General features: G+C 37.3%; 1 protein-coding gene and 2 long non-coding RNA genes across 3 annotated transcripts; 1 reads left to right on the top strand and 2 right to left on the bottom strand.

Moving 5' to 3' along the window:
- Window positions 1–43529: 43529 nt before the first annotated feature.
- On the bottom strand, window positions 43530–45082 carry LOC115921121. Its single transcript, XR_004062753.1, has 2 exons — window positions 44621–45082; window positions 43530–44350 (listed from the first exon to the last, which is right to left on the bottom strand). It is a non-coding gene; the product is annotated as an uncharacterized LOC115921121 (long non-coding RNA).
- An 806-nt stretch (window positions 45083–45888) lies between these two features.
- LOC115921119 lies at window positions 45889–53391 on the bottom strand. Its single transcript, XM_030978226.1, has 4 exons — window positions 52802–53391; window positions 52395–52531; window positions 46619–47207; window positions 45889–46227 (listed from the first exon to the last, which is right to left on the bottom strand). The coding sequence occupies exons 3-4, from the start codon at window positions 47144–47146 to the stop codon at window positions 46114–46116; spliced, it is 642 nt and encodes a 213-aa protein (XP_030834086.1). The 5' UTR covers window positions 47147–47207; window positions 52395–52531; window positions 52802–53391; the 3' UTR covers window positions 45889–46113.
- LOC115921120 lies at window positions 47459–49229 on the top strand. Its single transcript, XR_004062752.1, has 2 exons — window positions 47459–47648; window positions 48765–49229. It is a non-coding gene; the product is annotated as an uncharacterized LOC115921120 (long non-coding RNA).
- Window positions 53392–72089: the final 18698 nt, after the last annotated feature.

Here is a 72089-nt window from a genome sequence, read left to right as displayed (position 1 = left end):
TCATTATTTCTTTCATGCGATGATCGTTATGGTAGAAAAAAGGACATTACGAAGGTTTAGAAACATTCTGTTTTTTGTTAGGATTTCACGTTAATATGGAATCGAAACAACTTTAAGGTGACTCTGCGGCATAAAGTCAAGGGGTTTTATTACGCTATTGAGCTGTTGTTAAACATAAAAACCTGAGCGATCAACCAATATCGCATGCACTTTTCAACGCCTTATCCACTTTCTCTCATTCTTTCTTTCTTTCTCTCTCTCTCTCTCTCTCTCTCTCTCTCTTTCTCTCTATCTATCTGTGTTTCTTCATTTCTCTATGTGTCTCTCTTCCTCCTCCACCTCCTTTGTATCTCTTCTTTTTGTTGTTGTTGTTCTTCTTGTTCTCCTCCTCCTCCTCCTCCTCCTCCTCCTCCTCCTCCTCCTCCTCCTCCTCCTCCTCCTCCTCTTCCTCCTCTTCCATCCTGCCCTCCACCTCTCTCCATATCTCTTTATTACCCTCTGCCATGCTCTCTCACCGACTCGTCGTCTCTGTTTAGCAAAACATTACGCAACTCATTTCGGATCTGATTCATTTGTCTGTGGCCAGGTATAGATCGCTAAAAAGGACATTATCATGACCTCAATTTGGAAACATAATTATATGGAAATAAAATGTCTGGGGATAAAAAAAAAAAATGCACTGTACATTCTGATTCAAGGATAAATAGGCTCTCCTGAGTAGATTATTGTGAATTGTGAATAATCATGAATGACATAACGCGGATGTGTATAATGAATACGGTGCCATGCCAGAATACCTCAGTCAAACCGGCTAGACTGACACCAGGGTCCCGGTCTTACAAAGAGTTGATGTTGATCCGAATCAATATCAAGTCCCTAAATCAATCACAAGTCTGCAGTCTCCCATCTCTTATGTACATGGTTGTGATTGATATCAATCGCAAATAAGTTGCGATTGATATCAACTCTTTGTAATACTAGACCTACAACAAACCGAACGAAAATAGTACATTAATCTATGACCGAGAACCGGTCAGTTTGGAGTCGGTCCCAAGTCGGTTTGGCGGTGTAACTGAGCTATAAAGATAGAAAAGAAAACAAATATTCTGTTCTCATAGGTGTGTTTGAAGGAGGTGCAAGAGGCCAATTCGGCCTTCCAGACAAATTATCGACCAAAGAATAAAATGCAGTCGAATCCTTTTATACTGGTAGTTAACAGGTTAGGAATTTTACTCGAGTATACATGAAAACGCATCAAATAGGCACATTCTGAAAAGACTTATTTGTTTATTCCTTATAAAGTCACTTTGGCAGATACCAACACTCCTCTCAACAAAAGAGAGCCCTCTAAAAGTTGTTTTCTTGTGAACTTCGGTTAAACATTTTTTTTTATTCTTTTTTTTTTCGTAACGATGTAAATATCGGCTTGACAACGTTTCTATGGTATTTGACGTGTACAGTTCTCTAGGTACCGAAATGTACACAATTAACAAGCTTTTATTTCACGTCAGTTAGACAGATTCTGTTGATATATATTTTATTCAAAAGCTCGTATTCAACATAAGTTGGGAATTTTCCGTTAGTGTGTTTCTTGCACCGATGCCTGCACTCGTGAAGGTTTGGCAAAGGACTGTCATATCGTGTACTTGGAAGACATCACTTGTGGTAATTTAACCAATTAGATTGCGAATCTCCATTTTTGATGTTAGGCCGGTTCCTGCCTCGCTACCGATAAGGCAGGAATTACGCGGGAAATAGTCTTGGACGTTTCGGTACCAGCTCCGCGATGGGTTCAAATCGTGTGTCACAGCGCAGAACTGACATTTTGGCGTTAACTTACAGAGTTTCAAACAGTTTAAAGTGTATGTCTCTGGAATCTACTAGAATTGTATTTTTAAAGATAATCTGGCTTCACATTTTGATCATGAATTGCTTACAATGCACTCAATGGGTTGTTTGAACCAGAAAACAAAAGATTACAAAATAATGATCACCAGTATCGCAGGTCCAAGTCGGGTGTCACAGCGAAAAAAATGTAATTGTTTGTGTTTTCTTTCAGATTTGAATGATCCCGAGTTTCTAGTAACATAATTGCATTTCGAGAAAAAGTGGTATAAATTCTCTCCCGAATTCCTTGTTAAACTTTCCACAATCATGACAATTCGGGATACGGTATGTAAAAGAACTTTTTACTACTAATATTCCGATTCACTGTTACAATCTATGCAGTCTACTTTGCCCATTAATTAGATTGTACCCTCGAATATCATGGTTACTTACAGTCCATTTGCAGTTATAAAACAACAATGGGAATATGATGAAAGAAAGCATAAAGTTGCAGGTTTCGCAATATCAAACACCCCCCCCCCCCCCTTTCAACAAAACTCTCAAAATATGTTCCTCTTTCTTTTCTGCAACACGATTTTGTTTTGATGGTGCGCCTTCCCATGACTGCAAGTTGGACAGTATCCCAGAGCACTTATTCCGATCTCCTCACCAAATGGTGGTGGGGAAACTCCATCAATCGGTAGAAAAGGGGCAAAGTGACTGATCAGGAAAACTCCCATCTTCCTTGTTTGATTAAGAGGATAATTGTCTTCCCTGCCCAGGTCAATGCCCAGGTCAATGTTATGACTGCCTTGGAAATGAGCCTCTTCCCTCCGTTCCTTCCTCTCAAACCCAGTTACTCTATGATAGTCATGACAATGGAATAAAGAGGATGTCCTGTGCAAATAAGTCAAGTTGCCATGGCTACCATGATATCAGCATCACCTGCCACAGCATAGGAGGGAGGGGGGGAGATAGGTGACTACTGTACACAACAAAACATAAAAACATGGACCGAAAGGCGAGAATAAGGAAGAGAAGAAGGAGATAGAAAGAAGAAATGAGAGAGAACAAAGAGAGAGAAAAAGAGAGAGAAGAAGAGAAAGATAGAGAGTAAAGAGAAGAGTAGAGAGTGGGAGAGAGGGGAGAGAGAGGGGACAGAGGGGGGAGGGGAAGAGGGAAAACGAGATAATGAAAAATGAGGGAGAGAGAGAGAAAGAAGAGAGACAGAGAGAGACAGAGAGAGACAGAGAGAGACAGAGAGATACAGACAGACAAAGCAAATCCATGTAGAGGAGAAGGAGAGAGTGACAGTGAGACAGAGTGAGAGATAAAGAGTCAGTCAATGGATGTGATCTAGAGTAGGAGGAAGGTAGAGTGGTAGTGGATGGTTCCGTTGTGGAAGACAGGGTGGATGTTGCAGTTTCCCCGGGAGGAAGACGTGGATTCCATTCAGCCAGACAGACATTCCTATTATGACGTCATCCATCAAGTGGACATGACATGCGTGATGAATAGGGGTGGAAATGCGGTGGAAATCACCATGTCCCTCACTTCTGGTATGAAAGGGGTTAATAGCCTGGACGTGAGCCTGGACTACTGGTCCTAATAACTCACTTACACATCCAAACCGACTCAAAACCGAGTCGGAACTGACCCGCCAAACCTCGTTCAAACCGACTCTTTGGCCATTCGGGGTAACACCCTCATCACACTACCTAGCCGACTCTTTAACCGAGCACAACCCGACTGTTTGTCTATTCAGGGCTCTGTATTATAAAGAGTTGCGATTGATCCAAACCAAAGTCCTCCAATCAATCGTGAGTTTGCAGTCTCCTATTTCTTATGTACATAGTTGCGATTGATATCAACTATTGATAAGATACAACGGTCTCACCTACGACAATTAAAGAACAGACCGGCTATAAACCAACATCATTACCCGGAATGGCCAGTAATCGATCGTATCAGAGTCGGTACACCTTTAGCAGAAGGTATCAACATTACCAACGCAGTTTCCTTTCTTCTAAATAAATTAGTATCTTTCGGTATTTCTTCTATTTCCTTCCTCGTTTGGCGGTGTAAGATACCATGAATCTAAACTTATTGACCTCAAATCTCTCAAATTATTCGATTTGTTTCTTTAGTCAGTTAGTGGATGCGCTATTCCTGGAACAAATATGAGTGTGGTTTCTTTGGTCAAGCAGTGCTCTTATCATGACTCGATTGTTATGAATAAAGTACCTGCATGTATTTCTGAATGGAAATGATCATGAACCACGGCCATACTCTTACAGCAACGTCTTGAATAGTTTAGTGTCATTGTCGATTTGAAGATATCCGGACCCTTCAGCTTTAAGTTGATTATACAAAAACAGTTGTCTGGAAGTCATTTCTCCTGAGATAAACGGTGTGCGATATGTTGAATGTGAATAGAGGGCATTATGGTAAAGACGTTTCCATGGCGAAGTAAATAGCAACACTCTTGTCATATGTTTTAGCAAACAAGTGCCAGAGACTCAGAGAGAGTATCTAATGACGTTTTCTGAAGCGCTTTATTGCTTTATTTTTCGTTCATTCACTTCCTGAACCTGTATACCATTTGCCTTATTTTCAAGTATGAATGTGTTTTCTTCTGGCAAACACATGATCAGAAGAGGAATAACATTTACCTTGAGCCTGTTATTAGTATTATTTTAAAATGGTGAATGTAAATAGGCCATCGCTTTGATTTGTGTATATATAGTTTAGTGACAAAGGAAGGTTGTGTAAATGGAATTTATATAAAGCGTTTGCTACCTAAATGCCATGGAGAAAGAAAACCTGATGCTCGCACTAAAGGAAGGGGATGGATAGGGACAGATGTATACATTTTTACAGAGAAAGGATTGAGGGGGAAAATTATAACATTTAAGTTGGAATAATGATTAAGGTTATAGAGATTGTGAGAGATTGTGCACACGTTGTGTGCGGGCAAGCACTGAATCCAATGACCGGGGTAATAAAGACATTTGTATTAAGCGCTATATAACAATTAAATATTATTATTATTGTTATCTACACGATTTGATATGAACATGAAAAGATTAGGGTTAAAAATGGGAGGCCAAAATAAAGTTTGGGTGGTTGGATAATTGTATAATTATTCGTATGTTCAAGAGAGGGGAGATAAGGGAAGAGAGGAAGGATCGGGACGGAGATATATCTGATGAATAAATAGAGCAGCAAAGATGAAAATGGATCAATTTGTTAAGAAATGCCGTTTATTTTAAAGCCCCTCTTGAAATAAGAAAAGGGCATCATGGGGGAATCAACGGGAACTGCTTAGGCATTGTTGGCTGTATAGAGGGCACACGTAGCTTTAAGTAGTGCAATGGAGCTTTAATCAAACACTTGTGTCGAAAAGAGCTCAGACACACAAAGAAATGGGAAGGGTGGATGGTGGGGGCAGCATGGGGGAGGGGGCAGTTCAGGGTAACATTATGAGACAATACCGTAAAATAAGACGATAACGACGAAGGATAATGGCTCTATTGAAATGAGGGCGAAGGAAACCACCTTATAATCGACATAGATCCAATCAATTCCCCCAATCTAAAGAGAAAGATCCAAAGCTAATATGATACATTTATCTGATTAACGTAAGGGGAGGGGAGGCCGCAAGTTAGACGTAAACATTGGCCGGCCGACTTTGCAAAACACGAAGGGAAATCGGTGCAGTTCCTGCAGTAATAACACAGTCTTCTCATGTTACATGTTTTCTAGAACAGCGTGTCATTTTCGATTAAGAGTTGATCATGATGATATGCGTCATTGACATACTAAATGCCCCTCTTAATGATTAATTGATGATAACCTATAATTTTATTAGGCCTATTGGCCATTCCAAGACTAAGTACCACCAAGCTGAAGTTCATTTGATGTAAAAGGATTGCGTTCTGATTGCGTTCTGATTATGATTCTGCTCACTTTGCGTTAGGTCTTTCCATTATTTTGCCCGCTCTGTGAGACTGGAAGGTGGCAACGTAGAATTCAAATCTTGTTGTAACATATGAGTGACAAAGAAACAGCAAGACAGAGGGACAACGACAGACAGATAGACAGACAATAGGCGGACATACAGAATAGAAGATACAGATACGTAGATAAATCTGGTTAAACAACATGCATTACAGGAACAGAAAAGATGAGGGTGCCAAAAATCGACCCCTCCCCTCAAAAAAGAAAGAAAATAAATGATGATTTAAAAAGAAAAACAGTGCGGTTACAAAGATTTCCTGAGAAATAGCTTTTTACTTTCATTATAAATGAGGAAGTGCTAAGCTTAGAGTAATGTTTTGAGTGTAATGGGGGCGCTGTTGGTGTCAGGACATTTTTTTTAGGGGCGCATATTCGTATCAACAAATGGCTCTGCCAAAAGTGAAAGTGAAATTTTCTCCAAAAAGACAACTGGCACATTGTTTCTCTACTAAAAAGAGAAAAACAGTATAGAGAGAGAGAGAGCAAGAGAGAGAGAGAGAGAGAGAGAGAGAGGGAGGGAGAGAGAGATAGATAGAGATGGGAGAAGTTAAAATGGAAAGAAGATTCCACTTTCGTTTTTGGAAAAACAGGTTAAGCGAGAGTAACTTTTATGTTTATTCCGGAAAACGCAGCTTCCCGACGCAGGAAACTCAGGCTTCAATTTGATTGATTTTCAGGCCACTTTTTCTCTCCAGCTAATCACAGAAAACAGCAGCGCTTGTAAAAATAATACTCCTACATGTACAGGTTAAAACAACGATCCATTCTATGGTGGAGGTCATAGTGCAAATCAAAATGGAGCGGGGGAAATGCGAGATTGTATTGCGAAATATGTTTTACTTTTTGCATGAGATTATAATAAATTTTGTTATGTTGAAGTGGATGCTATCTAGGAAGAGTTGCTAGAAAATTATGACGGTTGTCTCACTTGACAAGTCCCATTTCCTAATGGCTCAAGAAGTTTTTAAAATATTTTTTTACCCTTTTTTCATTGAATCTAGCTCACCGATAAAAAGAAAATTAATCCATACCAATTAATAATGGATTTTCTTATAAAAAGCCAATGCCTCCTTTATTACAAAACTAATTTCTTATGTTCTTCATACATCCTTGGAATCTCATGCCATTTGGAAAGACTGTAGTATGGCTTGGTTTGGTGTGTTTCCGTTTATATATAATTCATAAAAAACCACAGACATATGAATATAAACAAACAAAAACAGAATGCTGCTGGGTTTCTCTAATCAGAGCAAATATCCTAATGACTCTGTTTTCCCAGGGGAAAAAATGTAGACATACACTAATTAGAATTGATAAAGAATTTGCTTTAGATAGGCGAAGGCGAAGGCATTTGAGCGTTGGCCATTCTAATATTTACACCTTTCTTTTTTTCTCAAAAAAAAAAACTTTTTGAGAAATTTCGTATTCAATTAGATGACCAAGCTGATGATATTGAAAAAGATGATTATACGGTCAGCTCACAGCCAAGAAAGCATTCTGTATTTTTAGAGAGCAAAGTGATATGCGTTTATGTTTGGTTACATGTTCTATGTCATATTTTCTTAAGGTAGTTGTTTTCTAAATTGAGGCCACTTTATGGAACCCTTTTCATGTACCATGAAAAGCAGACTGCCTTGTCACAAAATGTCTGCATAATCATTATCTGGTCTATTTTTTTAATCATCATGAGAGAAAAAAAGATCTTGTTTTTTGGAAGGTAGTAGAAACTTTTCACATTACGTCTGATCCATGCCATGTATATACATTTGGAAAGATCACAACAATTTCCTAACGGAAAGCGACGATAAATCAAAATTCAAACAGTTCCCCCTCCCTTTTCCGATTTTGATAATCTCCCGACCAATCATGTTCTTCAAGGATTTAGATCTAATTTGAAAGTGGATCGCAGTTTTATCTCCTTATCTTTTTAAGTGATTGATTGAAGTGAGCGACAGATTATTCGGGTGATCATGCGTGCCGAGGGTTGCCGATTTAGTAGGGTGTGGGGGATCGCTTACGAGTGAATTGGGTCGTTGGGATTATCTCCGTCTGATCCGGGTGTTTCGTGGCCAATTTATGGGATTTGAATGAATGAAAATATTGTGATTGTCATCAAAACGTTGCGAGTTCGTGACCGATATTTACGTTATCATGTGCAGGCAATACTTTTCGATTTCTTATTTTATATTGGGGATAAATCGGTTAAAGAGCTACTGTTTTCCTGCAGTGGTTCTTCACGCAAAAAATAAAACGAGGATAAATAAATCATCATTCATTCGATTTTCCCCCTTCAATTGTGAGCAGTTTTGTAGCAAATTTTTAAATATAATTCATAAATGACAATTTCTGAATAAAGTTAATGAATTAGAAATGAATTTGTCTAGGATATGTTACTTTACTAAATAAATATTTTGAGTTTGAGGATAGAATCATATTATCATAGAACTTGACGACTTGAATCTTGCACTGCTATGCTATATTTTTATTATCCTCACTTTGAAAACAAATAAATGAAATTTAATTAAAACAATATAAATCAGATTAGAAAAAGATACGAAGCATAATAGTTGGATAGGCTTACTGATAATTTTGGAATAATTCATAAATATTTTGTGTTTATCTGTTCATAAAGTAGATGCCAAGATTAAGGGAGGGACTATATGTCTCGCAGGTTCTTCACCCGATTATCGACCTGTCTGTATACCAATCATGGCAGGTTACTTGACGAAAGGAACAATCAATTATGCAAATGAGACAATGACAATATACATCCGATTACTAATTGGCTGGGAGACGTGTTGGAATGCGGGCAGTTTGGCACAATAGGACAGCAATTAATCAGTGTGCGTTAGTTGTCACTTGTTGTTGTCGAATAGACAGGGTTACTAACAAATTCAAATTTATGGATGTTTTTTTTCCTGGGGACCTACTGACGAGTTATTTTTCATTAACCTATTATTAATGAATGAACAACAATTCTCGGAATCCAGTCTGCATATATTACTTTTTGTTATGTTGGACAAGCCTCGGACAAGCTTCCGGCTTGACGAGAACAACCTTTGTTTGAAAAGAATGCATCAAATTTGAATATGTTTAGAGTAAACCAGTCTATTGACTTGAGTCGGGATCTTGATTTTTTTAAAGGGGACTAATTTCTGTTTCACTGTTTGTTTGTGTTTGTTTGTTTTATCACATTTTAGTAATAATTGAAATTGTGCTTCAATTTTTTCCTGAACTATTTCTGGTTCATATCTTTCTAAAAATAATTTTAAAAAAATGAAATACTGAATTATAATAAATTTGTCAGTAAGATACCATTACTTCAACCAAAATAACGGGTTTATATCATATTTAAAACATCTCACAGTTCGAAAATCCTTCACTTATTTAATAAAAAAAAGCTCACTTAATATCTCTGCACCCGTGTTCATTTGTTGACCTCAGTCTTTACAAGACTCCTGCTTAGTAAAGTGATATTTCAACTACTCAAAGTGTTGCCCTTTTTTTAAATAGATTCGATCAAATCAATAAAATATCCTTTAATCATGATTTTGCAAAAAAGTTAAGCATGGGTCAACACATTGAATTAAACATGTTCAAATAATCCTAGAAATAAATTTTACTTGACAGATGTGTAAAATCGGTTATTTGGTAAATTTTCTCTTGAACGATGAGAGCATGACTTATGTAGTGTGTGAAATGATCGGTCTAGGAGTTCGCACGGAGCTACCTTTTTCCAGTCTGGTGTCATAACCCTCTCTCTTTCGCGTGCGAATGGTCAAAATATGGTCGTATTTTCCTTGCAAAGTGATCACCATTCTGAGTTTAAAGCGAATTAAAGCGAGATACATCAAACAGAAAATTGAGTACAGATGTATCAATAGTCAATTAATTAATATATATAAATCTGCAGCCATTTGGCTTCCATAATTGCGTCTTAACACTGAAACGTTATCGCTCAAAGAATAGGGGGAGATAGAGAGACAGAGAACGAATTTAAGTCATCACTTGCCATTGCTTGACTCCTTTTTCCCCCTCTTATGCGCCAAAATGCGAATGGATTAAGAGGAAGAAGAGAAAATTGTTAGGAAAACAGTGAGATAGATACAACCGAGCCCCTAAATGCATAAAGTATCCCCAAATTGCGATGCATCGAAGCTTTTTTAATGTGTTTCAAAGACAACTTCTCGACCGTTATCATTATTTACACACACCGGTGCCACTTCCTAAGGTTCCGGCAGGCCTCCAGATGCGAGGTTAACTGATGGGGTAGAAAAAATTGGCCGTGCCAAGAGAGAAAGAGAGAAAGAGAGAGAGATGGAAGGAAGGAGGGAGGGAAGGTGGGAGAGATAGAGTGAGTGAGAGAAGAGAGAGAGAGAGAGAGAGAGAGAAGGAGAGGGGTGATGGGAATAAGGAAGGAAATAAGGAGATGAAAGGAAGAGAGGAGATACATAAACAGTCAGGATTTAACAAATTCGATTTTCATTGAAAACTGAGTCAAATATACATTAAGGAAAGATAATCCCTTTACTAAAGGATGTGAAGAGAGAGAGAGAGAGAGAGTGAGTGAGGTTTGGAAGAAGGAAGGAAAGGAAGAGGAACCGAGGGAAGGAAGAGGTGATATGGAGACAGTCAGAGTTACTAAGTTCAATCGAATTAAAGCTTAAAATATAAAATACAGGTGAATTGATGACATGGTAGTATGGAGGAGGAGAATGGAATATAAATGGAAAGAGAGAGGGAGAGAACGAGAGAGAGAGAGAGAGAGAGAGAGAGAGAGAGAAGAGAGAAAGATCAAACGATATGAGATGAGAAGTGGAGAATTTGACTGAATAGCGAGCTCTACACTTTAAGTTTTTATACAAATTCCTGTTTCAAACACGATAGAATAGGCATATATTACTAGCAACCATGGCAACACAATAATGGGTAATAATAAAGTATTGGATACTTAGAAGAGAGTGGAAAACCAATACAAAAAGTAAATCAACAACAAAAAAGAGAAAAGGACCTAAAGGAAATATCTTGGATTCGAATCTCGCTGGACTGTATTATATTTACTTGTAAAAAGCTTAGCAATCTTCTACCTGGCCGGTATCTTTAGTAATGCACACAATACGTGACACTGTTTTTATATCAAAAAGTCGAAAATACAAAAGAAACATAGATTTGAATTCGACACATGGAAAAAAAGGGGTGAAAACATTTTGAATGATACAAATTGCCACTTTGCAGAGAATATTGTTTAGCCTGCCATACATCATTTTTGTTTTACATAACTTTAATAAGCGAATTTCGGCCTTTTTTCGGAATACTCTTTTCAAAGCATTTTCTCGGATGCAAAGTATCAAAATCTAAATTAACACAATGACTTTACTTTGCATATTTTACCAATTAATGTTCATGAAAAAAATAAAAGAGTACAACTACAGGATTTATTTATCAGCTGTAGTTATATCAAATGAAATCGAAATAAATGTTGTTTTGTCAATTTGTGGGTATAAACTTCTTCCAATAACAATCGCTTAATATTGTTACAGACAATGATATTTGGCCTTACGGATGTGGTATTGACAAACCATCAAATAAATCATCGTCGTCTTTGACAGAGGTCAAAACATTAGTTTTAAATTCATTTTATAGATGCACTGTGTCACTCATCATAATGATTAACAAATTAGCACATTGAATATGCCTCAATTGTTAAATACAATGACACTCTAGATCATGTAGTAGATTGGTACTCGGGATGGATCGAGTGGGCTTATTGTTATAAGTTTCATTTCGAAAGAACTACAATTTTCACCTCCAATACCACTTATGCTAATAACTACGATTCATTTCCCGTATGCACTGACTCTATTTATGCTAGCTGTTATTAATTTCACAAGAAGAGGGTGACGAGACATGATATTATTTTGTTTTTTCTAGGTATATTACAAACGTAAACTGTTGGCTGTGGCCTCGAATGGCTAGCCGCGGTCACTTGACTCCGAGTATAGAGAGTTTGTTTATTATTATTACATGTCAAATTCGTTATACTTAGTAATGGCTTTAATGTTAATTTCAATAGTATATTTCTAGAATGCTTCAGTTAAGATTTCCATTGCTTATTAATTGAAATTAATGATAGTTGCCATTATTATTGTCATTTCATCACTTTTATTTGAATTTCAATGTTGATTGCCTAGACTGGTTTAACAATATTGTAAAATTGCTTTTTATCATGTATATACATTGTAAACTTGTTAACCATTGCAATTCAGTCTTTGGACTGCGAGATTCGATAATATTCAATCAGATCCTTCAATCAAATCAATTATTAACAAGAGGGCACTCTCGTTAATATATGATTCTGATTTGTTAATAAAGTCACTTTCTTTGAATACGTACCTTATTGCTGCACTTATTTGCCAAGGAGCAAGTCGTTAGTTATACAAAACTGATGTCTATTCATGTGACTATGCGTAAATATATTTTGTAATGTTTGGAAAGAATTGACAGGAAAACTAAAGAATTTTTTTTATTTCATTTAGTGTTTTAAATGTAATATAGTGTGTTAAAATATATCTTTTTTCCCTATACTGTTTATTTATGATTTTAACTTCATAAAAATCAATACAAATGTTAAACAAATCGGCCTGTAGAGAATACAGAGTGAACATATTATTCTTTTCTTTTTTACACAGTGTAATGAATTCTTCTCAGAAAGATTGGAATAATATCAAATGAAATATAGAGAAAACATATATAAAGAATGCAAGGGGACAAACTTGTATATTACTTTATCAATACACTTGTAACTTTAATGGTAAATTTAAATAAATTTCGTTAAAAATCATTTCTATCTAATTACATATTTCCTTGATTATTAGTTTGCACTCTAAAATGTAGATTTTAAATAAAAAACATGATTCTGATTCCGATACGATAGAGACAAAAATAGAAATATACGCGATGCGATTACTCTAATGAAATTATAGTCATGATAGTTGATGTGACATTTATGCAAATGATATCTGAGAGTTACAGACTGTGAAAGAATTAGAAAAGGTAAAATACTTCCTCGTCAAAAACCTCTTTGTCTTAACGATAAGAGAATTCGTTAACCCCTTCAGTACCATAAAGGAACAATTCTATGTTTCTAGTCAATTAGATATTCGACTATTGGGAAGAAAGTTGGTAATTGACTAGCGATAAGGAAGTCAGTTGCTGGTTTCTGTATATACAGTCCGTTGGATTTGAAGGATGGGGTCAACATACACTGCATGGCTAGACGGACAGGGCCGGGGCAATCGCAGAGAGGTATCCCGGAACAAATATATATATATATAGCCACCGAGGATTGATATTAACATGATCTGATGACTCGAGAAACTAAACCAAACGGAAATCTTACCTTTTTTTAATAGCATTTGTTTAATTAGTGAAGTATTTTCTGTTGTATATGTATAGGTCTTGATGATGGGCGGACTCCAATAGATTCTATTCAAAGGATAATTGTTCCCCTTTTCACATTTGTGCACTATATATAGCCTATAACATTTAAATATTTCTTGGTTGAAATGATTGTGAAAACATAATTGATCAACCTAAAGACTAAAGAGTCATAGAGATTGATTAATAAACTCTATGAACTTTGTTTATCATAAATTAATCATGTTGTCACAATCGTTTGATAAGAAGAGGTAAAGAAAAATTATTATTTCAATTATAATTATGGGCGATAGAGTATTCAGTTTGTATAATGGTAGAGAAAGCATGATGATATAGTAATAACTGACTCGTATATAATCGATTTTTTTTTATTATAATGATGAGGGATATTATTCTTCTTTTCATTCTCAAATACTGTCGTATAGATGTGTATTTCAAATTCATTTCCGTCTTGCAAGTTTTAAGTGAAAACAAATGAGTGTTATTCTTTCATCTTGAGTACACATGATATGCAATAAGCCGTATCAAATTACGCTGTACTAACGGTAATTATGTAAAAAATGTACATCAGTAGTTATCTCAACGAAACAATGATACATGTCGCGTCTCATATAGGCTACGCGTTAATACAGTGCAAAAGGAGGACAATTACATTTTACGCACTGCAATGGCGGTTTTGTATATTCATACAATGAAATTAACGTTAATTTTGCATTAATGCTTAAAAGCACAGTAGATTAATATAACAAAGTTTTGAACAAAATGAATGGAAATACGATTTAACATGTTTTGTAAGTTGTTGTTGATTCTGAGAAGAAAATCATTACTTCAGAGAAAGGCATGAATTTCGAAACTGAATTTAGAAGTTCATTGGTTATAGCCCTATCATATTTACGAAATAAGAACAAAGGCGGAAAATGTCGATGATTATAGGAAAGAGAACTCTTAAAACGAAAAACCTTTAAAAAGGAGCTAGATAATTTATAGGCATATCCATGAAAGGCAAATAGAAAATCACTGATAGGCCTACAAATCGGTTGTTTCACTAGAGTGTAACTTTTTCTGTGCTGTCAATGAAATAGTCCAGAATGTAACATGTACATATAGTATACGGCATTATATTTCTCAACATTATTAATTATAATTTAATGTGAAAAAGACTAGTAATAACTGAAAATGTGTAAAATGGTTAATATTTTAAGACATGTAGTGCTACTTTTATTCCATTTTCTCCTCCCTGATTTCCGAACAATGTTTATAAATTGACAATAATCAATTAAACGTACTTAGATTGATGATAAGGGTCTACTATTTCAAAATCTTCTCAGAAACGTTGACTTTATTTTGGTAATTTGTATCTCTTTCGTTCAATGATAAACATCAGAATTTAAGAATATTTTGAAGGATGTTCCAATGGCATTATGAGCTATCTTTAAATTTAAAAGATTCAAAGAGTATTGATAGAATTAGGGCATCATAACAGAACCTGATCAAATATGATATTAGGAAATGTCCAATTTGGCGCAGGTTTGTAGGAATCACTGTAAATATTTACTGCAAGCATATAGGCACGTAAGAGCTTATTCTAACTACTTTAGAAATCGAAAACAGTATACATTTAAACGCTAAATATTGAATGTAGATTTTAGAAAGTTTGGTGAAGTGTATATAAAGGCCTTGATGAACTTATTATAAGGTTCTTTAATGTATTCATGATGTCGAAAAAAGTTAAAGAGAAAAGGACACGAATGAAACGTATAGAGAAAGCAAGAGACAGTTTACTATAGTTTATGTAAATGAATCAGTTTGTCATTGAAAAAGAGAGCCAGAAGTATGTCCCTGTCCTTTTGTTTAACATCGGATCTTACCCACATCCCAACCGGTACTAATAGGGGAGATTGGACCAAGTTATTTTCTTCTCACTCTTTCTCCCAGCTAATTATCCTCTCATACCGCGAGGGGAAACGAGCTATGTCCGCCCCGCCGGCATGCACGCCTCGGGGAAGCTGGCCGGGCCAGGTTTACATCGGAAGCCGTTGGTAGAGTTGAATTTCCGCTGCTGGGTTTGAAACAGGATTCTGCCTTTTCTTCCTGTATACTTTGAGCCTAGCGCTGGCATTGCGTGCCCGGCGCGTGCCCGGGTGAGCTAGCGCGAGTGACGGAGAGAGAACGAAGAGTAGATGAACTGAATGATGACTGCAAATAGGTGACGCACGAATCTGTTGTTTTTTTATGAATGAAACTAAGATACTACTTTTTATCTCTTCACAAAACATTCGCCTTCAAAAAAAGTTTATAAAATATCAAATTTGCTTCATGCAGGCGGGCAGAAGAAAAATAAAGACGTTTGAAGCAGCTCCCGCTAAGAACGAAACAAAATCACCCCACGTATAAAAGTCCCTAAAAGTCGACGTCAACTGCATCTTTATGATGACGGTCTTGCAATAAACGATTTCTCCTATGTATCTCAATTTAATTCCCTTTCAACTGGTGGTGTACGGCGCTATATCTTTTTAAGTAACACACGATTCGAAAAAGATTACTTGCATGTATAAGATGTAGATGGGTAGAGGGAAGTTTGAAGTTGTCAATTATCTGAGAAGCTAACTGGTGGTTATGCTTCGATTTTAGTGACAGCTTCGAGAACAAAGCAGCCCGACATTGACAGCTACAGACGTACTTGATCGATGTAAAGCCGACGAGTTTCGTTGCGAGTGCGCAAACTGGTATAAATCATCAAAATACCAATCTAGATTTCAACTTGGTGTAATTGTTTACATAAACGATAATTTCATTTTAATAGACTGGAATTCGTTGAGACGTAGCCTTCAAATATGCCAATAAGAAAATTCGTCGCTATAATGCTTTTCTATGAAATTAGAAAATTTCGACTGAAAATTAATGTAGACGAGCAAATATGTCATATTTCTAGCTGCGAATAAATTAAATCTACATGTTTTAATATTGAAAATAAAACTGTTTCCTACCTTTACTGCATCCATATTGCAAGTCTTTGTTGCAAACTTCAAGGAGACGAAATTACACCAACTCCGAGATTATAGTCAAAATTAGGAATTATATGATCAAATTCTTCCGAAGAGAATATGAAAAAGTGATTCCTTATTATTTGTTAGGCAGTTGCTCGTTCTTGCTGTAAGCCAGTGGACAGGACACCGTAAATCAAGATTGATCCTTCCCGTCTTCCGCGGCGGAGTGAGAGGTCCGCTGTCCGATGGAGTGTCAGGAGAAACTTGAACACGAATTTGTTCTGTTCCTAAACGCTTTGACGCTTCGGAATCAGCTGGCAGACCAATAACCCCCGAAAAAAATCAGGAAAGAAGCTGACAATAATTCTTCTTGTATTCAGTTACTGCAAAAAAATGTCGTCTGCTAAAACCTGTTGCGGCGAGTTTCTGAAACTGTCACTCGCTTTCTCGCACCGTTTGGTTGATGGTAGCGTAGAAACTTTTTTCTTTTCTTTTCGCTCACTCTCTCACTCTCTTCCTCTCTCTCTATCTCTTCCAGTTTCTCTCCAATGAGGAACTCGATAAGTTTGTTATGACGTGAAGGAACCGCTGTGAATGGACCAATTATCGAGTCACTCAGCCAATGGGGGTACAGTAGGGCTAATTATACCAATGATAGACGGGGAGAGACAGAGAGAGACGCGGGCCATTCATTGTGCTCCCCTTATCTTGTCAAAAAAGTTTCGAGAGTTTTTTTTACAAGTCCCGACTTTCTTATATGTGAATTACACTTATAAGGTGTCTTATATTTCCAGTGTGTTTTGGCATGTTCATAGTAGCATATTTTTGCTGAGAGTAACATTGATTGATATTTACATCAGCTATCAATAACTTTTAATTCAATTTTATGATCAGGTTCAATTACTGTTGTTCAAGAACAGTACAAGGCATTGAAGAGTAGCAATGATTATTAATTTAGTTGTAATGGCGTATTGTTATACTCAAATACTTAATAATTTCCTTTTTGTTTTTGTTGTTGCTTTTTTGTTTGTTTGTATGCTTGTATGTATGTACGTAAGTTTTGCTATACGTTTGTATATAAGTTTGTCAGTTTGTTTATAAGTATTATGTTTAGTTGTTTGGTTGTCTGTTCACTTATTTCTTTTCTTTTGTAGTGTTTAAAATATATATATATATATGCCAGGTTCCTTGTTTGTTTCTTTGTTTGTTTCTTTGTTAGCTTCTTTCTTTCCTGCCTTCTGTCATATTCATTTTTAATCACAGATCTGGTCATTTGCGCAATCTCTACGCTGACCCCCTCCCTACTTTCATTACTTCCCCCACTCAGAAACCAAAGAGTATATGCTAAATAAACAAAACTTCCTTGCTTTCGGTAATGTTAAAACAAATCTTGGTCCATCTCACAAAAAGGGTTTGAATTAACTTCTCTAATTGCCTATATAATTATGCTGATGACATATATTTCTTCATGAATTACATGTTTACAATTCTATTTCCTGTTCACAGTGAGCATGATGAAGATACACGCAGTGACCAAGTTGGTATTATTTTCCTGCTTCTAAATTAAATTACTGCACATGACGAAAAAAGAGCACCTTTATGGTTCAGATGTGAACCTTTATAATGGAGGTCGGACATGTATTATAACTTTGCTCTCAAACGTGCGTTGTTTTATCAGTATTAATTTTTATTTTGTAATTAAACACTTTATTAAGCACGCCGACATTTTATCCAAAATATCGGAAAACTTTAGACTATCAATTTTCAAGTAATTTACACATATGTATCAATCAATCTATGTAACAATGTATTTTGTATTAGGAGCATTGTCATTTATATAATTATCTCTCCCCTACATCAAACTTTTTTTTGTCCCTCATTTAAAAAATATATATATATATCTTAACAGATTGTATTGGTTGTCGTTTTAGTTCTCTTCTATTTTTTTTGTTTTTAATCTTAGTCAGCTTTCTTCGGCTTCTTCACATCTGCCCCTTCCTTATTTTCCCTCTCAGTCAGTTACATACACACATACATATATATATATATATATATATATATATATATATATATATATATAGTTTAGCCCCCCCCCCCCCCCCCCCCATGTCCCACTTCCAATTCCGTTAGATATCTCTCAAACCTTCATTTCATTCCCAGATTATTCTTGAACCATTTAATACAATTAGATAACGAATAGTAATAAGTCTCCTATTTGGGCATAACGATGTCTGATAATATATAATTCCCAGAATATTGTTTGATTAATATTAAATATGACAAGAATCCTTCTCCAGACAACCAAAATATATTTTCCGGGACTCTTCATTTCACTCAAGCCGCCGATTTAAATTAAAGATGACATTAATGGAACTAAAATGCAAAAGCCCAATTAGGCCGCTAATCGTACGTCCGGCTACAGAAATATTTCAACCCCAATAGCCAGCGGAATGGGGGTGAGAGACCCTCATTTGTGTGACGAGCTGCAGTTCTAGATGGGGGTGGTTAGGGGGTCAACGCCCCCTCCCCCTCCTTTCGGAAAAAATATTTTTCAAGCCCCCCTCCCCCCAAAAAATTATAATTACAAATACATTTAACCGAGGAACAGGTAGATAACAAATCCCACCCTCCACCCTCCCACTCCCCCACTATTCTTCAGAAACGACGCCTGAATGTACCCACGAAAGGTAATCTTATTTAAATCAGATGATATATCGAAACTAGCTCGCTATTAACTGTGCTCACGTGTGCTTGCGGCTGGCTCACAATTTCTTTGAGGGGAAATGTCCAATTTTTGATAATTACTCCTCAAAGATGTGATTTTATTAAGATGGTATTTCATCCAGTAGTCGTGTTCTAAGATGTAAATATTACCTGTTCCATACCCCCCCCCTCCTCCCTTCTCATTGTAGTCGGCAATTCAATGAAAGTCCGTTGTCATCGTTACGAGCAATTATATTTTTCCTCGTTTTTCTTGTAATTGAGTTCGAAGCTTTTATAGGATTGCTGAATGATATGCCTATCCTGTGTAATTTGAGGGAGACGAATATATGTTCTGCTTTGTATAAACAATTACATAAAGCAATTCAGACATGTTGGATGACAGAAGGATAACTACATTAATTTAATTATCTTTCATTTTTGTCTATTAATTCCACGATGTAAACATGATATATTCCATGTTCTAACTGGTTTTTATGGAAGGGAAAGTGGGCGAGGGGGTGTGGAGCTTTCGGGAAACATACAATAAACCTCCACCAAACTAATCAATCTGGGACATATACCAAACGATCGATGGTTGAACTTTTCTGTGATGGTTACTTGTCTAAAGGAAAGCGAAAGTAGCCTCTTCTAGTTCTTGAAAAATAATAAGATTGGCATAATTAAGAGACATTGAGTAGAACTAATGAAATTTGAGACATAATATAGGTCACTAAAAGATAAAAAGTTAATGGTCTCAGTTTTAGAAACTACATGCATTCGCTTATTTGATTTTGTTTTCTTTTTCCCCCTTTTTTAATATAAATCTTTTGACTATGTAAACCGGGAGCAAATCTCTCACATAAACAAAGTTTCTATATATGTTTTGTCCTTCCAAGTCTTACATTTAAAAAAGAGAAGAACGTCTGCCAGGATATTTGTAAGTAGGTCATGCATCGATGGCCTGGTCAAGCATGCTTTTATCTGATACCCGACAAATTGACACCACTCGATATCTTTGGTATGCGGGGCGTCAATTCGATTGCGTCAGTTTGCTTGCGTCGTTACTTGCGGTGATCATTACCATGAAGGCAAATGGCTCGTTCGTCAGCATAGGAATTCAATTGTAGTATTCATTTGCATACATTTGGAAACAATATCACTCTCATATAATGACGCACCAACAAAATATACACATCCGGCCCTGACGCAGTCCAGCGTGACGTATATGACGTCCTGTGTGCAACGAGACATTAATGTCGATTGCAGAGGATCGCAAGACGACGTTGCGATTTTGTTATTACTGACCTGCGCTAATTAAACACTGTCCATTTGCATAGACTCTCTGAATATTGTCACTCTCAAATTGGGCGCCAAAGACTGTCAGATAAATGACGCCTTGTGCACAACTTAGGCGTAATGCCCATTGCACACGACCGACCGCGATCATAGTGACTGTGTACTCTCAAAGACAATGCAAGTCGCTGACGCATGCCTAAGTCAGCTAATGACACCTCGTGCGCAAAGGGAGTACATGTACCACTGACCGGCCAACCTCATGTCCATAATTATCACACACACACACGCGCGCACCCACACATGCGCCCACACACTCACAATCATTATATTACATGACCCACAGGTGTGTATTCAAATAAGAAACGACAAAAAAATTGGACCTCGGTAGCTCAGATTACAGGCTTAATTACCTTTTGGTTTCGCTACGGAAACACACCAGATTTTAAGCCTGCTCTAGTGCTCGGTACAGCTTTCTACATAAGCATTGGATTGTTGACTTCAGACGACTGCAGTCAATGACAGGGGCTTCTCCGGGGAAGGCATGGGGCACGTCCCCTTTCACCCCTAACAAAATATAAGTTTTCCTTCGTACGTGACAATGACAAATAATGGTAAAATGTTCGTTTGAAACAATTCTATCCCTCACCCCTTACAGGATAAATTCTGAGATAAAAAAAACTAGAGATTGGCATGAATGTGACGGAGGAGACTTCCTTTTCTTGCTTGTCAGATATGTTTCTGATATTGCCCCCCCCCCCCTCCCCTCCCGCCTAAAAAAAGAAACCTGGATCCACCGCTGGACCATTCGAATCTAGTGCGGCGTCCACAATACGGACCAAATTAAACGCTCGAGATAAGTCAAAAACTTTCGAAAGCTAGCCGCGTTAATGCGAAACAAGTTGGATGAATTTGAGAAAGTATTTCTCTGAAGGGAAGATATTTTGTGAATTGAAAACAATAAAATCGTGATGGAGGGATTAAACAGACGCTGAAAGCTGCTACGTGCATGAAATCTTGTCGGCATTTTGGGGCGAGTTCGGTTTTGACGCGTTGTGGCGAATCATGTCGTAATTGGTATTCTTTGGAGTATACACGTTTAGGGTATGAAATACTTTGTTAAAGCCGAAACAGAGATGTGAAACGGTGAAATTGGAAACAGTCCCTTGCATTGAATAAAATTTGATCCAAGCATATGTAATTGATGGGGGGTAGATATGGACACATGTGTTTGATGCGAATGATAGCTAAAGATGTTGTCAATATTTATACCTTGTGCGTGATGTAAACGTAGAGGTCAATAAAATGGTAGTTTCAGAACTCTGCCGTATTTTGAGAAAAAAAGGCATTTCCATTTTTCTTCATACCCCGTATCGTAAATTCACGTTGGCCTTTGTTTTTCTACGCACTTTTCTCTTCTATCTCTCTCTTTCTCTATATTTATAAACATCAACGATAAGTTCCTAATATCGATTTTGCACTATCGCTAGAATTAAAGTTTTGTCTTTATTCTCAGAACCTTACCAATAGAGGGCGCAAACTTTTCTCCTAAAAGGAAAGACGCCATTCATGTGGGTTGGTAATGCAATCCCACCCCTTTTTATAACAATTTACGTTGGAAAAGTTAAATTTCGAACAATAACTTATTTGAAATTATAAATACATTTTGTTGATGTATTGCTGTGTTGTTTTTGCTTCTGCTTGATACAATCGAAGCGAATTTCTCCGCTAACTTATTGGTACGATTGCCCTCCCTATCAGGTTTCTTCAGACGTGTCAATAGCGACGCCCTCAACACGTCAGAAAAAAAGAAGAATAAGGGGATCCAACCCCTCGCCCATAAATACCGGTTCCCAGTTTTCTACTCGACTAGACGGAAAGAGAAACCCGAATCATTTCACATTGGTTGTTGACAATGCATGAGGCCATATTCATTGCGTGAAGCCTCGGGATTCGAGGAAAGACAGCGGGAAATAAAATCCCGAAACATACCCGTCGCTTGACCTTATGACCTGCATCTTCCGATTATGAAAACAGAAAAATTGTCCAAAATATAATCGAGTTTCCAACCGACAAGATTTCGCATAAAAAATTAGAGACGATTTTATGGTTTGGTGACTGTTTTGAAATAGGAGAACTTAGAGTCAAGTGTTTGTCAAATGAGCCCCTAATATCAATCCGTAAACAAGGTTACGGTGTTACTGATACAATTTTGGAAAAGAAATTAATTAAACATTAAACGGGCCTTCACTCATGTCATTTAAATCAATTGAAGTTGCAACACTATTAAACTACAACACTTGAAAACAAACAACAAAATCAACAAAGATACATAAAGTGTATTTTAGTCACCCGATGAGTAGTGGTGTATCTATAGGACTTAATCAATTTCGATAACAAAAAATACTTAGACAAGATACCCCCCCCCCCTTGCAGCAAAGAAAATACAAAAAAGCAATTATGGAATTAAGATATTGATGATTATAGCCTTTTATAGGAGAAAAGATATCGCCATTATTGACAGTTTAAATAACATATAAGCGAGGGTAAAGTATTGATAAAATAATTAATCGGTAATGCTGATTAACGTTGGTGAGTGATCAATTTACGTCCATTTTCATATTACATCTTTCCACTCCTGCAACATCTTTACAACTCTATCATCATTTTGATAATCTAATGCGTTTCCAATCCTATTTATTTCTTGAAGTATTATTCAAATTTGTATCAACTGTAACTTCCGCGTTGCTAGTTGCAAAGGCTTCGCTTAACAAGATAAACACATTTTCATGCCAATATTGTTTATTGAGTTATATGGGTCAACATATTTAATTATACGGTATCTGACATTGACCTAGAGCGTCCTATAAGAACATATGTCACCAATTTTTGTTATATATTTATATATATATATGGTTATAATAATAATTATTATAAAAGTAATAATATATGAGATGTTTAAGGCGCCAAATCCACTTGATATCAAAATGATCGGGACACTGTCTTGTGAAACAAAAACAAAAGAGAAATCACATAAAAGCGTCGGCATTATAAACAAAGGAACATATTATGTTCCTTTGAGTCAAATAAAACATTACACAATGACAGAACTTGAAATCAAAATACTCAGGGCGCAATTGTGAAACAAAAACAAAATAAAGATCACATAAAAACATCTTCATTATAAACAAAGGAACAGAAGTCAAATTAAACATACCAAAAATGACAAAACAATTAATCATATGCCGGATGAAACAATTACTTTTATTACCCCGAATGTTTATACTGATAGCTGTTTTTCGATACGTCTAATTTTGTACTCACCATCCTCGATTTGTTTTCTTATCTGCAAATGCTCATTCAATTCAAATCAATTTATTTTATTTCTGTTTCTAACAAAACATTACAAATTCATTATAAGCATTTAAGACAATTCAGGAACACATATTGGAAACAGAGGGATTAACTGAAAAGCAATGTTTCTACAATATTGTGGACCCTTCAAATGATACTTAGGAATAATTAGTAATCAAATCAACATATTCGTAACTACAAAAGGAACTACAAAATAGGGACAGCCTTAATCCTTAAAGTCTTTAAAAGCCTTCATACATGTGTATTCTTATCTTTTAGCTACATGGCGCTTTATCGATTTCGCCATAACTATAATCATTCTAAAAACCCACTAAAGGCATTATCAATAGGCCTGTTCATCTTCTTCTGAAATGAGCGATCGTAACAATAACGTAGTAGGCAATCCAAATATGATTTCGACGGGATGTACATTAGGATATTGAAATTGGCTCGGAGTTGAATTTTTGTTCTCAAAAGTATAGGTGCTAGTACTTTGTTTCAGTCCACTTACTTAGCATTAGCAGTATATTGGTATTGACGTGTGGTTATCTGAAGCATATGATTTTTATGAAAATGTGCAATTATAATAGAAATCAAATATTTACCGTTGTCATGGTGATTTAAATAAGAACATGGGTTTGAAGGCGTGAACAAGAGGGAGAATTACAGGCATGACAGACACAGAATCTGATCAGTAACGATATTACCTGTCAAAACTAATTGTTGTTATCAATACAAAATTTACTATTGATGGTGACTGACAAGGAATGGTGGTTATTATGTCATGTGTAGTGGCGTATCCATCTTATAGTTGAATTGGGGTACGCCCCTACCTCCGCCTGTTTGAAAGCCCTGAAGCAAAACAAATATAGCGTGTTCTATCTGTGTACTTACGTCCCCCTCTCCCCCGCCTCTATGTCCACCAGCGCTATATGAAGTTGAGATTTTAAAACAAATCTATATCCATACATCTGGGACGTCATCGAATAATCTGCATCTTTGAAGTCAACGACCGCCTGACAATGAGAGTATGTTGACCTGCCACTATGCATTATCTAAAGTTGTGGGAGGAGTCTTGATCTCGTACCATGTATTAATATATCTTAAATAACGATTTTGTTTAAGAGATTTGGAAAACATTCCACAAGGGTTATGTCAACTGGGACCTAATCTGAAGAATACATTTCCCCGCTGGTTTCTCATGGTTCGAACCCCATGCGAACGTCACATCCCATAATGCTATCTTCGCTCATTGTTACGTTATTCTCAAACAGGGAAATCACAAATGAAGGGGGTATTATATACAGTGACGTCTTGGGTTAGCCCGAACAATATGAACTCCGAGAATAGCTCAAAACCTTCTTTATTTTGTAACAAAACAACCTGACAACAGTCACTTTTGTCAGTCACTTCTATTTAAATCTCGGGCGATGATATCAAAGATGATTAAGATGGACGTGGCTTCTAAAATTGGTGATTTCGGGAGGATAATGGTGTTCAAAAGAAAAATTAGGCATGACAGATTGATATAAGAATTGGATATGAAATGTTTAGAAGTGTTTTCCAAGAAAAATCCCTCGAGGAAGATGAAATCTTACCTTTTTCTTTCAGTTTGACTGCTTCTGCTTCTCTTTAGCTCTCCGTTTTTTTTCCTCTTCGGACTTAGCCTCTCCAAAAATTTAAAATATATTTAATTCTATAGTTGTATAATTCGCTATCTTGCCCTCTCCCCCTCCCCCCCCCCCTCTCTCTCTCTCTCTCTCTCTCTCTCTCTCTCTCTCTCTCTCGTTCGCTGTTATTCTAATTCCATACTATATGTATTGCTGGTGTATGAATTTAATTTGTTTACATATAACATAAGCATTATGAGTAAAAGCAGTTTTGCTATTTCCTTGCAAGGCCCCGCATATGAAATAAATATGTTTCAATTTATCATAAATGTTTCATTGTACTTTTTTTCACCTTCTGAACAATTCATCATTTTAACCAAAGTAAAAGAATAATCATTATGTGCGTTACCTGTGTTGGTCTATGCTTACAGGCCATTCAAATATGCACTTGTTAAGATAGCTGTGAAAATATATTTAAAGACAAATTATTTCAAGAAGACGAAATAAGATTTAAAAGAGTGTCAATCAGATATTCTTTCAGTAATACATTCCCTTTTGGCTTTTGATAGTCTTGATAGTCTTAAAGAACAATGTTTTCGTTGTTTTGATATCCAGAGCCACTGAGGTCATACTATTAGTTTTCTCCCAGTGCTATTATAATCCTTATATCCGTTTCCAATTTTATAAACGAATGTTCCATGAGTAAAAATAAATATCCATGCCTTGCAGAGTCAGAATAACTTACTAACATTGCTGGAATCATGAGAACGCAAATACTTTCGATGGCACAAACATAGAAATAAATATCAGGCCATTTCACCGGGTGAACAGCGGAAGCCCACCGGCTGAGTTCGGGGAAACTTCGGGAGGGTTGGCCGGGAAATAAGGGCATGGTGCAGCGGGATATTAATATAACAACAAATCTCTCTTTGAAACAAGCGAGGGGGAGAAGCAGTGAATGAATGAATTGGTTCGATTTAGATGTGTGTGTTTTTCCTTCATTTTTATCAGGAAAAGTGACTGAAGCTTGCATCAACCTTGACATAATTATGTTACGGCAGAGTTCAAGTTTTGTTAAGGGCCAATGACATATAAAACCTAGTGTGATATTCCTGGTTCTGTACCGAGCACTAAATTTTTAACATGTATTAGGCTTCGCTATTTTATCCCCTTTTACAACTTTTGTCCCTAAAAAAAGAGACTTTTTCTTTCTTTCTTTTCCATGTTTTCTTTCTGCTTCATCTGAGAACAAATCAGGATTGCAGTATTATATTAATCTTCTTTATTGTATTTTTACCCTGTTTTTCGTTCTTTTCTCATAAGTATAGATGTTGATAAGAATCATTAATGATTGTATAACTTTATTAATTATAATTTCCAACTCATAGTCTTCCTTTTCTAGAAATAGTTTAAGTGAATATTTCAAGCGAGCTGTTGGTGACAGCAAATATGAGACAGGAAACTTAAACTTTTAAGATTAATTTACATAGTTTGTTTCTTAAAGTTAATACAAAGTTTTGGTATGGGGTCATGAATTTGGTTCAAATGAATATATTGGAAGCTTATGTGATCCTACAATATTCATTGATCGTTGTCGCGGTTGAAATAAAGTCTAAAGTTATGAAATTGTAAATAATAAATTCATTATGTTGTATAGCTCACTCTTAAGGTCAAGATATTAATTAAGCTATAAAACAATGTTTCTTGACTAAAATCAACCGATTAGCTATTCCCGTTTGGAAAAACTACATATTCTGAAATTCTCATGGTCGCAGCTACCATGAGAAATTCTCATGGTACGGCCGTAGGCGCTATTTGAAATTTATCAAAATTTACCGGGAGCACCGGTAAATTTTTATATTCAATATTTCTCGAAAGCAGGAGTGTTTAAGGGGCTATATTTTTAGTGCTTATAATACTTCCACAGGGGCATCCAAATATATCAAAATTGTAAAGAATCACTATCCACCCAATTTTCAAAATTTCCCAAAACTTTGTTTTACCTTTAAATAAAACATTATAACACGATAGTGAAGACTTTAAAGAAATCAATTTCAGGGCAAGTTTAATAACGTATTTTGTAATGGGGTTTTTAAATCCAGTTTGAATTACGTATATTATAATGTGTACACACTTTTGTTTTAATGCGATGGATACGGATAACGCTGTTGACATTGCATTTGGTTGAGTTTTTGAAATTCCTTGCAATGATATTGTTACATTCTCTTCAATTAGAATGTCTTTTATTACTGTTATATCGATACCCATACAGAAGTAGGGGTGATAAATCCAGTATTACCCTACTTTTCTATAGAAATGCAGTCAAATATTTCCACATTATACCCTTCACCTAAATCTTGACGGCATTATGTTGGTTATGCATGCCATACACTGACACTCCATTGCTACTCTGTTGCAGTCCTCTTCATTTCTCTTTCTCCAAGCTCTCTATCCTCTTCTCCTCCTTGCCTATCCTTTTCTTCTATGTATAATGTATATTGTGTATTTGTGTATTCGTGCGTACCCGATACAAGCTATGTTTGCTGGGATTTGGCCTTCTTCCTTGTAATACAAGTTCTTAAATTATCTTTTGTTCCTACGTATAAATTGTATTGTTTGAATATAATATGTTGCCGAATTGAATGGAAGAAAATAAATGTTAATTTGAATTGAATTGAATATACATATTTATATACATATATTTCTCAAAATAACAATCGAAAAAACATATTACTTCCAATAACTTATATTTCCTCTGCTTAGAACAGCATATACAATATCATGACTCAGTCCAGGAGACTTCAAATCGTTTCGGCAAATCTAAGCCTTCGATCAAAAAATCGTTTGACAAGCAAAAATTTGGAGAGATTATTTTTGAAGTTTTAAGGAGCGGATGCGTGGGCCTTTCAATAATTTATGCCTTCTTCCTTTCCTTCTAATTACTCCCACAAGAGAGGTTATTTTTGAAAAACAGAACGTCGCCGAAAAAAATTGAAAGGATCTGTTTATAATAAAGCCAGGAGCTTGCTTGCTATATCTATATTCATAAATATACCTCCACTCCCTCCCCTATAGTTGATAGAGCGTGAGAAGGTATAATCCACCTTAAGAGGGTATCAAAATAGTCTTTGCTCTGTTTTAATTTATGCTAGTGCTTACTAGTACAATTCGATTTGATTTTGTTTTTGACCTGAGAAAAATAGCTTTAAAACCCAGTTTCGAATTATTTTTGGTTGCTTTGTTTTTGTTTTGTTGTTATTGTTGTTGCTGTCGTCGTTGTGTGTTTGTGTGTATGTTTGTTATATATATCAGTAAATACCAAAAAAGGTGAGACCATTCATTTTTACTTAACAAGATCCACCTCACACTCTGGCCCCTTTGCATAAAACTTACCACTGATTGCCATTAACTTCGATGGAAACCTCGATTAGATTGGCTAACGAGTGATGTTGCCATGGTAGTTAATATTGATGTTAAAGTTACCATCAACGGTAAGTGTTATGTAATGGGACTCTGGTTTAAACTCGGTCCTAAACAAGTTAACAGAAGAAAAAAAATGAAAAATCGACATATTAATTCATTCATCTAAATTCGACTGAGATATAACTTCAATAATAAGCAGATTGGCTATTTATAGTCAATTGAAGGGAAAGAAGGTTCAGTAGTTTTAGTTTCAGTTTCAGTTTCAGTTTCGGTTTTATTTAGAATTATTTCTAAATATTTAGTTTTTCCTCTTTGTAATGAACCTTTTCCCGTCTGCTTGTTTGATATATATCATTACATTAGTATGAAACATGTATAAATTAATGTTACTCATGAACAAAGATTCTTAGAAAAGTTTCTTATAAAATGAAAACGGAGAGAGGGGAGGGGGAGACAGACAGACAGACAGAGGGAGAGATAGAGAGAGAGAGAGAGAGAGAGAGAGAGAGAGAGAGAGAGAGAGAGAGGCCGAATATGTGGAGAAGAAGGAGTAGAAATTTCCTTTTCTAGGAATTTATATTTTTTGCTGGCCATTTTGTCCATGGTTTCGATAGTTTCGATTGTCAGTGCCAATGAACTTTATCGTGAACAAATTTTCCAGGTCATCCTGATTGCACCAACGGCGGGACGCCCCCGACAGATCGGGGCATCTTTTAGGTCATGTACCGCAGAAATCGGTGGTTTTCTGTCTGATCTTGCCCTTCAAACCTCGGGTCACGAACCGGTAATTGGTCTCTATTGAGATAAGCTACATTTCTCTGACATGAAATGGCATGACATGACATGATGTAACGATGAGAGGGTATGTTGAGTATTGTGTATTCAAGGCCGTCGCTCTGAGGATATGGTGTTAAATTTGAGGGCAATTTGTATTGTATAATTTATATAAGTGTGAGGGAAACTCTCATAACATAAGAAGAAGAAGAAGAAAAAAAAAGAAGAAGAAGAAGTAGAAGAAGAAGAAGAAGAAGAAGAAGAAGAAGAAGAAGAAGAAGAAGAAGAAGAAGAAGAAGAAGAAAAAAGAAGAAGAAGAAGTAGAAGAAGAAGAAGAAATAGTTTCAACTCTATACTCATAATTGCCACAATAGTTTCAACTTTATGGCATAATTATGACAGAATTAATTCGGATTCTTAATATGACGCAGTTAATTCGGATCCCCACTATTCTACATGATAACAATCACAATGAACCTCATGGGGTATCAGGGGTATTAACCACTAATCGCCGTACCCCTCCTCCGGGCTCTCCAAGCTGTCGACTCCCATTTAAAGAAAAGAGATTCCCCACAAACTTGACAGACTATATTGCGTAGATGGAAAATAAAATCGTTTGATAGATTCCAATAATTTGATCCGCTTTAAGCGATTGATAAGAGGAGATTATGTGAATGCTATATCTGCAAGGGATTGGGGATACAATGGTCCATCTCGCGCTTCCATGGCGTAAGGAGAATCAATTCATCGAAGGGGGCACTGTTGTCGTGGGGCGCCAGTTTAACCCAGTGAATAAATGCGAGAGATCTGGTAAGGGAAGGGTTTGGGAGGGGTGGTGTAATATACTTTGTACGTGTCCCCCTCCCTATCTTTCTCCTCTTCAACCTAGTCTCTCCCTCTCTCTCTCTCTCTCTCTCTCTCTCTCTCTCTTTCTCTCTCTCTCTCTCTCTCTCTCTCTCTCTCTCTCTCTCTTCCCTCTCAAATGGTCTACACCTTTACTCTTTCTCTCTCCCCCTTTCTAGCCTGTTTTGTTCGTCATTCGATTAGGGGCATGCCCCCCCCCCCCACATCCCTTGTATACGTACATACGCCGCAATACTTTAATATCAAAAGATATCCTATTAAAAAACCCAGGTCCTATCTCTTCGTTTACATTTTTCTTCTCCAAATTCTAAACCTATTATCCTTACAAGAATCCGTCTATCTTCTTGTTCTAAAGTTTGTGCAGTTTAGTTCACTTGTTACACGGAGCATAGCAGATTTTATGAACTATTTTATTGGTCTCCAAGTATTTTAATACCGTCGGGACTTCGCCGTGTTTCCATCGTTCGCCATAACCTTTGCCTGAGATAAAAGATGACTTCCTAAATAAATTTGAAGGTATTGGAGATCTTTCCTCCCCCGTCTTCTTCTGGCTAGGTGCACTCCGCGAGACACACGCAACTCTTTAGAGCGATGATTGACAACAATTTGTTTTAATGCACGTGGGACTACAGTAAAATGAAGAAAGAAAAAAAAGAGACTCACAAATTATAAATCGTAAAAATATGTTGGCTATGCTTGTCCATTCATCATCAACATCATCAATTGGTGATCTACTTATGAAATTGATATTTGGGTCGTGGTACAATTACTTCTTGTATTTATTTGTTTCCTTTTTCATATTGCCCGTGTACTATAATGACAAGTGACGTTATTGTGTGCAGGGATGTATCCAGACGTTGAAAAGGGGGGGGGGGGGGGTCCCCCCCCTCCCGCCCTCCTCCACGCTAAGCGTAATGATGTACCTCAGCAGATGCACTGCACTTTGAAAAAACGTATCTTCTTTAAAGGGCCTTCAAGGGTGGGGGCGGGCATTCGCAGACAGATTTTCGGATTTTTTTTTTTTTTTTTTTTTTTTTTGGGGGGGGGGGGGGGTGCTGTTTTTTCTTTTATACTTTCAATTATACATAACCTGTATATATATTAGTGCCACTACATCTGTACATAAATAATATGTCACATGACCTGTGACAAACTATACTAAATTTACTGAAAGTAAATTGACGATGTTACAAAGTCGTGATAACCGTTACAATGAGAACAGACCTCATCAATAATTCCAATCAAATGGAACAGAAATATGATATTCGAATCTAGGCTGCGAGCACAGAATCTAATTTCACATTTTAACAAAATTCCTAGAGGAACGAGCAAAGCCTATATCTGTTGGTTTCTGTAAAGTAAAGAGTCTACACTGTTGTCTCAGAGTGCAGACACTGTTATGCACAACGACTGACAAAAGTTGGGGAATGTGCCTGCTAAATAACTGGTTAGTGCGTTTCCACTCCCCTCTCTTTTTAATGAGAACAGGTAGATAGTGTGCTCTTCAAAACCTTGACATGGTTTCTATAAAACGAGAAAGTGAGAGGATATTGATATAACCTGCGAAATAATTTCAATGTTTGTTTGGGTGATGATTTACAGTGTGTTTTCCTTCCTTTCCACTGCGGTTCATTAACCATGTCGTAAATCACACGACATTCTCAAAATATAAGATGACGAAATCACATTTTTGTTAATGAATTAAAACGAATTTGAACGTTACTGCTGCTTTTCCTATTACAATCATTGTTTTTTTTAGAATAATATCGAATATAATTATGCAAACATACTGAATTTATTTACCCTGTATCATAATCAGCAGAATAATATTAATCACAAAAATGAACAGAAAAATTAGTATGATCGTATTGGCTAAATTTCAAAGTTTGAGTTAGTTTAAAATTGCCTTCATAGCAATTTTAGGTCCTAAAAGGGCACTAGAAATGTCATAGACTGGAAAAAGAGCAATAAACATGCACTTTGAAGGCATTTGCAGTCTGAAAACAAAACTCAACTATCCCTTTAAGCGAGTACAAAGTAGGACATTTATTTTTCAATGTTAATGTCATTGTTCCCTTTGTCCCCGAAATGGTGAGGATTGATTCGAGTTAGATGAGAATTTACTTCATTCTGTAATAATCTTCTCTACGGGCCGTATGCGTAAAACAGTTGAATATAATCAAAAGGGTCTTGGTCGCAATTTTTGTTGCGTTGATATCAATCGCAACTATGTACATTATGTAGGAGTATGTAAACTTGCAATTGATTTGTGTGAACTGAGCCTCGATGTCAATGTTTTTAAACAATAGAAGGACTTGGTAATGAGGATCAATGCCTTACCAAAGGGCACTAGTGCATCGACTTGGTTTCGAACCAGGGACCTCCCGATTAGGAGACCACTGCTCTACCACTGAGCCATCGCGCTTCCCGGTATCCATTTGCAGTATGACCATTATACAAAGTGATGTAATTATTAAGTTCTATAATTTTCTATAACTGTGCCACCCGTACTTTTCGTCTTGAGCTCTGTATGTGATTACTGGAAACATTGGGAAACTTGCCCCTCCAGCTCTTAGGAAACATCAGAATTATCTTTCTCTTTCTCAAATAATTGACACTACCTTTAATTCTCAACGACAGTGCGTTTATTATGCTGATGTTGAACACAACACCCGCCGCCCCCTTACTCCCCAAAAAGTGTTGAATCAGCCCAGCTCCCGTGTTATAAATATCTTCAGTCCCACCTGAATAATAATGTGTTAGTGCACCGTGCAGGAGGACAAATGTAGACGAATGAGCGTGTGATTGGAAGCGTTGATAAGTATGATGTAATTGAGAAAAGATTTCGATAAAGCGAAGGGGTAGGTCTTCTACTTCCGCCCCTAATACTTAAGGGATGGAACATCCAAGTAGGCCCTTTAGTCATGTTCGTTGATGTCTTTTCTTATGTGGCAGAAATCTAATGCACATGTAAATAGGTTGAACATTAAAACAACGTGACGCAAAATCAGGCTGATTTTCTGCAGGTCGTTTGCACATTGTGGCATAAAATTGTCTTTGCGATTTGAAATTCAAACTTGAAATTCAAGAGGAAAATATGTTGCACTCTGTAACAGGTTTATATTCTTCTTCTTTTGTTTTATTTTTTATAAATATTTTGATAAGGTAATTTTTTTCTCGTCAGCTAGGCAACTTTAAGTATATGTAAGTTATTGCATTTAAACGTTTTTTTAATCCGTTATTCTTAATGCGTTATTCTGTGACGACTATTTTTTAAGAACAACCTTAAGTTGGGGATTGGCTTTTTCTTAGATTTGGGATCGCAAGTTGTGTCTATAAAATTGCGGTAACGCCACAGGGGGATGGGTGGGGCGGAGGGCAGAAAGTGGGAGCGTAGAAACCGGTTAGGTGGGCTAAAATGTTCTCCCTAAAGAAAATGGATTGAAAGCTAGAAAGATCTGCAAACACAACAGATTATCTATCTTTCAGACGCCGCCTTTTGTTTACTTGGATTTTGTTATGGCTTAATCTCTTGTAGAATCTTTCCCGTCGAAATTAATCAGTCCAAGTCAATATTTAAATGATACAACTTTAGTCCTTATATATGCATCATGACATAAATATTTGATATAAATATTAATAATATGTAATATTTATTTATCCTATCACATATTGCTACGTTTTGGTATGTGTTTGTGTAGTTCTTTTCTCGCCTATGTTAATAGTTCTGTGAGTGATATATTATACTCCCAATGTTTAGCTTCAACTCGTAAATCAAATCTTGTACTTTAGAACTTCACAAACTAGATAGGTTTTAATTGCATTACCAAAATCCCTGTATACGATAGGCACTGGCGGCAATAAGCCTGAATAAGGGGTGTGGAGGTGTTAAATCCTTTTGAATACTTTCTCTCGGCAATTTTCTTTGAGTGTTTTGGTAATTTTTATCTGACATATTTTACACGGGTGGGGGGGGGGGTGGAGATATATCAAGACCAAAATTTAAAAACTATACAGATATTTTATTTGTAATTTATATAAGTTGTTTGTTGCTGTTATTGTTGTTGTCTAATTCGATATTATTCTATTATTATCACCATTATTGATATTATCATTACTAATAATTATCATCATCATCATTTACTGTCATCATTATTATTGTTATCATCTTCATCACAGACAGCATATCAGCAGGATACCATGATGATGAAGAGAAAAAAGACGACGATGACGACGATGATGATGATAATGAGGAGGATGATTTCTTTTGGGGCAGGGGTTCGGTATAAATTTTCGACTAACTTGTCGGCAAATTTGTCTTAGACGCCCTACCCCCCCCCCTTACATTTAAATGGATCTATCTATAGTCTACGCTCGTGATGACTGCTATCAGTGATATGGTAAATGGACTCCTCGTAGCTTCCAGCGCTCATCTCATCTTTAACTCAACTGGCCAAAGCCTCCAATCCTTCAACAGATTAGCCCTACGAGAAACTACGGAAAGGGTCTGATTTGGCATAGGGTCTTGGTAAAAAGAAGAACCTAGTAAATTTCTTCGAATCCTTGGAAACTAATGATTCTGATCTTCGATGAGGGTCGGTCAATCCCATCGACCTTAAGACTGTTATGTGGTTTTAGCCAAGATCAACAAAGGATTCGACTTGAGAAGATAATGACGGATGGGTAACAATCTTTATGTTTTTCGTCTTGTTTAATGGCTTGTCATATATACTTTCAGAGTCCATGCTATCTGTTATCGTCCGTGTCAAGTCCATAGCATGTCTGTTAAGGGCGGTTCTTTTTCCAAGCCCTCAAACAATTACGTAGAGGTGTCGTCTTCGGGTTGTTTAAGCTCTTGACTTACAAATCAAAGGTCGTGGGTTCGTACCCCGACATGACACTAATGTCCTTTGGCTAGGCATTAATCTACATTTCCCACCCCATACCCATGAGAGAAATGGGGACCTGGTAGAATGACAAAAGTCTTTGTGGTAATAATTCCCATATGCCCTCACGGTGACCAAATGGTAGAAATACTCCCTAGGGAGTGGAGATGGTGCAGATTGTGCGTGAATGAATCCAATGACCGGGGTTATAATATCTGTAAACCGCTTAGAGACGGTATTTCGTAAAAAGCGCTATGTAAATCCAGGTTATTATTATTATTATAATGTCAAAAAGTAATAATTTATACAAACACTTATATTTCGGGAATTATTGAATTCTATACCTCATCTCAGCTCACAATTTCTATCAACTCCTCTGTTCATTGTACTTTAGATTTTGTTTCTCCTTAAAATAGTTGCATATTTCTCCATCCCCATTGTGGTATCATCATCATTTTAAAGAACATTTGTCTGGACATACGGTTACCACGTTAGGCGACTAGGCGTTGTGGCGTGCGCCTGTAATCCAGCTAACAGTGGAAGTTACAAATTGATTCAGCCGAGGACGCAGGTTCGAAACAGAGTCACGTCTTTCGGATGGTGACGTTAAAGGTCGGTCCCAGACGTAAATAATCATATCTGATTGATACACGTCTGTAAAAACCCAATTACACACACACACAGACACAGAGAAAGTATCAGGTTCATCCGAGTAGACTGACAGTCCTCCAGACCGATAATGCCGGTCTCATGAAAGCTCAGATTACATGTTTCAAAGCCCATGAGACCGACATGTCAGTCTCAAGAACCTTAAAGCCCCAATCGGTGCCTGTTGGTCCCCATGATCCTCTTTTTCTTATGTTAATTGAGAGCTGAGTTGATGTGATACCTGCCTGTCAGTGACCTCGCTGGATGGTCTAATACCTTCTGGCCGAACTAGCACAGACGGCCTTTAAGACCGACATTGTCGGTATCGTTGGCTGTAGCCCAAATTGTCACTGAAATCTTTTAAAGGAGACCTTTAAAAAAAAATTAAAATGCATTAAGACAGTATGCCTTCAAATATTCATAATAAATTAAAGTTCACATGAATAAAAATATTCTCCACTTTTAGATAATGTCGTCCCCTCTGACTCTTTCAAGAACTAAATTAATACAGAGATCTATCAATATAGGATGTTTTTCTAATAAAGCAACAAAAATGTAGAAAAATGGGTGTTTAAAGCCAGCGACTTTATGCCTGTCTCCCAAATGTCTTGGATCGTTGCGAAGTTGATTTATGCCAAGGAAAAGCTGATATCCTGCTCTGAAGGTATTTTTAACACGACGCTGGCAGCCAACGAGAGCTTTCTAGACCCCTATTTTATTTATATACTGCTAAAGCCGTAAAGGTTTAGTGAAATAAACGTCAAGTTTGCAAAGCCATGAAAACTATATTTTCAAGTTCTGAAATTCTATTTTCTATCATTTGGGTCATATTAACTACTCAATATGATTGTAGAGCCATAAAACCAAGGTGTTTTTTTTTAAATCCCCCCTTCTGTTTTTTTTCTTCTATTTTGCTATTTTATCTTTTTGAAAGAAAAGAATCCCCCAAAATCGGATTTTAGCAGGATCGCTTAGACTTTCAAAAAACTAACTAAAGGCAATAGCCGATCGTATTACCTATAGGAAATATGTTTTTAAAACATGAAAGGGTCATGTTCAACATTTGCACGTTTCAATGGGTAATGGACAAAGCTTTTTAAATTAGCCTTTGTATAAACTGATTTTGGACAGTGTTTGCGATCATTTTTGTTTCGTTTTCCTTTCTTTTGCTTATAAAGATTTTGAGTGGAAAACTCGTTCCAAGGTACCGCCCCCCCCCCCCCTCTCTCTCTCTCTATGTATTGGCATTGAATTTGCCTATTATACATTATTATATTTTGCTTCACTCTCAACGGTTTAATTTAAACGAAATAAACCCTTCATTATTATGACATGCAAAGAAAAAATAGTGCTGTCTCAACCATTTTGAAACACAAATTACTAATCTGTATTATGTGTAGGATGTATTTGAATTGAATATTTTATAGGCTTATCATTATTTAAGGGGACATTGGAGGACATTGATGACTCCCGGTCATTAGGATGGGAAAAGAACGAAGGAACGAGGCCTATTATTATGTTATTAATATATAAATTGTTTCCAACATAATTTCAGGTTTGTTTTCTGAAGGAGAGAGTAATCTATAACAAGCGCCCCAGCCTATACCCACTCCCCCTCCCATGCCTCCTAACCTGATACGATTCATCCTAGCTTTGACCTTAGGCAATCCAAGCTGCAACCCCTTAAAACTGATCAAACTAATCGCACACTGACAGCTTGCTCCAATACCCCCTTAACCCATCCCACCCCGCCCGTCCCGGCCTACCAGTACCAGTCCGGTCCGCGAATTTTTTTTCCGTACTCGAGAGGGCAAATACCCCATGTGCGCATGCGCGTGGACTTGTGATTTCTCTGCTACTTCCCATACGAAATGTACATGTATTCGCATGTACTGTGCACGATTCGCGTTCTACGAGTAAACGATGGCATAGTAGTCTTCAAACACAGACTCTGATTTGCCAGTTTGACAAAACAATTACGCATATATCGTGCGTAGCAATAGTACTAGTATTCAAGTCTGAGTAGTTGTATGATTCAGACATTTTAGTGCTTACAGAAATGCATCCCAAATTGAATAGCATGGTATAGTAGTCTGCAAGCACAGACGCTAATCGGACAGTTTGACAACATAGTGTCTTGAGTAGTGCTTTATATTCAAGCACCAGTAGGGTCTGAATCATACATCTACGCAGACTTGAATAAAGTACTTCTCAGCACACTACTAGTATGTTGTCAAACTGTCAGATTAGCGTCTGTGCTTGCAGACTACTATACCATTCTATACAAGTTGGCGACTTGAATAAAGTACTTCTCAGCACACTACTAGTATGTTGTCAAACTGTCAGATTAGCGTCTGTGCTTGCAGACTACTATACCATTCTATACAAGTTGCAATGTATTTCCATATGCACTACTGGGTCTGAATCATACAACTACACAGACTTGAATAAGCACATCGCGACACATACGCATATTGATTTGTCAAACTGGCAAATCAGAGTCTGTGTTTGAAGACTACTACGCCATCGTTTACTCGTAGAACGCGAATCGTGCACAGTACATGCGAATACATGTACATTTCGTATGGGAAGTAGCAGAGAAATCATAAGTCCACGCGCATGCGCACATGGGATTTTTGCTCTCTCGAGTACGGAAAAAAAATTCGCGTCCGGTCCTCTCAACACTCCCGAGGCGCGAGGTGTTAACGGCGATCCAACTCTGCCATCAACGCGGGATTATTGAAGATCCCTTTACGGGTTGAGAAGGGAGCTTGACTTTTCGCGAAGCATTTAATCGCGAGGCGCTAAAAGTGAGCCTTGTTATCGCTCTATCGCCCTCATTTGCTAAGGATAGGTAAATGTGATACTGCTTGGTTAAGCTGCCCTATATTAGCTCGTTATGTCAGCATTTTTAGAGGGTCTTTTTACTTTCTTTCTTTCTTCTCCTTCAAATTTGGTCTTTAACTCTTACCTGGTGTCCAGGTGAGTTACTGCATTTTTTAATAATTAAAAATAAGAATATTCAAAGTACATGACGTAAATAATCTTGAAGTACATTGAAGTATGCTGAGAAATTGCATTTTTAAAATTAGTATTCACGAAAATTACTCCGTTCCAAATATATATCCTCTAAAATGTATTGCTATTTCGTTTTAGAAGTAGGCCTATGTCGGTTAAAGAATGTTATAAAAAATGAAACCACACAAATGTACTATAATGAACCCAAGGGAATTTCAATAGCGTTGTGCGTGGCCTTTTGATATGTGCGAACATAACAGTGGCGTATTATGTAATACAAACATGATTTGTATGGGATATATAATAGTGGATTTATATTGTCCTGAGTTGTTTTTTTCAAAATAATTGCGATAGTTTGAAAAGTATTTTCAATGGAAATATAAAAAATAAAAGACAGCTTTATAAAAGGTTAATATATAGTAGTAGTAGTAGAATGGTTTTTTATTAGACAACTTCAAAATGGTAGCTCGAAAGCTAAATTACATTGCAAGTTTTACATGTATTAAAAATCATTTCAACAAACTTAGATAATATGGACAAGTACACATAATACACAGTCGATTAGATCATAACTAATTACATATTCCCTACTTACAAACAAATTGATGAAACAAATAAAATAGATTCGGCGTTACTTTTTTCTGTAATCATTGTTAAGTGAGGAATATTCAAAATCACAAACACACAGAATACGATTCACATTTTACCAAAGGAATCAAACCTATCTTACTTACATATAGGAAGTGATCATTTCTCCAATGCTCGCAGTTGGCGCTCTTCATGAGTAATTTCAATTTTTCCGGTATTAAAGCAATTTGATAAGTAGGGAGCAAGAACATTAATTTCTGATTTCTTCTATATCCCAATTTATTGCCTGGTTTAGCCCCCTGCACTATGTCTCAGTTCTTTTAGCTGTTGAAGTATTAAGCATTTTGAAATGGTCGTGAAATGGATCGAATTAGTAATCTTTTTCAATAATCATGTTTTCTATAACTTTTGGGAATGATTTTTCAATATCATTTTTTTCAAAAATTAAAAGATACTTTTATGACTGGCCAAATGAGCCTGTTGAAGCTTTGTTTGTTTGTATTTTCATTTTATTCTGCTGCTTTTGTTTGTTTGCTTATTTGTATTTTACTTGTAATTGTAAGTAAATGTTGAACGTTCTAAAACGACAAAGTATGGAATGAACAGTTAAATAAACATTGAATATATTATTAATACTACACATATAGTATTGGTAGAATTTTTCAATTGCAATCCTCAACATAAAGGGATAGTTGAGTTTTGTTTTCAGACCGCAAATGCCTTCAAAGTGCATGGTTATTGCTCTTATTCTTATCTATGACATTTCTAGTGCCCTTTTAGAACCTAAAATTGCTATGAAGGTAATTTTAGATCCCAAAATGTGTGAAATTTAGCCAATACGAGCATACCAATTCAGTTCCACTTTTAAAAAACACGGTAACCGTTAATGAATTATTTAATTAAAAATAACAATACATGGGCCGGCTGGTTGTACGTAATACAAGCAACACGAAAATGCCAACAAAAAAGCGAACATCGGCATTGGCTGAAATACGACGTAAAGGCGTTATTTCGTTTTTTCAACGGTTTCAAATTTTTCAAAATATCTAATATTTGTGGTGGTACACAAGTATTAGAAATCGTTATATTTCAGCCGTCTCTGAACCGATTTTGATCAAACAAAGATGATTTTGTAATTTAAATATTATGTTCTTTCAAATTTAACACTCAGTTTTTCATTATCTCACAAAAAATTATTGTGTGTAGCGCCCTCTGCAACAGAACTCAACTATCCCTTTAATTTAGACCACACATAATCAAAGATAAACCACGAGTGAGATTTGATGCATTCAAATCATTTGCCGATTATATCCCTGTCAGGATGACTCGAAGAAGTTGATGAAAATACCCTGACATTGCATTATTTCGAACAAAGAAAAGCCAATGTCTAATTTTACCACTGAAACTGCCTAAAACAAGCTTACCTGCCCTTGAACCCTAACCCCAATATAGAAAACATTGTCCCACATTATCAGATCAGAATCACTTCCAAACTTTCCCATCTCATCTTAAACGAATCGGACCAATCTGACACATACAACTGAAGATCCTGAAGATGGAGATTAACATTTTTTTTCTTTTCTTTAGATATTGAAAACGAAACTTTGAGATAGGAGGCTATCTTTCTGAGGCGGCAAATCTTTGAACGATACGCCTCCGAGTCAATACAGGCAGTTACGGGGGTACGTATATCGGATGGTGAAAGAGAAAACAAGAACATGAAAGAGGGAGAGATGGGGGTGGGGCATTGTGGATTGAAGTAAGTTACTACGACCCCCAAATAAAATATTGAATTCAAATCAACATTTTGATTATCCTCAATATGCAAGTTACATGACTAAGTGCAGAGGAAGAAGCAAGAAAAGGCAGAAGCCGTTGAAGAGGAGTTTTGGGGCGGGGCTCATTCCCTCCTCCACCCCCCCCCCCCCCTCAAAAAAAAATCGAGCTTCCCTTTGAAAAAAACACACGAGGCACATGTAAACATGAATGAAAGAACCCCCATGCCCATCCACAAATAAGAAACCCTCTATAACAGCTCCTAAAAACCTAGGTACAAAATGAGTATAAAATAGAGGCTACCCCCTCCCCTGGTTCGACACCCGCTACGCCATCACACTTCTTGGCAGGACGACTTATTGTCACGAGTATGTCCGTCGGGAGGCTTTAAAAAAAGAGAAGGAAGGAAGAAAAGATAATAATATTTTGGAGTCTGGAGATTCGAGATGCTGGCAACGATTCAAACTATGTCCCCCGGTGAGTAGGGATTGGGTCTTTGTCGATCGTTCATGGGGGCGGACGAAGAGGTGGGGACTGTTTGATAGGGTACCACGGACATACGTCATATTGCCCCTTTTGCTATCATTAGACACCGTAAAATATTGATTGATATTGCCCCCAAATGACGTTAAGCTTAGTTTATTTACAACCAAGGAACGATGGGGTCAATTACTAGTAACTATATGCCCAGGTGACGTCATAAGCATACTCGATGTTTATAAACAAAATTGAAAGACAGTGATCTAATGTCAATTGAAAATAAGAACCGATTTTCCATCAACATTCAATAAAAAAAAAAGCTCCCCTCCCCCTTTAAAGTACACATCCATTTGCGTTTCTCTATCATGTTCGCTCCCCTCCCCATTCTCTCCTGCTCTCTCTCTCTCTCTCTCTCTCTCTCTCTCTCTCTCTCTCTTTCTCTCCTTTTTTTCTCTCTATCTGACTGGAGCTAAACATTGCTTACTCATGCTCTACAAACAAGTACGCTGAAACTTGCAAAATGTGAATGTGAATTTAATTGCTAATATTGATATATTTCGTTGTTGTTATCCAATGATCACCACAAAATAAAAAGGGACTCTCCCTGCCATGACGAGGGTGCAGCCCCGGAAGAAGAAAAAAAAGAATCAACGGTGTTAGAAAAAATATACGGATTTTTATGTTTTAAAGGAAATCTGATAAAATCAACTTGATTCCCTCGGAGTTTTGAAGCATGTGAATTAAAGTGGGAAGTCGAAATTATAAAGTTATAATTCTTTGAATGAGTAATCCGACATTTTCTCTGCTGACGATTATCGTTCTAAGCTATGTTTTTCACAAGGTGCAGGTTAAAGTTAGGTGTTTTAAAGGTAGGTCCTTGGTTTAGCAATATTAAATCTGATATGCATGGCCCTATGTGTTATCAGTGTCTGTGGTGTAAAATTGAAGCCCTAAAAAATTGCGCTTCGAAAGGATAATGAAGTGCCTCAAAAAGTAAATTTATGTGGTTGACCGGTTTTACCATACTCATTTTTCCCAATAGACTGTATTGTGATAAAGCTGTAAGGAAAACGAAAAATGAAATTTCAATTTCCAATCATAAATATCTTGATAATCAGACTGGCGATCGGATTGTAAAAGTCATGGAATTCCTGACTGACCTAGAGGTTTATAATTTTAATTGCAGCATAAGCTAAATCCAATATTTTGTTTAGAATCTGAGGCAAAGATACCCAATCCCTTTTAGTAGCTGGTCCAGGGTTGCAGTAATGAATTCAGTCAGTGTAGAAATTGAGCGCTGTTGTATAGAATGTAATCATAATATGCCCTTGGTAGTTGCACCATAGCCTTCTTTTTTGTTTAGCCCCTCCTCCCTAAAATGTAAACTATCCGATACTTGATTATATTTGATTGTGATCGCCCCCCCCATATGATGAATACAATTATTAATTACAAAAAATATAAAAATAGCACATTCGTATTCATGGAATCAGATTGGTGGTATGTTAACGAAATTTTTAAAAAGAACACCGATCAATTTTTTAGGTCCCGAGATATAAGGACTTTTGTTCAAGCTCATTTTGGGCATTCTTATTTAACTGGCATTCAATGGATTATTATAGAAAACTAATATTACAGAAATTCTAGTTGGAGTGTCTATACGCAATCGACCTTTGACAGATTAGTAGTTTGAGCCGTTTAAATATAATCAGTTAGATATTTTTGTTTAAAGCCCGTCTGTACTAGTTTGGCCAGGAGGGATTAGACCACACAGGGTGGTCACTGACGGGTGGTTATTGTCACATGGTACACTCAAAATAAAGAAGCCTAAACACATGCCATTTACGATACTCGTAATTATAATGAAGCTTTATTATAAAGCAAAGAATAGTACCATTCTCCGACAAAAAGAGAATGGTACGAACGAAATATATATCCTCTTACAATCTCTTTCCAAAAACACTTGGTCCCATCAAAATAAAATCAACCTTGTCAATCAAATATATGATCAACACCTTTGTAACATGTATCAAATCTTTCTATAATTTGTAATACATGAATTCTACACCAATAATGTTTATATATAAACAGACCTGAATTGTCTAAATATATATAACACATCTGTAGCTTAAACAATTAACTCATACACATCTCGTTCTTGAGATATTTTACCTTAACATCAATAAACAGACCAGTATATTGTCGTTTATTTAGTTATCAACTTTAACAAATTATACCTTCACAAATATCATGATCTCTTCTCAAAATAATCAACAACTGACTTCTCGTCACGTGAACGGTTAACTCCAGACCTGTATTGTCCGCTAACTTCACCCTTGATTACATCTTTCAAAATAGTCTTTATACAATGCATGCATCAACAATACACACTCAAACACGAAATAGTCCAATTGGCTCTGCTAAGCCTATGACATCTTTTTAGATGTGACTTTCAAGTTCAACGAACTATTTATCTCAAGTTCCATAATAGTCTCGTCAACATAATCGGCACCATTATCGCTCACCATAATGTTCATATTGCGTTCTCTACTGAAGACGCCATGTTCTTGGTGATCTGTCGGTCACGTGTCCGAATGTCCCGTCTTGCAACAACTCTCGTAGTCGTAGAAATCTCAGCTTGTCTCCCAAGCCCCTGTGCCATCTAAAATATAAAGAGTTCAGGCACAAACATTTCTCTACTATAGATTCTTCTTATAGGTGAAACATGCATCAATACAAATTGTAAATATTTTCCTCTTCTTAATCATTAATTTCTTTGCCCAAAATATAATTGATAACAAAAGGTGAAACAACATGTTATACCTTTCTCGTACTTCAATTTGTCATTTGAATAAAATCATCCTTCATTAAAGTACAAGATTATACAATCATCAATGTAGTAAAAAAAATACCGTATCATGATTTCACTTACCGATGGAAAGTATCGGTTCTACTTAAAGCTGCAAATTCTCATGTAGCAAAACTTATAAAGCCAGAAGCCACATCTTTCTCAACTTGTCTTCTATAATGTGTGTACAAGCAGTTAACTATAATGCTTTGAAGCAAGCTGCTACGTACATCAAGACCTCCGTACACCAAGCCAACTTCTTTGGGTGTGGCCCTAGCCAGTATCACTCCAGTACATTATATACAGTCAACTACAAAAAAAAACACTTCCCGTCTATAACAGGTGTAATGCCATTCCACTTTCCTTTCAATGGTAGTCTCAACCTTTTCAGATAGTAACCCGTGACAACACATTCAATGCTTCACGGAACACTGTATAATTTCTACACTAATTACATCCACCGATGGCACATTCACACTCGCTCGCTCTTCCTCTCTCTCTCTCTCTCCCTCTCTCTCTCTCTCTCTCTCTCTCTCTCTCTCCCTCTCTCTCCCTCTCCCTCTCTCTCTCTCCACCCCTCTCTGTCACAAATACACGCTATAATTCGCTTTATTTAGTTCCTAGTTTAATGAAAGAAAAAAGGATATTTTGATAAAATCGTTGATTGCGTTTTCCAACGTGACAAATAACTCCCCTTTCAAGAAAACGCATCCGTTTTTACCAAACTAATTCTTTTTCTTTTAACTTGCTATAATTAATCTACCACATCTACTATACGAAAAGTTAGAATCTCTCTTCTTCTTTTTTTTTCTTTTTCTTAACACATCACATACTCAACAACAAACAAAAAAACACACAATATAAATACACCTTCTCTACTCAACATATTTCGGAGTCTCTCATAATTAATACTCTGCTGGAGATCGGCTTAGAAAGTCAGCACCTACATTTTCAGCGCCCTTTATTGTTTCAATGCGGAAACGATACGGTTGCAATGCTAACGCCCAACGCATAATTCTACCATTAGCCACTTTTGCGCTTTGCATATAAGCTAGTGGATGATGATCCGTTTCAAGGATGAATTCTCTGCCATACAGGTAGGGCTCGATTTTCTTGATGGCTCATACTATTGCTATACATTCGCTCAAAAGGTATAGGCACTTTCGTTACTCTACCCTTTGAAATAGTTCTTTGACACACCTCACATGATCTACAATATCGAGTCACATCTGAAGTGACACCAGGCCAAAAGAAGTTAGTAAGTACCTTTTGTAAGGTCTTCTTAGCACCTTGATGTCCACCTAGTATGGACTCATGTGCAATTTGCATGACTCGTCTATGATACGGTTTAGGTACCACAATTTGAGTAAATAGGTGATTAGCCTCAACCTTTGGTGATTGAAATCTGCGGTACAATATGTCATCTTGATAATAGAAAGAAGATTTGCCATCGTTGCGACTTATCTTCTCCTCTCGACTTTCTGCTAGTTCTCTTGCACGGCCAAGAGTTTCGTCTTCCTGTTGTGCTCTCCTTAATGTCTCTGGGTTGACGAGGTTCTCCAAGGGCTTGGGGGTCCTTAATGGGCGATATGGCTTCTCTCGATCTCTTCGTTGAGCTCTTGTCTCCGCGGCACATACTGGGTGGATGTGAGATGACCATGATCGGTCTGGATTGTCTGCAGCTCGGACACCTGTAATGTTTCCCAAAATAAGATCATATAAAGGGTTAGGCATACATATTGCTTCAACCTTGCCTGTGAAGTAAGGAGTGTCAACCTCTACAATAGCGATGGGTGTTCTTCTCAAGCTACGATCAATGAGTATACATGTGACTTCTCTACCCGTCAATTCACTTGGTTTGACAAGCCCTTGCTTGACGACTACTCCACTGCAACCACTATCTCTGAGGACAGAAACTTCCTGTTTTCCTACAAAGCCTTTCAAAACTGGCATCTGTTTCAGGCCTACAAAGTTAATATTGCTACAAGCTGCACTGAGAATTGGAAATGAATATTTATTTATGTAAGGGGCTTCTGCATTAATCTGGGTATGGGAGTATTGACGTGATCTGTTCAAACCTACCTCAGAATCATGAGGGAACCAATCTTGTCCGTGTGGTACTGTAACATCTGTATCATCTGTTGTCATCAGTCCTGCTGTTTTGGGAGCATTGTATGGGCAATTGTTTGCATAGTGACCAGATTTATGGCAGAGGTAACACGACCTTGACTTAGGAACCGAAGGCGATGGACAATTTCTAGCGAGATGACCTGTTTGGTGACAGTTGAAACAAGTCTTGGGATAAGGATTACCAGGAGGTGTATTATGTTGGGAGGGAGGCTTACCCTCACTTCTCTTCGTGTCTTCAGTTTGTGTCGGGTTGTGTCTCTGAGGGACAGGTGTCTTGAAGTATCCTCCTCTTGCGTCTAAGTATTGGTCCACCAGTCTCGCTGTCTGTTTCATAGCGGTCGGTTGACGTTCCTTAAGGAATATAACAAGTTCCCGATGACAGCCTTCGATGTACTGCCCTCGAAGAATGAGATCCTTTAGCTCCTCGAACGTCTTCTCGATGCCTGCAAGTTCAATCCATCTGTCTAGGTAATTCTCCATGCGGGTGGCGTATTGGTGCCCAGTTTCTCCGGCCTTGGGTTTTCCTGTAACAAACTTGGATCTAAAACCATCCTCTGTTAAATGAAACCTTTTTAGAAGGGCATTTTTCAATATCTGGAAGTTATTCCCATCATCAATAGACAACTGGGCATAAACCTCCAATGCACTACCTGTAAGCAAAGCACTCAAGTTTATGGCCCATTCAGTATCTGGCCACTTCTGAATCTTGGCATATCGTTCATATCTTTGTAAGTATGCATCAATATCATCCTTCTCTTGATTGAAGAGAGGCAATTTTGGCGCTCTTGCTTTAGCGCTTCCAGTCAGACCGCAGCGTGCGCGATAATGAGGCTGTGCGGCAATTTTTATTCAGATTCCCGTTCGGTGAAAAGCTCGCTTACAACGCTCTCGTAAAACACGAGACCAGCCACGGGATTTTGGTAGCATCATTTTCTCGCCCTCGTATGGCTTACAGTGCAATTCATCATGGCGGAATCGTGGGGTAAGTCAATCTCTGAAATTTTCGCTGTTCTTTGACACCAAATTTGCCCAAATTAGTTACATTTTGGGCTTACTTTTATCGCAAACAAAAAGAGCGTTTTTTATTCCTCGGAAATTAACTACTCATTACATTGTGTCGTATTTTGCTTGTTCCTGACTGGTATTGATAATATTATTTCGAATTTTTGCTTCCTACGTCGTCTTTGATAACCAGTCCATCATTTGATGTTGAAAACACGTAGATGCAAGTAATGTTTGAATAAGAAATATGCCCAAATTATTGGACTATATTTTGGAAATCTGCCGGAAGTAGACGGAAAATGATTAGAAACCGCGGGGAATTGCTATGGCTACGGCCTTTTAGTCAGGAATGGCGGGGTTTCTTGTGTGTCGCTGCAAGCTGTGCCATTGTGTGGCGCATACAGCAGGAATTTATGTAGTCCCATGTGTATATATTTTTGTCAGCTTTTTAGTTTTTGTTGTCGCAAATCGACAGCAATGTAAATAAATCGACTGCTGACACTGCTCATTAGTCATTGCTATTCATTATAAATCTAGATCAAATGATATGTTTTAAATGTATATTTACAAGGGTTTAAACATGTTTAGACAAGTAATGAAGGGGTTTGATAACTGATCGAATTGTACTGGAATCCTGAGCTGAGCGAGTGAGCTGAGTTGAGCTGAGCTGGATATTACTATTAGAATGACAAATTACTTACAGGATAATTAATTATATTAATTTGGAATTCTCAAACTTTGGTTCTGCCTTCTGCTTAACTCAAACCTTACAGCCAGCCACAGAAATGAGCAGCATTTCCTTGTGCGAGTTGTAGACCTATATATTAATATTATGATTATGAACAGAGCAGAATTAAAACAAAAAGCCAAAGGTAAATACTTACATTTTAGAACTTGTGCACATCTTGAAAAATGAAGGGAAAACTTCATGAATCTGACACCTGTAATTTGTTTTCATTTAAAAAAATAAATTTGAAAGCAAGCCAGTTTTGTCTACCATAAATGGCTAGCTACTTTGATAAGATCTTTTCAAATCCCCATACATTGAACTAAGACATTTTATTCTTCTTATCATTTGTTGTTGTTTTTCTGACAGACGCACTCAACCATCGAAGCTTGCGGGACATTGACAGACATCACACATCAGTCTCCATTGCATTCCTGGATCAACATTTACTGGACTCCATGCCTTTGTTCGTTTTAAATTTTAATGGTTATTTATTTGAAGACTCAACCGCAGTTTTGCTTCACGTTGGAACAAACAATCTTGAACGGGGAGTTTGGGAGAAGGACGAGAAGGATTTTGTTCAGCTTATTCCTTTCAATAAAACAAAAATCTCTGATACTTCCAAAGTTCCAATGTGGGATTCCGGAGCTTCACACGAACAATGCATTTATTATATTAATAGAAAACTGACTGAACTGTCACCTTTATACAATTTAACAATATTTAACTCTAATAATACTTTTATTCTCAGCGACACATTTTATGCGTGTGATGGTCTCAACATAAATGTCAAAGTCAGTTTATAAATAAAATATAAATATTAGAAAATGCAAATTTTATTCCTAGTCCTATCGCATTTATTATTTGTAGTAGTGTTAAATAATACATTTTTTTGTCCATTTACTAGGCTATTCAGAACAAACCAGACCTGGTTTTCTCTTGGGTTAGTTGGCATCAATTTTGATTTAGAAATGTGAATTACACAGACCTGTTAAATAATAGCCCCCCCCCCCCCCCACAAAACAAAAACAATCTGTTTAAAAGATATATTTTGCAGATTTGTATTTCATCCAGAAATAGTACCTACACAGGGTAAACATAATATAAATAGTCAAGCATTGACATATTTTGATATGTTGGTGATGATGATTGTGATGGTGGTGATGGCGACGGTGGAGATGATGGCTATGGTAATGATGATAATGATGACGGTGATTATGATGGCTATGGTGATGATGATAATGATGACAGTGATCATGATGACGATGATTATCTTGATGGCAATGCTGATGGTGGTGATGATGAGGGTGATTATGATGGCAATGCTGGTCGTTAACGTGATGGTGATGATGGCAATTAATGGCGATGTCGGTGGTGCATGGTGATGATCATGATGACGGTGATTATGATGATGATTGTGATGCAATGCTAATGGTGGTGATGATGATGTAGGTGGTGATGGCGATGATGGCTATGGTGATGATGATAATGATAATGATTGTGATGGCGATGACGATTGTGATTGTGATAATGATGTTGAAGATGAAAATTAGAATTCTACAAGATTTATTTGAGCCCTTCAGCCCACCGCACACTTATATTTCTATCCAAGGGTCATATTACACACAAACAAACCCCGAAAATAAATTTCCAGATATATATATATTCCGCGGGTCACTTTAAAACAAAATCAAACAGAAAAGAGAATAAGGGAAAGAATTTTGTAATATTTTATTTCCAGGAATACACATGAACTGGAGTAACGCAATTGACAAAAGAATTATGAAATAAAATATTACCATCATCGAATGTCTGGGAATTACCAAAAGAAATTCCTGTTTAAGGCTCTTCTAATTAGCCCATGGTTTACAAATATAAAAACACATTTCAGAACTTTTACAACCATGAAATTAATAGCAGGGATGGGAACAATCATATTTTCAATTTTCAATAACATTGCCCCCCCCCCCCCCCCCCCCACCCTGAAAGTTTGTATTTACACAAACATACATTTCATAACGAATAATGTGTCTTCTTTGTTAAAATGATATCAAAGCCTGGCCAAAAATAGCCTTTATAGACACTTAAATCCCCTCTTCTGTCCCTAGAGCTGGAATTCTATATTGTACTTGTGTGCTTATCCGTATCCAACTTTGTACTTTCCGTTCACTTCTATAATTATGTAGCGCATGAGTATCGTACACAATATTAAGTATGTGGGGCAATACAAAAGCCTCTACGACCGGGGGTTACGCACACGAGAGTAATTCATGAATATCCCTAATCTCCGTCTATTTTCCGTGCGTGTTCACGTATAGCGCGCAGACTGGTTGGACCGCGAATCGACGCAGAGCTATATATAACGTGGTATCCCCCGGTTGATCTCGATGCGAAACGCTCGTCGATCGGCCATGTCTTATTTTCCGCCGGAGTCTATTATGCATCAGCTACTACTTTGCTTGTTCCTGACTGGTATTGAGACAGACATTCACAGGAAGTATAATATTATGTTAGGAAAATATCTACATTATGTGGTAAGCCAAAATTCAGCGAGATGCACCCCCGATAAAAATGGTTATTTAACGTGTATATCCGACTCTTCAAATATTTTTTTTTTGCAAGTTTTTTTTGGTGTTTTTTCCACATTTTGAAACTTCACTCACTATTTATTGAATAGTACATTATAATGTTTATAGTTCTGGCTCAATATTCATGACGAATTCAATGTCATTAAATGAATCCTGAGCATAGCAGAAAGATGAGAACTGTGCCATGTTTTTGCTTATTACGTATTCATGATGAGCAAATTCGTGCATACGATATGAATAAATGGAAGCGAATTCGCGCACGCTGCGGTCTGACTGCTTCCATTCTCTACAAAACTAGCTTCGCCGCCATTGTGCTCGCGAGATGCGCGCTTTTCCCGCTCGATCTCAAGCTGTATTTCGGCTAACTCTTTTTCACTTTTCTTCAATTCTAGCTGCTCAACTCTCTCATCTCTTGCTCTATTCTGCTCAGATTTCACAAACAATTTTAACTCATCACCGCCCAATCCAAACTTTTCACCTGCTTCAATAAGTTTCCCCAAATCCATGTTCACTGTGTGAAATCTACAATTTGCAGGGACACAACTCGTAACAAAATTAATTACTACCAAAGCTAACACAATTTTTTTTCAATAATTTCAATTCCTTTCCTTGAACTATGTTTTTTTAATTGTTTTTCCATGTGACTGTAAATGGCATGCTCTATCCCACTTCTGACACCAAAATGTCACATGGTACACTCAAAATAAAGAAGCCTAAACACATGCCATTTACGATACTCGTAATTATAATGAAGCTTTATTATAAAGCAAAGAATAGTACCATTCTCCGACAAAAAGAGAATGGTACGAACGAAATATATATCCTCTTACAATCTCTTTCCAAAAACACTTGGTCCCATCAAAATAAAATCAACCTTGTCAATCAAATATATGATCAACACCTTTGTAACATGTATCAAATCTTTCTATAATTTGTAATACATGAATTCTACACCAATAATGTTTATATATAAACAGACCTGAATTGTCTAAATATATATAACACATCTGTAGCTTAAACAATTAACTCATACACATCTCGTTCTTGAGATATTTTACCTTAACATCAATAAACAGACCAGTATATTGTCGTTTATTTAGTTATCAACTTTAACAAATTATACCTTCACAAATATCATGATCTCTTCTCAAAATAATCAACAACTGACTTCTCGTCACGTGAACGGTTAACTCCAGACCTGTATTGTCCGCTAACTTCACCCTTGATTACATCTTTCAAAATAGTCTTTATACAATGCATGCATCAACAATACACACTCAAACACGAAATAGTCCAATTGGCTCTGCTAAGCCTATGACATCTTTTTAGATGTGACTTTCAAGTTCAACGAACTATTTATCTCAAGTTCCATAATAGTCTCGTCAACATAATCGGCACCATTATCGCTCACCATAATGTTCATATTGCGTTCTCTACTGAAGACGCCATGTTCTTGGTGATCTGTCGGTCACGTGTCCGAATGTCCCGTCTTGCAACAACTCTCGTAGTCGTAGAAATCTCAGCTTGTCTCCCAAGCCCCTGTGCCATCTAAAATATAAAGAGTTCAGGCACAAACATTTCTCTACTATAGATTCTTCTTATAGGTGAAACATGCATCAATACAAATTGTAAATATTTTCCTCTTCTTAATCATTAATTTCTTTGCCCAAAATATAATTGATAACAAAAGGTGAAACAACATGTTATACCTTTCTCGTACTTCAATTTGTCATTTGAATAAAATCATCCTTCATTAAAGTACAAGATTATACAATCATCAATGTAGTAAAAAAAATACCGTATCATGATTTCACTTACCGATGGAAAGTATCGGTTCTACTTAAAGCTGCAAATTCTCATGTAGCAAAACTTATAAAGCCAGAAGCCACATCTTTCTCAACTTGTCTTCTATAATGTGTGTACAAGCAGTTAACTATAATGCTTTGAAGCAAGCTGCTACGTACATCAAGACCTCCGTACACCAAGCCAACTTCTTTGGGTGTGGCCCTAGCCAGTATCACTCCAGTACATTATATACAGTCAACTACAAAAAAAAACACTTCCCGTCTATAACAGGTGTAATGCCATTCCACTTTCCTTTCAATGGTAGTCTCAACCTTTTCAGATAGTAACCCGTGACAACACATTCAATGCTTCACGGAACACTGTATAATTTCTACACTAATTACATCCACCGATGGCACATTCACACTCGCTCGCTCTTCCTCTCTCTCTCTCTCTCCCTCTCTCTCTCTCTCTCTCTCTCTCTCCCTCTCTCTCCCTCTCCCTCTCTCTCTCTCCACCCCTCTCTGTCACAAATACACGCTATAATTCGCTTTATTTAGTTCCTAGTTTAATGAAAGAAAAAAGGATATTTTGATAAAATCGTTGATTGCGTTTTCCAACGTGACAGTTATCTCATCAACTCAACTCTCAATTAACATAAGAAAAAGAGGATCATGGGGACCAATGGTCACCGATTAGGCATTGTTTTCTATAAAGAGGGAGCAAGTAGCTACAAGTAGTACAGTGGGGCTTTAAATAAAGGAGACGATTTGTGTGGAGTGGTTGAACAGTTGAATGGAGATGCACAGGTCGTGGGTTCGAATCCCAGCACGGCATTCATGTCCTTAAAGCAAGCCATTTTGACTTCATTGCTTCTCCCAACTCAGGATGCGAAGGCCGTTGTGGTTTGCTCAGCATTGTGAGCGTCTGTGAAATGAGGCCTAACCGGAATGCTCCCCAGGGAGTGGAGAATGCAGGGCCCTCAGGCATACTGAATACTGATATGAATACTGATGAGGCTACCCTGGGTAAACAAGACATATTATTAATATTATTATTAATGTGCATACGGTGTGTGCGGGCAAACGTGAATCCGATTCCCGGGGTAATATATCATCATGCTTAAAAGCATTAAAGAGACGTTAGGCTCTAAATTTTGTTAGAAAAAACCAATCTCTTCGAACTTAACATTTTACGCACAAAAATACAGGTATTTTGTAATAGGGCAAGGTACGTTATGACTATGCGCTATACCTCGGCCGTGAAGAAATAAAGATTGATTTCATGATACGTGTGTGGTCCTACCCAATCATGTGTTTAACAAAACCCATAAACATCCGGTGTAGTTTATGTTAAGCATTGTCGCCCTACGAAAAATATAACACCTATTACCTTGTTAACGGAAATATTACGGGGATCGCTTGATTTCCTGTTGTGGCTGGATTGAGCTATGGCGAGATGAAATTCGAGCTTTCTGTACCATCGCAGAACCATAAATCTATTCCCCATTGTTTTGGGTATAAAATTTGAATATTAAAGTAAAAAGACATCTGTAGATGAGCTATTTCTGGCGCTAACGCTTCCGGTGTAGGTTTGAGCTTTAGAATGTGGCCGCGTGACACTCGTAATGAAACAAAACAACAACAACAACGTGCTGGTGGTGTAGTGGTTCATTCACTTGACTCTGAATCCAAGGGTTTCAGGATTCGAATCTCAGCCCCACTCTTAAATCATAACATCAGCAATACTACAAAAGACCATTTTCGTAATGTAATCAAAGTAAATGCATGAATCTTTGTTAAGACATGCTAAGTGGAACATTATTCCATTCGTTTTATAGTAAGAATGCGAATTGCATATCAATATTATTGATAGTGTTGCTAGGTTGGACAAACATAATGACTTGTTCTACCTAACAACACGCCGTGCATTTAAAGGGATAGTTGAGTTCTGTTGCAGAGGGCGCTACACAAAATAATTTTTTTTGTTGAGATAATGAAAAACTGAGTGTCAAATTTGAAAGAACATAATATTTAAATGACAAAATCATCTTTGTTTGATCAAATTCGGTTCAGAGACGGCTGAAATATAACGATTTCTAATACTTGTGTACCACCACATATATTAGATAGTTTGACAAATTTGAAAAAACCGTTGAAAAAAACGAAACAACGCCTTTTACGTCGTATATTAGCCAATGCCGATGTTGGCTTTTTTGTTGGCATTTTCGTGTTGCTTATTACGCACAACCAGCCGGCCCATGTATTGTTATTTTCAATTAAATAATTAATTAACGGTCACCGTGTTTTTTTTTAAAGTGGAGCTGAAGTGGTATGATCGTATTGGCTAAATTTCACACATTTTGGGGTCTAAATTACCTTCATAGCAATTTTAGGTTTTAAAAGGGACCATAAATGTCATAGATAAGAATAAGAGCAATAACCATGCACTTTGAAGGCATTTGCGGTCTGAAAACAGAACTCAACTATCCCTTTAACTCGCATTCTGACTATTGCAATGCAATTATTCGTCACAGAGAAATCAGATAATTTGTAACGAGGCACTAAAAGAGATTTGTGTATTAAATTTGATTACAGTATGAAAGTGGCCTATTAAATCAATACGTGTGTTTCAATTATTTCTTGAAAAGACAATCATGACTTACCAGATCCCATTCGCTTGAGTCTGTTTTTCAAATTCAAATCTTGTGAAGCGGCAATTAATAAAGCAAGTTGCCGCTTCACAAGATTTGATGGATGTTCAAATTGAAAAACAGACTCAAGCGAAGGAGCTACGGTTGCCAAATCGCCATCGATTGAACTCTATTATCTTTTATTTAAATGATTTTTAATTTATCTGTAGAAATTTATGGTTAATGTTTTTATTGTTACGTTAGAACTAAAAACTGATTGATAAAGCTTGAAACCGAGTTCGTGCTCCAACTTTGAATACAAAAATTAACAATTAATGAGAATGTTAAAATGAAAAAATGTAGAAACCGATCGATAAAATTGGAAAAGCTCATACAGTACATGCGTGATAACATGGACCTGCTTTACATAAGTTGATGCATATTCATGAGTCATCTCTGAGAGCCAGCGCTCCGAACGTAGTCTATATTTTGCAGGCACTTAAATAGGAGAGTCGTATTGGTGTAATGGAAATAGAAGAGGAGGTTCATCAAATATATATTATCCCTCCCCATATACCTCCCCCTCTTCCTACCCCTGTTCCTCCACCTCTCTCCTTTCGACTTATTCTTCCCCAGCCCCGGCCCTCTACCCCTTCTCTCTCTCTCTCTCTCTCTTTCTCTTTCATCTACATCTCTTGTTTTGTTCAACTATATATAAATATAATATATCTCCCTCTCTCTCTTTCCACTCCCCATCGATATCTTTCCTTTTTTAAAAGTAGAATTACGTTTTTGTTGAATTGCAAAACATGTTAAATTGCAAATCCTAAGGCGAATGTGTTTGTGTGGCCCCAGTAGATTTGACTTATGCAGATTTAACTGTACTTCTTTTCTTTCTCTTCTTCCGCTTCATCGATGATGGTGATGATGATGATGATTGTAATTTGTAACGAGGCACTTAAAACGAATTGTGCATTACATCTGATTACATTACGAAAATGTCCTATGAATTGGATATGAGCGTTTCATCATTTCTTCAAAAGACGATCATGACTTCCAGATCATGTCCGCATAACCATGTACCCTTCTTCTCAAAGTTGGTGAAGATTCATTAGAAACTTTGCTACAATAGAGTGAACTGTACATAATCATGCGAAAAAGATACGGTGGTCAAATCGCCGATATTTGGATATGAACATTTTTTATTTAAATGCTTTCATTTTTATCAGTAGAGTTTTTATGGTTAATGTTATCACTGTTATTTCTAAACTGATATTTGATTTTAAAAGCTTAAAAACATGTTGTTTTTCAATTTTCAATAAGACATTTATTAATATTAAGAAACTTTATAATGGAAATATGTAGAAACCGATCGATTAAATCGCAATAGCGCATATTTTTGCATAATAACTTCTGATGCTTTGCATAAACTAATGCATATGCATGAGTCATTTCCTAGAGCCTTAGCACTCCGTTTAAAGAACGTAGTCTATACTTGCAGGCACGTAAATAGGAGAGTCCTCCACATTTGTGAAATGGAAATAACAGAGGAGGTTAATCGAATGTGTGTTATCCCTCCTCCCCCTTTAATTCCCCCTCTTCCTGCCCATCTCTCCTTTTCACTTACCCTTCCTCCGTCACTCTCTCTTTCTCTCTTGCAACTATATCTCTTGTTTTCAACTATCTCTCTCTCTCTCTCCCCTTCTCTCTCTCCCTCTTTATCTCTTTCATCTCTATCTCTCTCTTTCCTCTTTCTCTCTCTCTCTCTCTCTTTCTTCCCCTCTCTCTCTCTCTCTGTCCTCTTTCTCGTTCTCTCTTTCCTCTTTCTCTCTCTCTCTCTTTTCTCTCTCTCTCTCTCTCTCTCTCTCTCTCTCTCAGTTTCTTCGTAACAGGTGAAGTAAATAATTTGTAACGAGGCAGTGAAAGAGATTTGTGTATTAAATTAGTTTTATCATAAAAATAGTCTAGTAACTCGATACAAGTAATTTATTTTATTTCTTGAAAAGACAATCATGGCTTACCAGATCATATTCGCATGGGTATGTTTCTTCTAACCACACATCTTATGAAGTGGCAGAGTTTCCGCTCCTTGAGAAGGGTGGCTAGAAGCATATACCCAAGCGGAATAGCTTCGGAGGCCAAATCGCCGTCATTTGGACATGCATCTTTTAAATTTAAATGCTTCCTAATTTATCTGCAGAAATTTATGGTTAATGATATTATTGTTACGTTAGAACTAGAAATCGATTGACGACGCTTGAAACAAGCCTCTTTATACAAATTTGAATAAAAAAATTAACCATTATTGGCAATGTTAAAATGAAAAAGATGTAGAAAACGATTGATAAAATTGAAATAGCACGTAGTTTGCATAATAACTACCGATGCTTTGCATAATGTAATGCATATTCATGAGTCATCTTATAGAGCCCCAGCACAGAATGTGAATACAACATTAACGTATGATGAGAAGCACAGTGAACTTTGGACTTTGTATTCGCTATCAACGGTGTTTGCTCACCAAATATGATATGAAACGTACAATTACATGTTACAACTGTATACTACAATGTTCACTATATTCAACATTCTCATTTCGGGACTGCTTTGGAAAAGATGCCTATAAAATGACAGGCTAAATTAGCGTTTGCTGTGTATGACGGATGCGGTATACCAAATCATTGTGTCAAAATGGAAGGCTTTAAGCACGGACGGTATTACTGATGGAAAGACCTGCAAAATCTAAATATGACAAATGACATACCTAAAGACTTCTTTCCAACTTTGGAATATACCTAGATGACGGACTAGCCCTATATGGAACCTCTTGACAGGAAGACAATTTTCAGTGTAGTCTCTTCTATTTGCAACCTCCAGCTTCATAATAAATTGATAGTGTTGCTAGATACGACAATCATTATGACTCGTCCTACCTAATAACACGCCATGCATGCAACTCGTTTTCTCACTATTGAAATGCAATTATTCTCAACAGAAGAATCTAATAATTAGTAACAAGGCACTTAATAAGATTTGTGAATTAAATTTATTACAATATGAAAATGGCATATTAACTCGATGCGAGTGTTTCATATATTTCTTGAAACGACGATCAGTTTAAATATGACCTATTAACTCCATACGAGTGCTTTATATTATTTTTGGAAAAGACGATCAAGACTTACCAGATCACATCGACCTACTATCACATAAATCTAAATACTTATCTTGTAACGTGGAAAACATGCTAGAGCCTATCAAGTTTTCCGTTTCACAAGATAAGTAGTTGGAATCATCTTCTCACCCGAGAAAAGCTACGGTATAGTCAAATCGCCGTCATTGAAAATTGAATGTGTTGTATTTAAATGCTTCTTAATCTATCTGCAGAAATTTATGGTTAATGTTATTATGGTTACGTTATAACTAGGAATCGATTAACAATCTTTCTACAACTTTGAATACACAAATTAAACATTATTGAACAGATGTATAAGTTTTGGTAAATATTTTTTAGTCAGACTATAGTGCGCTTAGAGACACCAGTATTAAGCGCCTAATAAATATTGTGTATTATTATTATTATTATTATTATTATTATTATTGGCAATGTTAAAATGAAAAATATGTACATATTGCTCCGATTGTCTCATTTTCGCTCGCTGGAACATTGCCAGTGCAAACCACTGACCTCTACCTCCTGGACGGATCATCGTCCATTCCCATTCACTATACGTTACGTACTCAAAGGCCCAGCTAACGAAGAGCCAAAAAACAGCAAAACAGTTTTGAAATACTCTGTTTCAGAACTCTACAAACTACGCCAAGGATGTTCTAATAAACTAGTTCCACCAACTTCATGGAAAGTTATAAAGGACCTCAGGATTTCTTTAGGTGTTTTACGTCATAGGGGAAAACGTGCTGGATCCAGGAAACGCAGTAAAGCCCAAGCTATACCAGTGCTCATCCGACCACGCCCACAATCACCGTTTCTTCCCAGGAATATGCCGAGATGTTTGACTACCACTAAATCGAATCGATGTCTGAACCAGCCCAGTCACGGTTATGATACCCCAACCCTACTTTTACATAACGCCAGATCGTTGAGGAACAAGTTCGACGAATTATCCCTAATCATCGAAGAACATAAAGTGGACATAGCAGCCATCACCGAAACGTGGTTCAGCTCCGATATACCACTAGATATGTATGCATTATCAGAGTTTACCTTACATTCAAGATCCAGAGAAGATCGACCAGGAGGAGGAGTTGCACTCTACACGAGACATCACCTTCAAGCGAGAACAATTGATATACCTGTACCGAAAGAGGTTGAAGCCTTATGGGTATACATGAGACCCCAAAGATTACCAAGGGAAGTTTCAGGTTTGATTCTGTGTGTCATTTACTTCCCTCCAAGAAGTCCAAATGTGCAGCAGTACATTGATCATCTAACTTCCACTATTGATATCCTCTTACTTCGCTACCCGGATTCTGGAATTTCAATAGTAGGTGACTTCAATGATTTAGACATTACGTTTTTACTTGAAAATAATAAGTTTAAACAAATTGTTACACAACCAACTCGAGGGTCTAATATTCTTGACATGATTGTAACCACTATTGCTTTATTGTATAAAGAAGTGGAAATATTGCCGCCTATTGGTATGAGTGACCACAACTGCATACTTTGGCTACCCAAAGATAAGATGAATCGCAGTAACCGAGTAAAGAAAAAGCTTGTTCGCCCTATTCCGGATAGTGGAAAAAGGTCATTTGGTAGTTGGTTAACTCGGTATACTTGGGAAGAGATGTTCAGTGTAAAAGACCCATCTATGAAATGTAAAATGTTTTTGGATACAATTCAGTCTCAGTTGGATATACATGTTCCTACTAAGGAGATTCGTTTGCATTGTAGAGATAAGCCTTGGATAAATGCTGAAGTTAAAGATGTTATCCGCCAAAGACAGCAAGCTTTTAATAACAAATCAAAAAGTTTGTGGCATCATCTTAGAAACAAAGTTAAACGGTTGATAAAACGACAGAAGATTTCATATTATAACACCAGAGTTCGCAACTTAAAAAGTGACAGCCCAGCAGCTTGGTATAAGCAGATTCGGATTTTAACAAATACTGAAAAGAAACATACTCCAATTGTAGTACCAAATATTGACCCGAATGACCCCGACAAATTCAAACATATTGCTAATTATATAAACGAGCATTTTTTAGCGGTGGCATCCGATCTTCCAGGTCTTAGTAGGAATAACTTACCTGCTTACTTACCAGCTCAGGAAACATGTCCGATTGTACGACCTTATGAAGTTTTTAAACAATTGAGTTCGTTAAACCAACAAAAGTCTGTTATAAGTGGAGACTTACCAGTGCGAATTCTTAGAGAGTTTGCACTGGAATTTTGTACACCTCTTACTGATATCTTAAACACTTCTTTCCAGTTGTCAGTGGTACCATATCAGTGGAAACGATGTGAGATCACACCAATTCCTAAATGTAAGCCTGTAATACCTCAGAATTTAAGACCTATAGCACTAACTAGTTATTTTGCGAAAATAGCTGAGTCTTATATATGTAAATGGTTACTCGAAGACATTTCAATTCAAATTGATATTAATCAATACGGAAACCGTCAAGGTCTGTCAACTAATCATTACTTAATTCGTTTGCTTCACCAGATTTATAAAAATGCAGAAAATTCTCGGTCCATATCTACACTTATCTTTACAGACTTTTCAAAAGCTTTTGATCGTATAGACCATAATATACTTGCCAATAAGTTAATCCACCTTCATGTTCGGCCTTGTATTACTTCATGGATCTTAGATTTTATTGAACACCGTCAACAACGTGTGAAATATCTTGGTCATTTTTCAGACTGGTCAACGTCTCATGCCGGTGTAGCACAGGGTACAAAATTAGGACCAATTATTTTCCTAATAATGATAAATGATGCTTGTTTTAACTCAGAAGTACCATACTTCAAGTATGTAGACGATCTGACATTAGTTGAAAGTCGTACATTATCACAACCATCTAAATTACCAAATACTTTATCTGATTTTTATCAATGGTCTCTTCGTAATAACATGACTCTTAATCCATCGAAATGTCATTGTATGTTTATCTCTTTTTCTAAGAATATAGCTGATCAGAGACCTTTGTTTATTGGGGATGAGTGCTTAAACAGTGTACAAAAAGCAAAAATTTTAGGAATAACTGTGCAGTCCGATTTGAAATGGGACAGTCATATCTCAGACCTTTTATGCCGTGCTAATAAAAAACTTTTCATGCTTCGTATTCTCAAAACATACAGATTGCCTTTCTGTGATCTAGTAACAATTTACAAGGGATCTTAAGTTTGGAACGAATCCAGAAAAGAGCATGTAGGACCATACTAGGTGATCAATATATTAATTATGACAAAGCTCTTGAAGTGTGTTCTTTGCAGACCCTGTCAGATAGACGCAAACAATTATGCACTAATTTTGCTTCATCTCTTGTCAACAACCCACTTTGTAAACATTGGTTACCTGTTAACAATAATGTAGATTATTCACTGCGAAGAAGGACCAAGTATCGTCAATTTCATTGTAAAACGAACCGCTATAGAAATAGCTCAATTCCATACCTAATAGACCTGTTGAATGCATGAATGAATCTTAATTGTCTACCTGTTGAATGGTCCGGTGTCTCATTGTCTGCATACATTTTTACATTTTTACATTTTTACATTTTACATTCCGCATTTTAAATTTTAAATTCTATGCTTCCATAATTACTTGTAACATCTTTTTAAAATGTACATTGAATAGTGATAAGGTTTTGTAGCAATCATGACATGGCAATTCAGATCAAATGGTGTTCAAGTTTTTAATTCATTTGCTTATTTCTCCCCAATTTACGAAAGTCGGGAAGGAGCTTACTTACTTGTTTTGTTGTTTATTTTTTTTAAATACCCGACACTCCTTGACACGAGAGGTCCAGGGATGAGCGAGCAGACCGTTTAGCTAGTGTATGGGAGTGTGAATGGGAGTGTGTATAAGAGTGTAAATGTGAGTTTTTATGAGAGTGTCCAAGGTACAGGAGGGAGAATAGGAGCGTGTATAGGAATGAGAGCGCACGTGTATTGAAGAGCAAAGGGCCTGCTTGCTCTTCCTTTGACCTACTCTTGTGTCACCTCACAAAATATATTTTAAACGTGAATCAATTTGCCTGTTATTGCCTTAGTCATATTAGTTATGAACTTTGTTATGAATTTTGTTATATACTGTATATTATACTTTGTGACAATGTCAACCACATTTGTATGTATTATAATTCATTGCCAATGTAAATTGTTCACAATTCAGCCATCTGGCTGCGAAGTGCAATCAATAAAACCTTTTCAATCTCAATCTCAATCTCAATCATGTATTGTCGGAATGTTCATGAATATTCATGTTTTTGCTCACCTCGGCAAAATGTTTGCTTTTACTAAATGGAAAAATTACGGTGGGGGTTGGATGAAATGGATATAATGAACCAAGCAAAAGTGATTTATGATAATTCATGCTTCTTATACTTCGTGTACTTGACCTATATTCTTAAAATCGCTTGGCAAACTGAGTCCAAAGTTCGACTTGTTTCTCATGTGTATTATAGGCAATGACGAGCTTGCAACCTATTTTGATTAAATTACGGTGGGTGAACTTTCAAAAGTCAATGGGACATGAAGGATCCAATGAAAGAGCTAGTGATAACGTACGTCGGGGTGGATGTGCTTTTCGTTTGAACAAAAAATGAATTATTAACGATTTTTTGGGGTAAAATTCCATATGCTAACATGTTTGGCTGCTGACTCTGACGATAGGGGGCGTTGTGAAATGAGACTAAACGGAGCTATATGGAAACCGATTGATAAAATTGAAATAGCGCATGGCTGGCATAATAACCACTGATGTCTACAATGTCTAAATGTCTACAATGGTTTTAAAATTTAAATAATCGCTAAACTCCTAATATAATTTGAACAACCCATTTTTCTAAAACTTACTTTTGAACTCTTTGGTTTTCTGTTTAAAAAATTTGTATTTTTTTTTATATGTGAATTGTATCGCAATTCGGCCTTTTACGGCTGCGAAGATATTTTTTAATAAACGTTGAATTGAATTGAATTAATGCTTTAAATAAGTTGATGCATATTCATGAGCCATTTCCAGAGCCCTAGCACTCCGTTTATAGAACGTAGTCTATATTTGTGCAGACACGTAAATAGGAGAGTCGTACGTATTGAAAGTGTATACACTAACATAAACATGAATATTTGACTCTGCGTTTGCTGTGTATGACGGATGCAGTATACCAAATAATTGTGTCAAAATTGGAGACTTTAAGCACGGACGGTATTACTGAATGAAAGACCTTTAAACAAAAATTGACAAACGACACACACCTTTTTATAGGACTTGTCCTCTTTACAAGGCATATATCTATACCTGCAAACCGTTCACAGCAATGATTAAGAATCTATCAAGACAAATTTAGAAATACAATCTATCTTTATTTGTTTTTTACACAGTAGTTTACAGAAAAGTGAGATATCTAGGGTTCATAGCAATAGTTTGGCGGCTATAAATAGGAATAATTCCTCCAAAGTACGACTGTGGCACTGCCTTCGGGGGGGGGGTGGGGTTCTTCAACATTTGTCCACCGACAACTGTCAGCGCTTACTAAATTTGACCAATCACAGGCCTGGAAAATAGTCGGGTTAGTAAAATTATCAGTGAAAATGATATTAGTCGGTGAAAACCACTGACTAATTGTTTCATGAAACGCCCCTAGGTTTTCTGTTATTCAGTACCCTCCACTTTTCACGGAGTGCACAGAGTTATTTGATGTACATTGTATTATACATGGAATTTCTTGACAGGAAGACAATGTTCAGTGAAGTCTCTTCTATTTGCAACTTCCAGCTTCATATGCATACATTGATAGTGTTGCTAGGTAGGATAATCATCATGACTCGTCCTACCTCATAACACGCCATGCATGCAACTCGTTTTCTCACTAATGCAAATGCAATTATTCTCAACAGAAGAATCTAATAATTTGTAACGAGGCACTTAATAAGATTTGTGAATTAAATTTATTACAATATGAAAATGGCATATTAACTCGATGCGAGTGTTTCATATATTTCTTGAAAAGACGATCATGACGTACCAGATCATATCCACTTGGTCATGATTCTAACTACCGATCTTGTGAAGGGGTTGACAGTCTAAAATTTCCGACTTCACAAGATTGGTAGTTGGAATCATGACCAAGTGCAATAGCTACGGTTGCCAAATCGCCGTCATGTGGGCCTGCAAATTCTATATCTAAATGATTTCTAATTTATCCGCAGAAATGGATGGTTAGTGTTATCATTGTTACGTTAGAACTTGAAATGGATTGGCAAAGCTTGAAACAGGTTTCTTTCTACAAATTCAAATACATATACAGATTTAACTGTACTTCTCTTTTTTTTTTCTTCCGCTTCATCGATGATGGTGATGATGATGATTGTAATTTGTAACGAGGCACTTAAAACGAATTGTGCATTACATCTGATTACATTGCGAAAATGTCCTATTAATTGGAGACGAGCGTCCCCCCCCCCCCCCCCCACTTCGTGAACGGAGGGATACCATGCGTGTTAACAAAATGTCCTGTAAAGGGGTACTTTTCGTGCAACAAAGAATTTAAAAAAGGGGGTGTATTTGACTTTCACCCGGATATTTCTTTAAAAAGGGGGTGTTTTTTTTTTCTCTCATCTCTTTGGACTCCTGAAAAATTATTCCGAATTTAGGGGGGTACATTGAGCATTTTTCTAGATTTAGGGGGGTCTCCAAGGCAGGAAAAGCCCGCGAAAGAAGGGTTCGGAAATGTTGGCAGTCCTCAGATAGGGGGTGCTTTCAAAAAGAGGGAACAAGCATTCGCGTACCCTAAATAACACTGAGTTGGGGGGGGGGGGGGGGCGTTTCCATCATTCTTCAAAAGACGATCATGACTTGTCAGACCCTGTTCGCATAATCATGTACCATTCATCACCCAGTAGATGATGAAAAATGACTAGCAACTTTGCTACATTGCTTACTGGAGTGAAATGCAAGCAACCCTGCGAAAAAGATACGGTGGCCAAATCGCCGTCGTGTGGAGACGAATATTTTTTATTTAAATGCTTCTTAATTTTTCTGTAGATATTTATGATTCATTTTATAAATGTTATGCTAAAACTGATATTTGATTTACAAAGCTTAAAAACATGTTGTTTTTTTAACTTTAAATAAGACATTCATTAATATTGAAAAACTTTAAAATGGAAATATTTAGAAACCCATCGATTAAATCGCAATAGCGCATAGTTTGCATAATGATTTTGTGTTGCTTTACATAAACTAATGCATATGCATGAGTCATCTCATAGGGCTTTCATCGAAAGGGTGCGGTGCGGTGCGGCGCGGTGTGGTGTGCTCAACGCACCCATTCATCTCATAGAGCCCAAGCACTCCGTTTATAGAACGTAGTCTATACTTGCAGGCACGTATGCATTTGTGTAATGGAAATAGAAGAGGAGGTTCATCAAATGTATATTATCCCTCCCCATTTACCTCCCCATTCTCCTCTCTCTTGCTCTCTTTCTCTACCTCCCCCTCTTGTATCTCACCCTCTCCTTCTCTCTTTCCCCTCTCTCTCTCTCTCTCCCTCTCTCTATTTTTTTTTTCTCTCTCTCTCTCTTCCTCTTTTACTCTTAAACTCCAAAGACCTACAATATACATATACTCTGCTTTTCAAACATTTCTGGCTCTTATATTTCAAGAAATGGGGGAAAATACAAGTACTTGCACGAACAATTAGACACTGTTAAACTGTCAGTTATGATATTAATAATTATACAACATAATGGGCACTTCACATTTCAGTATATACAACAATTGAAACAAAAATGATCTCTCTCAACTAACATGATATCATCTCTTCATATGCATACATTGATAGTGTTGCTAGGTTGGACGAACACTATGACTTGCCCTACCTAATAACACGCCATGTATGCAACTCGCATTCTCACTATTGAAATGTAATTATTCGCAACAGAAGAATCAAATAATTCGTAAAGAGGCACTGAATGAGATGTGTGTATTCAATTTGATTACATTACGAAAATGGCCTATTCGATACGAGCGTTTCAACTATTTTTTCAAAAGACAATCATGACGTACCAGATCATATCCACTTGGTCAGGATGATTCCAACTACCGATCTTGTGAAGTGGTAAACAGTCTAAAATTTCCGCTTCACAAGATCGGTAGATGGAATCATCAGACTAAGTGAAAAAGCTACGGTTGCCAAATCGCCGTCATGTGGGCCTGCAAAATCTATATTTAAATGATTTCTAATTCATCTGCAGAAATGGATGGTTAGTGTTATCATTGTTACGTTAGAACTAGAAATGGATTGGCAAAGCTTGAAACAGGTTTCTTTCTACAAATCCAAATACATATTGAGAATGTTAAAATGAAAATATGTAGAAACCGATCAATAAAATTGGAATAGCGCATAGCTTGCATACTAACTACTGATGCTTTACATAAGTTGATGCATATTCATGAGTCATCTCATAGAGTCCCAGCACTCCGTCTATAGAACGTAGTCTATATTTTGCAGGCACGTAAATAGGAGAGTCGTACGCATTGAAAGTGTGTACACTAACATAAACATGAACATTTAAGTTACATCGTTAACTCTGCATAACTTGAAGTCGCCCAAGTCGAATTTTTGAAAAGTAGAATTATATATTTTGTTTAAATTGCAAAACACGTAATTTACAAATCCTAAGTCGAATGTGCATACGTCATACCTATTTTTGTTGACCCCCAATATAGATTTGAATTAAGCAGATTAAACTGTTCTAATTCTTTTCTTTCTTTTCTTCCGCTTCAGCGATGATGTAGATTGTAGATGATTGTAATTTGTAACGAGGCACTTATAAAGATTTGTGAATTACATTTGATTACATTCCAAAAATGTCCTATTAATTGAATATGAGCGTTTCATCAAAAGACGATAATGACTTGCCAGACAATGCACGCATAATCATGTACCCTTCACCACCTAGTCCACAATCTGCACGGTCCTTTGTAATTTCCCTACACTTGATTCTAGCCGTCGAAGATGGCGTTATCAACAAACTCATAATTATTAGTCAATAAAACTTAACTAACTTAAGCTTATCTGCCGTAGTTTACAGAAGGGATTAGACTGCTCTGCAAGGTCACTGGACAGGTGGTTATCTCATCAACTCAGCTCTCAGTTAACATAAGAAAAGAGGATCATGGGGGACCAATGGTCACCAATTAGGCATTGTTTGTTATATAGAGGGCGCAAGTAGCTACCAGTAGTGCAGTGGGCCTTCAAACGAAGAGGAATGCTATCTAAACACATAGTTCGCGATGGATATTCAAACTTCTTCGCAGCGCTATAATGCGCTAGCGAACATGACTAGTCTCACGTACGTGCAGACACTAGTTAGTTAGTTAGTAGCTGTCTGTCGCGAAGCGACAATGACCGCCTTCATTTTCACTTTACAGCTGTTCTCCATACAGCTCGCTGGCCTGCAGCAGTTGTCCAAGTCTTGGTTTCAATTTGCCTCCGCTTAAGATTCCTCTTGATCGTGTCCTTGTAGCGAAGCCGTGGACGACCAATCCCTCTTTCGCCAGCGGGTAGTTGCGAGAATAGTACTTGCTTTGGTAACCTCTCAGAGGGCATCCTGATGACATGGCCTGTCCATCGTAGGTTCTTCCTGATGAGCAGGTCCTCCATAGAAGGAAGGTTTGCTCGCTCTAGTACCTCTTTGTTGGTCACCTTGTCCTTCCAACTGATTCTCATGATTGCTCGAAGGTGTCTCATCATGAACGCGTGAAGTTTCTTTACTTGACTTGTGTAGAGAGTCCAGCTTTCCGCACCGTATAAGAGAGTGGATAGGACGATAGCCCTGTAGATTTTGCACTTCACTCTTGTTGAGACATGATGGTTGTTCCATAGCCTGGTTCGCAGTCTTCCAAAGGCACTGCTGGCCTTTGACATTCTTTTCACCAGCTCAGAGTCGATGCGTCCGTCTTTGGATATAGTGCTGCCGAGGTAAGTGAAGTCATCTACCTGGTTTAGGGCTGTCCCATCCACTAGGATCTCCTCCTCCTCTCGGTGGTCTGTACCTGGTTGGAATAGTACTTCAGTCTTTTTGATGTTTATTTGTAGACCGAACTTCTTTGATGCTGATGAAAATACATCTATAACATGTTGCATCTGCTCTGGTGTATGAGAAACAAGAGCACTGTCATCTGCAAAGAGGAGTTCCCTCACGAGAATCTGTGTAGACTTCGTCTTAGCTTTGAAGTGTGCGACATTGAATAGGTCGGCGTCTTGACGTGATTGTATGTAAACGCCTTCCTCAAAGTCCGCAAAGGCCTCCTCCAGCATCGCCGAGAGAAAGATGGAGAACAACGTAGGGGCCAACACACATCCTTGTTTTACACCGTTACTTACAGGGAAGCTATGGGATGTTTCGCCTGCTTCCTTGACTTTAGCCATCATACCCGTATGTAAGGACTCTACCATTCCGGTGAACTTCTCGGGACATCCATACTTTCGTAGTAGTTCCCAAAGACCTGTCCTACCAACAGTGTCAAAGGCTTTCGTGAAATCGACAAAAAACACATAGAGGGATCGGTTGTGCTCAATGCACTTCTCCTGTAGTTGTCTGAGGCAGAAGATCATATCTACTGTGCTGCGGTTGTTCCTAAATCCGCATTGCGTCTCCGGCAATATATCTGGTGCTATGTGGGTATTCAATCTGTTCAGAAGGATCCTGGCAAAAACTTTCCCTGCTATTGACAATAGCGATATTCCTCTGTAGTTTCCACATTGAGTTCTATCTCCTTTTTTGAAGATGGCGACAATATTAGCATCCTTCCATTCCTGAGGTACGGAGCCTTCTGCCCATGCTTGTTGTATCAGCATTAGTAAACTGTTGGTTAGTGTGGCTCCTCCGTGCTTCCATCTCGCTTGGTATCCCATCCACTCCGGGTGCCTTGCCATCACCCAAGGAGGCAATTGCCAGGTTTAGTTCTTTTCGTGTTGGAATATCATCGAGTGCAGTAACTACAGGTCGCTGGTTGATCCTATCACGCGCTGCAGGCTCGATATCACCTGGCTGGTTGAGTAGTGTCTCAAAATGCTGCGACCATCGTTCAAGCACCCTTTTGTTGTCTGAAAAGGTTGTGTTACCGTCCAGGGACTTGAGATGAACTGTACTCCTAGTCTGGGGGCCCCAGACTTCTTTCAGTCCAGTGTAGAAGGACTTCATGTCATTATTGTCTGCGGAGCGCTGCAGGTCCTCTGCCTTTTTCTCCCACCAGGTGGTTTTCATTTTCCGTGTGTACCTCTGCAAGTGTCTGCAGGCTTCCTTGTACGCGGTGGTGGTTGACCTGGTGCTTCTAGTCTGTAATACACGTTGGTGTGTTTCATTCCTTTTCTTCATGAGTATCAGAAGCTCGGAGTCTTCTGGGTCAAACCAGTCCTGGTGTTTTCGCTCTGGTTTACCGAGGGTGTTGCTCGCTGTGTCATATACTACCTTGCTGAGTGATGCCCAGGTCTGATCAACTGTCATTCCCTCTTGCACTCCCCAAGTCGCCAGAGCTTTCTCCATATCTTGCTCTAGCTTTAGCCGTTGTGTGTTGACGTGTAGCCGGTCTGTGTTCAGCTTTGCAAGTTTAGTAGCTCCTTGCTTCCTACGCTTTGAACGTAAAGCAAATGCAATCTTTGATCTTAGTAGCTGGTGATCGGTCAAGCAATTAGCTCCACGCATAGTTCTTGTGCTGTGAACATCCATTCTGTCTCGTTGTCTTGTTATGATGTAATCAATCAGGTGCCAATGCTTAGAGCGAGGGTGCATCCAGGTGGTTTTGTGTTCTTCCCTCTGCTTGAACACGGTGTTTGTCAGTAGGAGTTCGAACTCAGAGCACAGCGCTAGAAGTAGCTCACCATTGGTGTTGCATTTACCGATTCCGTGCCTGCCTAACACCGACTGCCATTTTTCATAGTCTCGTCCTACCCGGGCATTGAAGTCTCCCATCAATATCAGCTTGTCAGTCCGGGGGGTGTCCCGCAACGTTCGTCTAAGCTGATTGTAGAAGTTCAGACACGTGCAGACACTATTCAGAAGGGAAAGAACGTACTTCCCATAGGCTCAACACGCACCATGCCCCAATCTGTGCCGCATAAAAAAATAACGCAGTCGGGCGTCTTAATTTAATGATCACGCCATCATCGGCTGGTAGCAAGTAAGTAGGGAGAGGTTAGCGTTGGTGTGGTGGAGATCAAAATTAAATAGGTCATATTCTGGACTATTCACCACACAGTAGATGATGAAAAATGACTAGCAACTTTGCTACATTGCTTACTGGAGTGAAATGCAAGCAACCCTGCGTAAAAGGTACGGTGGTCAAATCGCCATCAAAACGGCTACGAATATTTGTTATTTAAATGCTTCTTAATTTCTCTGTAGAGTTTTGAAAGAGGGAGGGGGTAGAGAGAAGGAGGGAGAAATGGGATAAATATATAGAGAGAAAGTGAGAGAGAGGGGATCGATAAAAAGAGAGAGAGGGATAAATAAAGAGAGAGTGAGAGAGAGAGAGAGAAAGAAAGAAAGAGGGAGAGACCGGGATTTTTGAAGAGAGAGAAGGGGGAGGTAGAGCCTAGAGGCATATATAGAGAGAATAATAGAGAGCGAGAGAGAGAGAGAGAGGGGGGGGGGGGGTAGAAAGAGTGAGAGAGAGAGAGAGAGACCAAGAGAAATACCATTATATCTCCTTTATATCCACATCTATTTCATATCTCATTTTCTCTTTCATCTCTTATTCTTTTATCTATACTTTACTGCTCCTATCTTCCATAGAATCACAAATAAGGTAAATCATATTTATTTGATTTCCAGATTTATTCAAACTTCTCACATGTATAAATTTACCAAGCTTGAACAAATCAATACAGTATAATAGGGGTTTATAACATGAAATAGATTGAAAGTATCCCCTAACCAGACGTAATTAGGAACATTTCAATAAGATGAATACAGGCTTGTATGTACATGCATACAGTCGTATTTTACATGAAAAAGATATGCTTTACATCAGCTTCCTTCACTTCAGAATTAGCATAGGCACCTGCATATATGAACCAAACAATTCAGAATGAAGTTCCTGAGTGATATATTATATTGTTGCTTTTACTCCGTTAATTTTTTAGAAATAACAATAAAAAAAAAATTGTTTAAATAAAACAAAGTTCCTGAGTGATGTTATATTTTACTGAGGCCATATGCTGACGAAAAAATATAACAACACGAGGGGAATTCTGAAATTGGAGGTGAATACATGTGACACTTAACAATTAAAGGCATGCAATGTTTTTAAATATACACTTGTGGGTATTTGCGAACCTATGAAGTTATGCCCTCTTGATTACTTTCAGGTTGCCTTCGCATCAGATGCGTGCATTTGAGACAAGGCAACCAATTGGTGCGCGTAGAGAACTAGAAGAGATGTGCGCAGTCTAATTCACTTTTGCACGCGTCATAAGATGCAAAATAAGGTG

Source organism: Strongylocentrotus purpuratus, unplaced genomic scaffold (genome assembly GCF_000002235.5).
Source record: "Strongylocentrotus purpuratus isolate Spur 01 unplaced genomic scaffold, Spur_5.0 spur5_scaffold_1, whole genome shotgun sequence".
NCBI classification, from domain to species: domain Eukaryota; kingdom Metazoa; phylum Echinodermata; class Echinoidea; order Camarodonta; family Strongylocentrotidae; genus Strongylocentrotus; species Strongylocentrotus purpuratus.
The sequence above is the reverse complement of the archived record's forward strand: the minus strand, read 5'-3'. Positions and strand labels throughout refer to the sequence as shown.

Excerpts from the sequence above, each read along its gene's own strand:
- LOC115921119 (XM_030978226.1), bottom strand. The coding sequence starts at position 47,146 with ATGGAGAATTACCTAGACAGATGGATTGAACTTGCAGGCATCGAGAAG. Across the intron at positions 46,228-46,618 it reads GGTTCCCTCATGATTCTGAG|GTGTCCGAGCTGCAGACAAT; the intron begins GTAGGTTTGAAC and ends GAAACATTACAG.